The 72,089-nt window shown below is 44.4% G+C and overlaps 1 protein-coding gene, 1 long non-coding RNA gene and 1 pseudogene across 4 annotated transcripts in view; all 3 read right to left on the reverse strand.

Annotated features, from left to right (window-relative positions):
- Positions 1–16,798: 16,798 nt before the first annotated feature.
- Positions 16,799–37,022, reverse strand: LOC146658368 (uncharacterized). Its single transcript, XM_085424114.1, has 3 exons — positions 35,504–37,022; positions 20,223–21,255; positions 16,799–16,886 (listed from the first exon to the last, which is right to left on the reverse strand). Exons 2-3 carry the CDS (start codon positions 21,020–21,022, stop codon positions 16,799–16,801), a joined length of 888 nt encoding a protein of 295 aa, XP_085280240.1. The 5' UTR covers positions 21,023–21,255; positions 35,504–37,022.
- Positions 27,395–32,169, reverse strand: LOC146658369 (uncharacterized; annotated as a pseudogene). The gene is made up of 2 exons (XR_014913698.1): positions 31,971–32,169; positions 27,395–30,543 (listed from the first exon to the last, which is right to left on the reverse strand). The product of XR_014913698.1 is annotated as an uncharacterized LOC146658369 (transcript).
- Positions 37,023–71,311: 34,289 nt separating the features above from the next.
- LOC146658370 (uncharacterized) overlaps positions 71,312–72,089 on the reverse strand; it is a 1,977-nt gene continuing 1,199 nt past the window's right edge. For both annotated transcript variants that reach the window (XR_014913699.1, XR_014913700.1), the window contains exons 3-5: positions 71,983–72,089; positions 71,576–71,664; positions 71,312–71,463 (exon numbers count right to left, since the gene is read on the reverse strand). The exon at positions 71,983–72,089 is cut by the window's right edge and continues 5 nt beyond it. This is a non-coding gene — a long non-coding RNA (uncharacterized LOC146658370). The remainder of the gene's footprint in view (positions 71,464–71,575; positions 71,665–71,982) is intronic.

A 72,089-nucleotide genomic window follows, 5' to 3' on the forward strand; every position in this document is an offset into this window, starting at 1 on the left:
GAGGATAGCACTGACCACAACAGAGATACAACAAGATAACATCAATTAGTATGGATAGTGAAAACGTCTGTTTACGTTTGTTAGGGGGGGCGCCAGAGGGAGTGTTCGCCCAGGGCACCAAACAGGCTAGAACCGCCACTGAGTAGTTAACACAGTCAAACACACCTTTTGTCATGGTCCTGAGTCTGAGGACTCAGTGTTTTGTGTTTCCTTATGCTTTTGTTCATTCCGAGTGTGTATTCTGTTGTGATTTTGCCATTTGCCATGTGATTTTGGGCGACCGTGGCTCAGGGGGTTGGGAATCGCATCTGTAACCGGAAGGTCGCCGGTTCGATCCCTGGGCTCTCTGTCCTGGTCGTTGTGTCCTTGGGCAAGACACTTTACCCTACTTGCCTACTGGTGTTGGCCAGAGGGGCCGATGGCGCGATATGGCAGCCTCGCTTCTGTCAGTCTGCCCCAGGGCAGCTGTGGCTACAACTGTAGCTGCCTCCACCAGTGTGTGAATGTGAGAGTGAATGAATAGTGGTATTGTAAAGCGCTTTGGGTGCCTTGAAAAGCGCTATATAAATCCAATCTATTATCATTTGTTAGGTTTCTGTTCTTTGCCTGCCTGCTCCCACTTCTCTGTGTTCCCTCTGTCTGTCCATGGTGTTATTGTGTCTGCTCATGAGTCTGCCTGTCAAGTTCAGTGTCCTGTCTGGTTCTCTGTGTCTGTTAGTTTCCTGTTTTATTCTGAAAGTTCATGTCTCATGTCAGTGTGTTCAGTTTTACCTCTCCCCTGTCTCGTTAGCCTAATTGCTCCCAGCTGTGTCTCCCGCCTGTGGCCCATTCCCTGATTACTCCCCGTGTATTTAAGCCCTGTGTTTTCCTGTGCTCTCTGTCGCGTCGTCTGTTTAGTTCCATGTCAGTCTGTATTATTCTGTTACCCGGTATTCATTCTGCGTCTCTCTGCCATCTCTCTTTGTGCATTTTGCTCCTCCTCCCGTGAGTGTCTGGTTTAAGTTTTGTTCTTTAGTTTTCCCAGTTTAGGTTTGTTTACTCCCCGCTCTACTCTTCCTGTTTTGTCACCTTCTCACCGCTGTAAATAAACACTCACTCGCACCCCAGCCAGTACCTGCATTTTGGATCCTTTTTTCAATACACCACACGACTGCCCCCAGCCGTGACACCTTTCAGCTTTTCATATACAGTGGAACCCCGACTTACGAAATTAATTTGTTCCAGAGGGTCTTTCGTAAGTCAAGTTTTTCGTAAGTCGAAGCACCTTTTTCCATCGGCTTTTGAGTGAGGCGATGCTGGCTGAAGACGAAGTTCTTGGTGGAGGAGGATGTGGCGGAGGTTGAAGAAAGCATACGTATGCATTAGGGGTGCAACGATACTCGTATCGATATTGAACCGTTTGATACAGTGCTTTCGGTTCGGTACGCATATGTATCGAACAATACAACATTTTTAATTTATTTGATCAACTTTTCTTCTGACGATGCTGTCTGTGTTGAGAGCTCAGTGGATCTGCGTTCGACTACTTCACCTAGGCTGCACTGTTGAGCGCAGATCCACTGAGCACAGCGCAAGCTAGTGAGACAGAAGTTAAGCTCTCCTTGCAACATGGCAAACTGAACCTCCCCCACCCTCATTCAGATCTGGCGTTTGGAACTATCTTGGTCTTCATGTGACGTATGACCCTGAAGGTAAGCGCGTCATGGACTAAAGTAAAACAGGATGTCGGATGTATGGGCTCAAAATGTGGTCATAAATATTTTGTACTTGTAAAAAAGATTTGTGTGTGCGTAAAAAAGATTTGTGTGTGGACTTAGAAAAAAAAACCCTGCAAGTTACAAGTACGGATTTTGACCCTATTTTTCTTCCTTTCATCTGATTGGTCAATGTCATGTCAATCACAAATGTAACAATCCAATCAGAGAACAGATGGGTTTGGCTGTCGGAGGGGCGCTTTTTTGAACTGCAGGTCCTTGAAGGGTGATACAGTTTGAAGCAGGAGGATCGCTATATAAATATCCGATAGCAGCTAGGTCCCCTAACTTTCAGTAGCTGTTGAAAGGATAAAGTTGTGGTATATCAGTGGTTAGAAAAACATTATTACTTTAGGATTAGTTTAACACAAAGTCAGGGCTGACCCGAGACCATGGCTGTGAGTCACAGTGCGCAGATCCAGAATTTGTTACGCTGGCTGCTGGGCTCTGTGGGTTTTTGCAGCTGCTCTACCTGCACTAGATGCACCTGCTCCTTGTCGTTTCTATCTCTGACTTTATGTACTCTACAAGAGTTTTTTTTTTTTTTTGCTGGTTCTTCAAATGTTCAATAAAAACATGTATGCGAATTCATAACGAAGAAAGCTTTGTAATGAAGACTATCATTTCCAAAACACTGCCCGCCCCCACCCCGCGGTCCGCAGCGCTGTTGAAAAGGCTGTGGAAGTCCCTGTATTAAACACGTAGACCTGTGACACACAAATCACCAAAAAACGCTGGGTTGGCATGTAAAAGGGCATTTATTCCCTTCAAAGACCTTCAGTTCAAAAAAAGCGCCCCTCGAAAGCCAAATCCATCTGTTCTCTGATTGGATTGTTACATTTGTGATTGACATGACATTGACCAATCAGATGAAAGGAAGAAAAATAGGGTCAAAATCCGTACTTGTAACTTGCAGGGGTTTTTTTTTCTAAGTCCACACACAAATCTTTTTTACACGTACAAAATATTTATGACCACATTTTGAGCCCATACGGATGTGGCACGCAGAGATGGGCAGTAACGTGTTACTTGACCGTAGGAATGCTGCGTTACTGCGTTACCTAAACCGTGATTTTTTTTTTTTTTTTGCGAGAATGTCTCATGACAGTGACGTACGCGAGTGCGCCGTTAGTGACAACAGCTGTGTGCAGATCAACAATGGATCACATATGGAGTGCAGAGAGAGTATGAGCGTGCAGCGTTTAAAGCGTGGAAGTCCTGACCTTACTTTGAGTTTGATTCCATAAAAAGTGACCAAAACATTAGCGTCCTTGGTGCGTGGGAAGAAAACCTCTTTTTACAGCGAAAAAACCCTAAACTTCCAAGCAAGCACCGAGTAGATACGACGTAATGGGAAACTCACAGAAACTCGCGGATTCTTCCACTGACCGCGGCACACCTGCACCAGGGTAAACCTCCGCCTACCGCAGTCCTGCTTTACAGGTGAAAATAGAGCAACAGGACCGTTGAGTCTTTGATTTTATTTATTTTCTGCTGTGTTTTACTTGCATCTATTTGAAAGACTGAGTGTAAACACAAAAAATATTTTATTTTATGTGCTGGAATGTGCAGAAAATAGGTTTAAATGTTAAACTAATTTATTCAAGTCAGAGAATGTTGCATATAATTAAATTTTTGCTTGATGCATAAAGTTAAAAGATTAAAACTAATAAAACAAGTTTTAAAAAGAGACTTTTCCATTTGATTACATTTTGTATGAAGGATTATGCAGAAAAAGTAGAATTGGGCTGAAAGATCTATCGCTTTATCACCTGTTCAGGTTGTAAATTGTGTTTTCAAAAAGTAACTAAGTAACTAAGTAATTACTTTTGAAAATAAGTAATCAGTAAAGTAACGGATTACTTTTTGGGGGAAGTAATCAGTAATTAGTTACTGATTACTTTTTCAAGTAACTTGACCAACACTGGACATCAGTGCTGGTATTGGTATTTGATCGATACTAGTGCAATAGGATCTATCCAGTATACAGCCCACTGAATTGTGTGATTTAACTAAAATGAAAAAATAGACCTGAAAATGCACTATGACCACTTTTTGTGTGGACTGTGATGTGTGTTTTATTTTAAAGCACATTTAAACAACAGAAGCCGACCAAAGGTGCTGTAGAGACAGGCACACACATTCCAGGTCTCCAGCTTCAAAATACAGTGGAACCCCGGCGTACGAAGACCCCGTTTAACGAAAAATTCAAGTTACAAAGGCACTTAACGGCAATACTTCTGCCCGTGGTACGGCAAAATGCCCGCGTAACGAAATAGATAAAATAGAAAATTTTAATAAATTAAATTCCATAATGTTATGTACATGTACACGTATGTATGCATGCATACTAGGGGTGCAACGATACACAAAATTCACGGTTCGGTTCGATACTTTGGTGTCACGGTTTGATATTTTTTCGATACAAAAAAAATGTTCATGCCTTTTTAATTTGTCATTTATTAAAATTATAAATATATATTTTAACTCAAAAGTACAGTTTTTAAATTGAATGTTGCTGAAATAACTACAGTGACCATCAGAACCATGAAAAAATATTGCCGTAAACAGTTTATTTTGCGACACCACGAAACAAACGATAGCGTAAAATGAAACGACAGACGTTTTTATATTGTCATCCAATATATATCGTTATATCGAACAGCCCTAATAACAAAGACAGATTTCACAGCTGCTCTGTTCCCAACTTCTACTGCGTGACTGACAGCCTGGAGTTTGAAATCCTCTTTGTAACCGTGTCTCTGAACAGGTGCCATTTATGGTCCTTATACACACACAGTACGGTAATATTACGTTGAAGCACAGTACGTATCACTCTGCGAGGCTCCTCGGTAGCTGTAATGCTCCGACAATCCATCAAGTGGTGCAGCATCCCAGACCCCAGTCTGACGGCCAGCACCTCCTCCCAGCCCCCCAGCCCTGACGGCTAACAGAACCGGGGTGAGTGAAGACCTCAAACCTCCCTACGCCCGCTCATATGTAGTGTTGCTGTGTGCTGTTCTAAAGTGCATTTAAAACACAGGAGAGCATGGTACTAGCTTCCTCTCAGAGAGCAGCACAGCTCCTCCCGAAAACCCTTAGTGTCTAAATACATTTAAAATTGAGGAGGGTAGGGCACCAGCGCCAGAGGTGGGTTGGAGTACACCAACCATCCTCTGGATGCTGTAAAACGTGCCCACCCCCAAGGCCCTATATGTATGTGTTATGTGAGAGTGTGAGTAATGTGGATGTCTAGGTTGCAGAATAAAATTGAGGCACAGGCGGCCAGAAGGGGACAGAGGGGGAGTGCCTCCCCTGCACCCTGGTGACATACCTGCACCCCAAGCCCTGCGTGTGTGGGTGGGTGTGGTAGAGCGGGAATAGGGAGGCAGCTGAGGATGGGGAGGGAAGAAAGGGAGGGGCAAGCGGAACCAATGTAATGCTCAGCTCCTGCCAGCATCAACATTGCCAGGGGCCTCCTTGCCTGCTGGTTCTGTGCCGGTCTCCGCTGGAGGGTCCGAGGGGCCGCTTCAGCCATCTGCTGTCTGCGCTGGAGGGTCCGTGGAGCCGTCGAGGGCGGCCTCTGAACGAGTTTGTCCTAGCCACTGCCTTTCACTTGGTTGGCCTCCGGACCGGCTTTGTCGCCGCCACTGCCTTCAGCATGGCCGGCCGCCTGAACTGTTTTCACGCCGCCGTTGCCGTCTGCATGGTTGGCCTCCTGAACTGTGTCCACACAGCTGCTGCTTGAAAACAGCTGCTGATGAAACCTAGAAACATGGCGTGGAGAACAAGGTGTGAACAACAGACGACTTGACCAAGAATGAACAGAAACACACAGACTAAATACACACAAGGGTGATTAGGGGAAGTGGAAACACATGGGGAAACAGCTGACACTAGTCTGACATAACGAGACAAAGGAAGAAAAGCTGACTACACTGACATAGGACACAGACCTTCAAAATAAAACAGGAAACATGAGACGCAGACAAGGCAATATAAACTTGACAACATAAGACGCAGCATGAAACAGGGAGAGGGAAACTTAAATACAGGGGTAGAAAACACAAAGAGAAACTAATAAACAAATGAACTTAGCTACCCTAAAGAACTTAAACATACCATTCAAATAAACTAAAACTCAAAACGCTGGGGCAACAGATCCAGGAATGTGACACCTACTGCTGGATTTAGATTTTTTGGACTGTTTTCCTGGACTCCAGCGTTTTTGACTCATCTGGACCCAAGCTCCGTGTCTTTTGTTTTGTTTCTGTCCCTCCGTAATTTAAAAGAATGGAAGTTGGTCAGAGCTCCTGTAACTGCCAGCCTCTCCCGTGGCGCCATCTTGAACTTTTTCAAATGTGCTGAGGTCCTCTCCCAAAGGCCTCGGAGTTTTAGCGTCATGCCCAGTATCTGAACTTTTCCTGGGACTGGGGTCCTCTGGACGGAGAGCTCTGATGTGCCTGGAATCTGCTCGAGCCACTCTTCAAGTTTTGGGGATACAACTTCCAGTTCTTCCATCACCACTGGGACTACAGTAGACGTTAGCTCCTACATTTGCTCCAGCTGCTCCTTCACCTCCTGGTACTTCTCTATTTTCTCACGCTCTTGTGTTATTGTAGAGTCTTTACCTTACGATATAAAGCACGTTGAGGTAACTGTTGCTGTGATTTGGCAGTACACAAATAAAACTGAATTGATTGAATGTTGTCCATTGCCACACTATCACTTCTTCTACTCCTTGTTAACCACCACTATATCAGGCTGGTTGGCCAACAGCTACCCATCTGTCTGGAACTTTCCACAGGACCACAGGAAGCATTGAAGTCCCACAGGACAGGATTGTTTTTGGTGGTTTCCCATCAGAATTTTGGGACTTTAATTAATTTGCTGCATTGATGTTCCTGTACACTATCCCAGACATCTGGTACATCTCAGTCTAGCGGATAGCAGGAGGATGTAAGAAGCAAGCAGTGCAAGCTAGGACTGTGCATACTGTTTCTGAGGCACTTTTTCACAGTCTGCAACTTGAATCTTGTTGGCTGTGGTAGATTGCTGCATCTGTGGATCTGATCCTGTGCTGCCACGATCAGAGCCTCTGTGCTGTCCTGTTAGCCAGTCATTTCTAGCCACTGGTAGAATCTCTCAATTTCTGCCACTAACATCCAGGATTGTGGTTTTAACACCCACTGTTCCTGGCTCCCCCCCTTTCTGTGGCTTGTAGCGGCTGTGTTTGTCTGAGTGCATTGTGAGGAGTTCTCATGTCTTGACATCAGTGGCATGTATTTCTTCCTGTCATATATTTAGAGCTCAGATCTGCTGAAGGTCATTTCAAAGGGCTCATCCTGTTCCTCCTTGCACAAAGGAGGAGATAAGGGTCTGGCTGATGGGTCGAGGACCTTCTTGGCTTCTTTGCCAGCTTAAATTACAGTCCTGTCATATCTGATTCTTTGTTATGGGAATCCTTATAACCATACAAGACAGGAAATATTTATTATGTAGTAAATGAGGGAAAAATAGGAAGCAAAAATTACATACTCTTACAAATTGTCATACTCAGTATGTTCTAATACTTTTTTGAGAATTTCTGACACATATAAGGACTCTCCTAACAGAACGAACCCACTGGGGGTTTGTTGCAATCACATTTCACTGTATTCACAGCTTTTGGCATGACAGAATACTTAGATGTTTGTCCAACTTGAATTCCACCCAACATAAATTCAGTTGGCTGAAGATCATTTGGGAAGGTCCTATAGGTGACAGTGCATGTAAACAAATGGGTTCAAAGATGGTGTGCACCACATACATGTACCTGCAACAGCGAAAATAGTAACATAGAGGCTATAAGTCACAGAGAAGAAAAAAAGGCAAATTGTGGAGGTAAGCATCAACGACACAGAGCTCTCAGTTCTCACTCCTTCTTTATTCGTCTCCAACATCAACTGCGCATATCGCGCCACAAAACACAGGAACACACTTCCTATACACTGGGTGTGAGTGGAGCCCTCTAGTGGTCCACCACACATGCCCCCCCCGAACACCCAGCAGAACTAGTCCAGGACCCGGGGCTTAAGCAAACGGCTGGAACGGCTGAACTGGGGCGGTGGGGAACTGACAGAGGGCAACCCAGCCCGGGAGCGAGGCTGGCACTGGCGGTCAGAAAAAGCTGCAGACGACTCGGACTCCGTTGATTTTGGGTCGCTCCTGGGGGAAAAAACAGAATCCATCAGCCCGGTGGCAGGTGGGTGGCCGCGGCGAGGGGCCTGGGCCGGGACCACCTGATCCTCTTGCATAACATGTGCAGGCTTAAGTCTGTCAACAGAGACAACTTCCTGCCGACCGCCAAAGTCCAAAACGAAATGTTTGTTGCCTGGTTTAAGAACCCTGTATGGCCCGTCATATGGTGGACGCAGCGGAGTCCTATGGGCATCGTGCCTGACGAAAACGAAACGAGCAGAGTCCAATGAACTCGGAACAAAGGTGTCAGGCAGGCAGTGGTGCACAGGACCAGGAACAGGAAATGAGTCTTTTGGGGGGCGAAAAGGCAACAAAGAGGTATCGAAACATGGGGGAGGGCTCTCAGGTAAGAATTCCCCGGGGACCCGGAGAGGCTGGCCGAGGACCAGTTCAGCCGGGGAAACCCCGAGGTCTTCTTTAACCGCGCTACGCAATCCCAGCAAAACCTACGGAAGACGGTCGACCCAGTCGCCACTTGTTAAGGAAGCCCGGAGCGTGGCCTTAAGTGACCGGTGAAACCGTTCGCACATCCCATTAGCTTGCGGGTGGTATCCTGTGGTGCGGTGGACCTTGACTCCCAGGCCGTCAGCCATAGCAGACCAGAGCTCGGAAACAAACTGGGGGCCCCTGTCCGAGGTAATGTCAGCAGGGGGGCCGAAACGTGAAACCCACGTTGACAAAAATGCCCTGGCCACCGTCGCCGCTGTCGTGGATGCCAGGGGTACCGCCTCCGGCCACCTGGTTGTGCGGTCCACCACAGTCAAAAGGTGCGTGAAACCCTGTGACTGCGGCAAGGGACCAACCAGGTCCACATGAACGTGATCGAAACGCCTACCCGGGACACGGAAAGGTTCGAGGGGTGCCTGTGTGTGCCGGTGGATTTTCGAGCGTTGGCATGGGATACAAACCGCCGCCCATTCTTTCACCGTCTTGCGAAGGCCCGGCCAAACAAACCTGGCGCTGACCAGCTTGACCGAGGCCCGGACGCCGGGATGAGAGATGGCATGCATCGAGTCAAAAACACGACGACGCCACGAAAGGGGAACCACCGGGCGGGGGCGGCCGGTGGAAACGTCGCAAAGAAGGTGTGGATCGCCGTCCCACACCGGGGTGTCCTCCAGCACGAGGCCCGTTTTTGTTGACTGAAGGGCAAGGACGTCCGGGTCAGCATGTTGCTCGGCGGCCATGGCAGCGTAGTCGATGCCGACATACACCGGAGAAACCAACATACGTGAGAGACAGTCAGCGACGTGATTGGACTTACCAGCCACATGCTGAATGTCTGTGGTAAACTCTGAAATGGCCGCCAACTGGCGCTGCTGGCGCTGCTGGCGTGCGCTCCATGGGTCAGAGACCTTGGACATCGCAAACGTCAAAGGTTTGTGGTCAATGTACGCAGTAAAGTTGCAACCCTCGAGGAAAAAACGAAAATGTCATGTCGTGAGGTGCAGGGCCAGCAACTCCCTGTCAAAAACACTGTACTTGCGTTCAGCATCCCGGAGCATACGACTGAAAAAGGCGAGCGGTTGCCAGAGACCTGAAACCCGCTGTTCCAACACCCCACCCACTGCCACGTCAGAGGCGTCGGTGGTCAACGCGATCTCCACCGACGGAAGCGGGTGGGCCAGATAAACAAAAATGAACGGCAGCCCACGCAAAACGGAGTTCATCAGCCGCTGAAAGGTCTGGGCGGCACCTGTCAGGCCAAACGGCATGCGCAAAAACTCGAACAAGCCGAAGGGGGTAATGACAGCGGTTTTAGGAATGTCTTCAGCGCGCATGGGAACCTGGTGATACCTCCGCACCAAGTCAATTTTAGAAACAATCGACGTTCCGGCGAGATTGGCAGAAAAATCCTGAATGTGGGGGATGGGGTAACTGTCATTCTCCGTGGCATTATTTAAATGGCGGAAATCTCCGCATGGCCACCACCGACCGTCCGATTTGGGCACCATGTGAAGCGGAGAGGCCCATGCACTGTTCGAACGCTGTACAATGCCAAGGCGCTCCATGGCTGCAAACTCTTCCCGAGCGATGGACAGTTTCGCGGGGTCGAGGCGGCGTGCGCGCACGAACACCAGGGGCTCGACCGTGGGAATATAATGCTCAACCCCATGCTTCGTTACTGTGCTAGAGAAATTAGGGACAGACAGCGATGGAAATTCTAAAAGCAAACGCTGAAAAGCATCCCCGGAGGTCACTACATTAGCCCGAATCAGGGGCTCGGCGGCCCGAGTAAAACAGGGTAGCGAAGAAAACGAGAGAGCATCGATTAAACGTCTGTTAGCAACATCGACAAGCAGTCCATGAGCACACAGGAAATCAGCACCCAAAATAGTTACAGAGCTAGCGGTAACAACAAAGTTCCACTAGAAATCCCGGCCATGAAAACAAACAGTCACCAACCTTTCCCCAAACTAATGCAATGAGCAGCTAATGGCTGCTCATTGCAGCTAATGGCTGCAATGAGCTGCGGCCCACAGTTCGCTGCTAGTCCGTTGGCAGCGGTAGGGGGAAGGAGGCTCTTCTGGGAGCCGGAGTCCACGAGAAAACGTCTCCCGGAGCGCGAGTCCTCTATGAAGAGCAGCCTTTCTGTATTGCGGCTGCTACGGCGCGCTGGCGGGTTCGTTTCCCTGGGCCGTGAAAGCGCAAGCCGGCAGGCAGCGACGCGCTCTGTCGCCAAAACGCTGATGGTAGAAACAGATGCTCTTTCCGCGGTGCCGGCGTGTAGCAATCCCTGCCGTCAGCAAGGGGGCGGATGCTCCGGGGGAGGCAGGTGGAGGCGTGGAAGGTGCCGCCGGCGTGTCCGTAGCCAGGGCGTGAACGTCGAAAGTGTGGCTAGCCAGGAGAATGCGATCTGCTTCTTCAGCCAGGGAGCGATAATCCTTCGCAGGCAGAAGCGGAGAGTTCGCAAGGACAGCTCTCACGGCGGCCGGTAGTTGGCGGAGGAAGAGGTGCACGAAGAGGAAACCACCGTCATCCGGCCCGAGCAACGATAGCATGTTCTCCATGAGCTCGAGCGCGGTACCACCACCCAAGCCTGACAGGTTGAGGAGCTTTTCGGCTAGTTCAGCGTCGGAGAGGGCATAGCGCCGAAGAAGCAGCTCTTTGAGGGCGGCGTATTTCCCTTGGGCGGGTGGGTCCCGGAGGAGCGCCATCGCGCGACGGGTGGCCAGCGGGTCGAGCGAGGCCACCACATGGTGATACTTCGTGTCGTCAGCCGAGATGCCGCGAAGGGCGAACTGAGCCTCCACGTGTACAAACCATGACGGGGGGTCATGGAGCCAAAAGTCCGGCAGTTTCAGCGCCACAGCGAATGTAGCTGCAACAGGAGGCGGAGGTTCGGCGGCCGCTGATGCATTCATAGCAGAGTCTGCGTTATCTACGGCCCGTTGCATGCTCAAGTCAGGGGTCACCAATGTGGAGGTAAGCATCAACGACACAGAGCTCTCAGTTCTCACTCCTTCTTTATTCGTCTCCAACATCAACTGCGCATATCGCGCCACAAAACACAGGAACACACTTCCTATACACTGGGTGTGAGTGGAGCCCTCTAGTGGTCCACCACAAAATATATATTTGAAGTAAACGATATACGAGGTAACAGAAAATCAAAACTCGAATATTGTCCAACATCAGAAATTGCTTAGCCTGACAATTGTAAACATTTTTTCCAATTAAAAAACAAAATGGGTCGTTTCCTTGATGCGTCACAAAATGTATAAGAATTTTCCAGGTGCGTTCACTTTTGTTTATGTGTGCAGCTCTCTCGTGTCAGGTGTGGACATACAATGTGTGGATATTTTTTATTTTAGTTGTTTCCCATACAACTTTAAGTGTATGAGATAATAACCCCAAATATATGAATCACCTGTAACTGTTTTTTTTTCGGCTTCACTCCACATAAGTGTTGTGCTTTGCGCTGGGCAGAGGGGGGAGGGGCGGTAGTTACACTCACAGTAGCACAGAGAGAGAAAGAGAGCCAGGGACAACAACGTCACATTAGAAAGGTATAGTAATCATCCACAACTATTTTCAGTTGCACATGATAAAGGATTCAGAAAGTTTATTCATGCAGGTCCATATGACAGAGAATGTGCATGTTCTTTTTGTTTTCATATTTTAATTTATATTTAATTGTGTTGTGGTTTGCAGCGTTTTGTGTTGTTTCACTTTAAATTTGTAAAAGGAAAAAGCTGAAAATTTAAATAGTTAAAAGTTGAAATGTGAATAGCTGGTTTTTGTATTATATGATTTATTTATTACATTTTATGTGGAGTGAATAAATAAAAGTATATTTACGGTGGCTCCTAGAGACAAAGCAGCGCCTACAAACTCCAAAACACGTACGAACTCTGAAACACGTACAAAAGACAACAGAAGTGCTCCAGGATGCTAGGGGGCAGTGTTGAGCTTTTGTTACCTAGTGGCTACACAAGCCAGCAAATACCAACGACCGGATTTGGTGTGTGGTAGTAACAAGTAAAGTAACATTTGTTTAAATTATTTGAATATATATGAGTGCTTGTGTATAAATACACAAACAATACACACATGCTTTCAATTGTGTAATTTAAGTGATCTAGGTAGCTGTTTTGAAGTTCAATTAACGCTAGAAATGTGTTTTGGAGTTTGTAAGTGTTTTGTCTCTAGGGGGCCACCACATATATTTATATATAAACATATATAAATAAAACCACTTTTTTTTACATTAGTAATTCCTTTTGTGCATAATTTTATATTATTGTTAATAATAAATTAATTCAAGCAACAAAACAACCTGAAGAGCCGGTTCGGAGCCAAAAGATCTGGCTCTTTTTAGTGAGCTGAACCGAAAGAGCCGGTTCTCTAAAAAGAGCCGGAAATCCCATCACTAATTGTTTCTTCTGGTTTGACATCAGGAAAAACTGAATTCTTCTCACCCTTATAAAAAAGGAGAAAACTCACTGGCAAGGCAAAGGATCTGGTTTCAACTCTGGACCAGTCAATGACAAAAGGTCAGGAGGCTCTCTGCCTCCAGGCCTTAGACCTAGGGTATGATGAGCCTGGTCCAAGGCAGGCCTCTCATCTACCCTGAGGAGGTCCTCTAAAAGTTGTGCTACAAATTTTGTGGGTCTTCTGAGCCCTCCAGCACAGCTATCAGGCAGACACTGTTCCATGTCATCCAGGACTCATCCAGGCTGGAGAAACTGATCAGGAGGGCTAGCTCTGTGGTCGGCATGAAGCTGGACACTCTGGTGACAGTGGCAGAGAAAAGGACATTAAAGAAACTGATGGAATTATGGACAATGCCAGGCATCCTCTGCACACGGCCGTTAACAACCAGAGGAGTCTGTTCAGTGACAGGTTGCTTCTCCCCAAGACAAGAACTAACAGACTTAAAAACTCTTTTGTCCCACACGCCATCAGACTGTTTAACTCCTCTCTGGAGGGGAGAGAGAGGGGAGACAGGAGGACAAAGGAGGGGGGAACAACTAAGCTGTAGTGCCTCTGCACCTCACTGTACAATACCTTGTGCAATACTTTTTGTAAATAGTCAACAGTGCAATAGACCTCAATACTTGAAATGTGCAATTCACTTGTATTTTTATTTTTTATTCCTATTTATTCTATTTATCCCCTTCGTATATATTTTATTTATATTGTCTCTGTATTTATATATATATGTGTGTGTGTGTGTGTGTGTGTGTGTGTATATATATATAATATTCTGTAACTCTGTAACTTCTATCTTATCTTATCTTATCTTATCTTATGTGTACCGTCCCTCCAAGTCTTCTTTTTTAGATAGCTATAGATTTAGTCTGCTAACTTTAGTTTGTAGTTCAGTTACTTTATGATCACGTTCAAGTTCAGCTATTATAGCATCCTTTCTGTTTTCCAAAGGCACTACTGCAGCCCTAACTTCCCTCATAACTGTTTTATGATAGCAACAATCACTGCTACACGCCATACAAGCAGGGCTACAAAGCTGTCTCACACCCAGCTTTTGGGAAGTCTGACCACAACGCCATCTTCCTCATTCCCCAGTATAAACAAAACATACGGAGGGAAGAAGTAACCACGAGGGAGGTAAAACAGTGGTCTGCCCAATCAGAAGCTACGCTACAGGACGCACTCAACGACGTTGACTGGGACATGTTCAGAGCATGCGCAGTCGACATCAACGAGTTTACGGAAGAAGCAGTATGCTTCGTCAATATGCTAGCGGAGGAGATTATCCCCACTGCGAGAGTCACCACATTCCCAAACCAGAAACCGTGGATGGACAGATCGATCCACACTGCAGTAAACGCCAGGACCGCCTCCTACAACGCGGATCATACGGCGTGCGGTGAGAGATGCCAAACACCGGTACCGGGAACGTGTGGAGTCCCGCTTCCACCAGGGCGACACACAGAGTATATGGCACGGACTACGCACCATTACGGACTACAAAGCCAGGGATACTGCGCCGATCAACACGCAGTATCCCTGGCTATGCAGTTCTACGCCCGTTTCAAGGTTAGCCAGGCGGCTAATGCTATCTACCGCCTGACTACCGAGGACAGTGACGTCATCAGCGAGAGACCGGTGACCAGCATCGCGGAGCATGACGTCCGAGCGGCACTGAGGAGAGTGAACACAAGGAAAGCGGCGGGGCCAGACGGCATCACCGGCCGTCTGCTGCGCTGCTGTGCTGACCAGCTAGCAGGTGTGTTCACTTACATCTTCAACGAGTCCCTGGCGAAGTCTGTGGTCCCCACATGCTTCAAAAGATCCACCATCATCCCTGTGCCCAAGAACAGCAAACCCTCATCCCTGAACGATTACCGGCCAGTTGCACTGACCTCGGTAGTAATGAAGGTGTTTGAGAGGCTGCTGAAGAACATCATCTCCTCCTCCATCCCAGACACCACAGATCCGCTGCAGTTCGCCTACAGATCCAACAGATCCACAGAGGATGCCATCGCCCACGTCCTACACACCACCCTCTTGCCACGTGGACAAGAAACAGGGTAACTATGTGCGAATGCTGTTTGTTGATTACAGTTCAGCGTTTAACACAATAGTGCCCTGCAGACTGTTCACAAAGCTGAGGGATCTGGGACTTAACAGCCGTCTGTGTGCATGGGTGTTGGACTTCCTCACTGGCAGAACTCAGGTGGTGAGGGTGGGCAGGTGCTTCTCCAACAGCATCACCATCAACACAGGAGCACCTCAGGGATGTGTCCTCTCGCCACTGCTCTACTCCCTCTACACTTCAGACTGTGTGGCCACCCATGGCTCCAACACCATTGTGAAGTTTGCTGACGACACAGTGGTGTTGGGTGCCATCTCCAACAATGATGAGGCGGCCTACATGGATGAAGTGAAGAATCTGGCATCGTGGTGCCAGGACAACCACCTCCAGCTGAACGTCAGCAAGACCAAGGAGCTGGTGGTGGACTTCAGAAGGGGTCAGCACAGAGACTACAAGCCCATTATCATCAATGGAGCTCCAGTGGAGAGGGTGCAGTCCTTCAAGTATCTTGGTGTTCACATCTCCTCAGACCTGACATGGGCTGCCCACATTCAGGTCCAGACCAAAAAGGCTAGGCAGCGCCTGTATCACCTACGACAACTGAGGAAGTTCAGGGTCTCTCCAAAGATCCTCAGGATTTTCTATACAGGCGCTGTGGAGAGCATCCTCACACAGAACATGACATCGTGGTTTGGGAACAGCTGTGTGAAGGACCAAAAAGCTCTCCAGAGAGTGATCCGTACAGCAGAACGCTGCTGCAGGATTGCTCTCCCCCCGCTTCAGGACACCTACACCAGGAGATGCCGGACTAGAGCAGCGCAGATACTGAAGGACCCGTCCCATCCTGGCAACAAACTGTTCCAACTTCTGCAATCTGGTAGAAGGTTCTGCATCTTCCGGGCAAGGACAGAGAGACTCAAGAGGAGCTTCTATCCCCAAGCCATCCATGCCCTAAACACACACACCCGCCCTCTCACATCATCTATAATTGACTGAGACAGGACTCTTCCAGACACTAAACCAAGGCACAATGTACATTTCAATTCCTTTAATTTTAAATATGTTTATATTGTCTATCCTGTAAAATAGTCAGATGTCTATTCATATTAATGTACAGAATTCACCTGCTTGCTGCTACTACTGCACATTCACCCAGTGTATATACTATATGTCTGTATATATATATATAATGTTCTTCATCTACCCCCCCCCCCCCCCCCCCCCCCCCCAATTTTTGCACATGTCGAGGAGCGTGTCAGGCTACATTTCACTGTGTGTTATACTTGTATAACTATGCATGTGACAAATAAAGAACCTTGAACCTTGAAATACTTTAAATTTACATTATTAATTAAGCTAATTAGTTCTTAGATGTTCCTGCACATATCTTTATGTGAGTTACGTCCATTTTTCAAATTTTTGTTGCCCGTCTCCACTATGCAGTGTTTGTACTGAAGAACATATCAGAATTAAATGAGGCAAAGATTGCAGGCTTATTTCATTAACATTTAACACATCATTCCAGCTTTGTTGAGGCGTGATTTAGGTGATGGTACAAGGTGTCCAGTTAAAGTCTTTTTGTTTGTTTTATTTTTGATTTGTTGAAAATGAAGACGAGGTTTGGTCTCATTGAACTAATGAGCTCTGGATCCCAGCGTCTCACACACAAACAGACAGATTATTGAGTGATAGGCCATCGGTCTAATGGGGCAGCTATTGTTCAGGAGCTAGAACAGGTCGACCACTAATGACATGGGTGTTCATTAGATCCTGTCTCTCTAATGTTCTTGTGTATCCACGGTTAGGACACAGAATCAACACCTGCCATGCTTTTTAAAGCTGTATGAATAGTTTGATGGAGCACTTCTCCCTCTGTATCAGCATGCTCTCTGAGCAACAGAAGAAGGACAGACACATTTGATAGGATGCAAAGTAGCAGCAGTCAGTTTTGCATCCTTTAAGCCCAACGAGGTATACTTTTTTCAGAAAACTAAACACATCCGCTGCCTGGGAGTATGTCATTTACCTCCGAGGTGTTATACTCTTACTGCTGTCCTTTGTGGGTGCCAGAGCCACAGTTATAGGTGCAGCTTAATCATCCCAAGGTTTTCCCAAGGATCACCCCTATCCTTAGCTAAGCTACAGTCTCAATCTGCTTCTTTACACGAGTTTATGAAGCAGCTCCTTTAGTTTTCTTTCCTGCTGCATTTGTGCCTGAGATGCAACATCTAATAGAGCTCTGTTGTTGTTGCTGTCACGTCTTTGTTTTCACCTGAAAACTTTGTTGTTTAACAAAAGCTACATAAAGTGCTGAAGCTGTGTGAGCAGTCCCTGAGACTAGAAGCTAGCGCTACATAAAGTCTAGTGTACTTCTGTCCATATCCTTCCATATTTTGCCAGGAGAGGAGATCAAAAGCAGCCTGCCATGTGCATTCAAACAGACGAGCTCATTCTAATTCATAGCTCACCTACTGTAAGTTAAAACTACAAAGAAGATGTCTCGTGTGGCCTCTCACTTCATTTAATTTATTTAAATGTAGGGTTTCTCCTCTCAGCCGGGCCTCACCTCCCTTCCCCCAGCTGCACGCATGAGTGCTGTCCACTGAAATCTGGCGATGCTGCAGAGAACTGAGAGTGAGAGAGTGATTCACTCATGCTTTCTCTCTTACTGAAACACACACACACATAAAGTACACATGAATAACAACACACACTCTCACACACATCCTGAGACCACACTAAAGGGCACGTCTTGTAAAAACAATGCATCAGTTTGAGTATTATTTATGTGAATATCCCATGTTTGACTTGTCATCTCTGATACTGCTGTAGCCTACGTAAGCCGCATTCCAAGTGAATATTGTGTGGATGACATTACCATGGGCAAAGACAGAGTATTATGGGCCCAACTGCACAGAGGAGCAGCACATCTACAAACAGAGTTCACGTATACATGAACAGGAAACTCATGTGAATCACAGCAGACCCGTGAATGAGCTGAACTGGAAACAAATGGGCACAACTCCATTTATAAATACGTGATGAGGTTTGTTTAAATTACTATTTCTCTGTGATATGACTTCAACAGCTATGCTAAAGCTGCGTGCAACATTTTGTGCAATGTGCCAATCAAATCCCTGAACTGCTTATAAAAATCACTGAAGATTTACATATGAAAAAAACCCAAAACACCCAGCACGCCCCTGTGGGCGGTTTATCCTTCAAGCTCGGGTCCTCTACCAGAGGCCTGGGAGCTTTAGGGTCCTGCGCAGTATCTTAGCTGTTCCCAGGACTGCGCTCTTCTGGACAGAGATCTCCGATGTTATTCCCAGGATCTGCTGGAGCCACTCGCCTAGCTTGGGAGTCACCGCACCTAGTGCTCCGATTACCACGGGGACCACCGTTACCTTCACCCTCCACATCCTCTCGAGCTCTTCTCTGAGCCCTTGGTATTTCTCCAGCTTCTCGTGTTCCTTCTTCCTGATATTGCTGTCATTCGGAACCGCTACATCGATCACTACGGCCGTCTTCTTCTGTTTGTCTACCACCACTATGTCCGGTTGGTTAGCCACCACCATTTTGTCCGTCTGTATCTGGAAGTCCCACAGGATCTTAGCTCGGTCATTCTCCACCACCCTTGGGGGCATCTCCCATTTTGACCTCGGGACTTCCAGGTTATACTCGGCACAGATGTTCCTGTACACTATGCCGGCCACTTGGTTATGGCGTTCCATGTATGCCTTGCCTGCTAGCATCTTGCACCCTGCTGTTATGTGCTGGATTGTCTCTGGGGCATCTTTACACAGCCTGCACCTGGGGTCTTGCCTGGTGTGATAGACCCCAGCCTCTATGGATCTTGTACTCAGAGCTTGTTCTTGTGCTGCCATGATTAGTGCCTCTGTGCTGTCTTTCAGTCCAGCTTTGTCCAGCCACTGGTAGGATTTCTGGATATCAGGCACCCTCCTCTATCTGCCGGTGGTACATACCGTGCAGGGGCCTGTCCTTCCATGATGGTTCCTTGTCTCCCTCCTCTTTTTTGGGTTTCTGCTGCCTGAGGTATTCACTGAGCACTCGGTCAGTTGGGGCCATCTTCCCAATGTATTCTTGGATGTTCGTTGTCTCATCCTGGACTGTGGTGCTGACACTCACCAGTCCCCGGCCCCCTTCCTTCCGCTTAGCGTACAGCCTCAGGGTGCTGGACTTGGGGTGAAACCCTCCATGCATGGTAAGGAGCTTTCTTGTCTTTATGTCAGTGGCTTCTATCTCCTCCTTTGGCCAGCCTATTACCCCAGCAGGGTACCTGATCACGGGCAGGGCGTACGTGTTGATGGCCCGGATCTTGTTCTTACCATTCAGCTGACTCCTCAGGACTTGCTTGACCCTCTGCAGGTACTTGGTGGTTGCAGCTTTTCTAGCGGCCTCTTCATGGTTCCCATTGGCCTGCGGGATCCCCAGGTACTTGTAACTGTCCTCTATGTCTGCAATGTTGCCTTCTGGTAGTTCAATCCCCTCAGTTCTGACTACCTTCCCTCTCTTTGTTACCATCCGACTACACTTCTCCAGTCCGAACGACATTCCAATGTCATTGCTGTATAGCCTGGTAGTGTGGATCAGTGAATCGATGTCTTGTTCACTCTTGGCATACAGCTTGATGTCATCCATGTACAGGAGGTGGCTGACAACTGCTCCGTTCCGTAGTCGGTATCCGTAGCCAGTCTTGTTAATGATCTCACTGAGGGGGTTCAGGCCTATGCAGAACAGCAGTGGGGACAGAGCTTCTCCTTGGTAGATCCCGCACTTGATGGTGACTTGTGCTATGGGCTTGGAGTTGGCCTCTAGTGTTGTACTCCACATCCCCATTGAGTTCCTGCTGAAGGCTCTTAGGGTCCCATTGATCTTGTACAATTCTAGGCATTCCAGTATCCAGCTGTGGGGCATTGAGTCATAGGCCTTCTTGTAATCAATCCAGGCCGTGCACAGGTTGGTCAGTCTGGTCTTGCAGTCTCGGCTGACTGTTCTGTCTACCAGTAGCTGGTGTTTTGCGCCTCTGGTATTCTTGCCAATTCCTTTCTGTGTCCCGCTCATGTATTGACCCATGTGCCTGTTCATCTTAGCCGATATGATGCCTGACAGGAGCTTCTATGTAGTACTGAGGCAGGTTATTGGTCGGTAGTTGGAGGGGACCGGTCCCTTCTTGGGGTCCTTGGGGATCAGGACCGTCCGACCTTCGGTTAGCCATTCCAGGTGTCTCGTTAACTAGCAGCTGGTTCATTTGTGCTGCCAGACGCTCGTGGAGTGCAGTCAGCTTCTTCAGCCAGTAGGCGTGAACCATGTCGGGCCCTGGTGCTGTCCAACTCTTCATACTGGAGACCCTTTCTTGGATATCTGCCACTGTGATGGTTACTTGACCCTGTTCAGGGAGGTCGCTGTGGTCTGCCCTCAGATCCACTAGCCACTGAGCATTGCCGTTATGGGTTGCGTCCTTCTCCCATATGCTCTTCCAGTATTGCTCTGTCTCCAGCCTTGGTGGTGCTGTTCTCTTATTATTATTGTTCCCTTGCCACTGAGAGTACACCTTTGCTGGTTCTGTGGAGAACAGCTGGTTTATTCTCCTGCCTTCTATCTCTCTGGTGTACCTCCTCAAGCGGCTGGCCAAGGCTGTGAGTCTTTGCTTGGCAGTTTCCAAGGCCTCAGGTATGGACAGCTTGCTGTATTTCTTATGCACCTTCTTTGTCGCACCTTTCTGCAACTCCGTTAGTTGGCTAACCTCCCTCCGTGCTACTTTGATCTTGCCCTCTAGCCTCCTTCTCCATGGAGGGTACTGCCCCTTGTGGCTGTTCAACTTGTAGCCAAGCATCTCACTGATCACTGCTGCCATATTGTAGATCAGCTTGTTAGTGTCGGTAATCGTGGTTGTGGGTATTGTCCGTAGTGCTGCATTAACATCATCTAGCAGACCTTCTGAGGGTACTTCACGTAATCTTGGTAACCGGCTACGGGGGATCCAGGTTTCAAGCTTGGCCATGATCCTATTTTTCAGGTCAGTTCCTCTCGCACTCAACGATCCTTCTCCTATCGGACTTGGGGCTATGTACCCAATCTCGGCTTAGGTTACTGTGTCGGACACCGCCTCCAAAGGATCTTATCCAGCACTGGACAGGAAAACAAGCCACTGGTAGGGACGAGAGGGACGGTTGTCTGGCATAGCGAATCCATCGATGATTAATCAATCTGAAGGTCAGCTGGTCACGGGAAACCCTAATAACATACAAAGTTCAAAAAAGAAAAAAAATGAAACAGGAGTGAAGATGACGACGGCCAGCCGTGCACACAGGCGCCATCACGCAGCAAAGACGTCTCCTTATGTCTCCTTACGTCCCGCAGTGTTGGTGAAAATATTTAGAGTTAAAATTAATTTTATTCAAATGACTCTGTACAGTGTAAGCTGTCAAATCTTGCAGGAAATTCACTCTTTCAGAGTTATTATAGCACCATAATCCAGTGTTGATGAAAATTCTCCAAACTCAGTGTAACAAAAGTACTCTGATAAGCTCCGCCCTTGTTTAGGGCCACTGGGGGGAAACAAAGGTGGGCGTCTTTTTTTTCTTTCCCAGAATTCTGAGATTAAGGTCAGAATTCTGACTAATGGACAGATGCAAAGCTGGATATGGTTCTGTGCAGTTCACTGTGGATTTGTGGTGTCACAGATATAAGATACAAAATCAAATTGGTTGAGCAACAAGGTGTGGAATGAGGTTGAGAAGACGTCAGTACAGCTGCAGAGGGCATGCACTGTGGTACACGGATGACTATGACAAATTAAAACCATATGGCATGCTGCATAGACGGTTTTAACTTCTATGTTTTATAGATGGAGGCTCATACCTCAAACAATGACCCTAAATTGATTGCAAGTTATTTTCTGGGCTGGTTTCAGTCATTATGCAAATGTACTGTTTATAAGGTTGGAAACCTGCAGTCAGCTGAGACTGAAGAAGCCACCTGGATGAGTGACGAAACGTTTCTCCCACTGAACAGATTCAACTTTTGGGATTTCATTTTAATACTTTGATGGAATTGTACTCATGTTATCAGTGGAAGTAAGTGCACCAGAGGGGCATGGTTAGTGAGTTATTGCCACTGGTTAGTGAGTCTGTTCCCTAGCGCTGTGGAATCATTGCACACTGAGTATAAAGTGTTGGGCTATGTATTTAACAGTAAGTGTAGCACCATTCTGTGTCCATGTGCTGTTTTGTTGTTGCTGCTTATTTTTTATATTTATTAGAGGTCACTTTATATATCTCTGTTTTAATGACTTCATAAGCCTAAAGTTATTGTTACATGGTGTCAAGGTCATGGGTCGGTGACACAGTGTATTATTATTATTATCATTATTATTATTATATTGTTCCTGGTCAGTCAGGTCTTATGTCTCTCCTGTCTCCATGCTCCGTGTTCTACGGAAGAGGATTAGGGCCACAGGAAAAAAAAAAAAAGAATTCTGACTTTAATCTCAGAATTCTGACTTTATTCTCAGAATTCTGACTTTTTTCTCAGAATTCTGACTTTTTTCTCAGAATTCTGACTTTAATCTCAGAATTCTGACTTTTTTCTCAGAATTCTGACTTTTTTCTCAGAATTCTGAGATTAAAGTCAGAATTCTGACTTTTTTCTCAGAATTCTGACTTTAATCTCAGAATTCTGACTTTTTTCTCAGAATTCTGACTTTTTTCTCAGAATTCTGACTTTAATCTCAGAATTCTGACTTTTTTCTCAGAATTCTGACTTTATTCTCAGAATTCTGAGATTAAAGTCAGAATTCTGACTTTAATCTCAGAATTTTGAGGTGGGCACCTGCAGGCTTCCAGCTTCGGTGACAGCGATGTGTCCAGTTTGGCAGGTGGAGAACTAATTCACTAAATATGGTGGATATAAGTGACTTTTTGCGTGGCCGAGGGGTCCCCGAAGATGCTATTTTATTAATGGAAGAGCAGAAGGTGAGTAACAAAAAAGAGAAATAGTTTGGTGTCTCCTATTTTTACAGGAAAACAGTTACGGTACAGTTACGGTTAGCTGTTAGCATGCTTGTTAGCTTATAATGTTATATAGGAATGAACGTGTTTCACGATGTTACAGTATACTAGGTGAATTGACGTTTTAACTGTTGTTGATCGCAGGATCATCCCAGATGGGTTCGTTGCATTTTATTTTATTGTTCTACTATTTCAGAGTTTTTCAAGGCAGTTAAGCGGAGCTGTGTTACAGATGCTAGCCGCCTGCCAATATCACTGATATATTTGATGTGTACAAGTAAGTTACACTTAGTACAGCGGAGGAGAGAAGCTGTAATGAATGTTTATGCGGATATTTCACTCAGAAAAATGGGTGGCGTTCATACACAGCCACCGACACAGCCCCGGTTGTTGTTCTGACGGTGGCCGACTGACGATCCCCTCACAACATGTTAGCTAACACAAACTAATGTAGTGCATGTAACTGTGTATACGTTAGTGGTACAGTGTCGGAAGAAATGAGCAAACTGTTTATAATGTCAGAATGACATCATCTTTCTCCTATATATAAAAGTGCTGGCTGAGGAGCGCTGCCGGGTTGAACTTTGACCTCGGAGTGACGTGACGTTTGTTCGCACAACCAATAGAAGTGCAGAAAGTCGCAAATCAGGCATATTGTTCGCATAAACACAAAAATAAATAACGAAATAATCCCGATATTGTGCCAAAGACTGATTTACAATGTTACTTTGTGTTCTATGTGTAATACCTTTGCTTAAATGACTAAATGGACTGTGTATTTATGACTCTGCGTTATAGTCTTACATACATAAGTAACATTCATATGTACAGATAAAAATGTACAGAGCTATGTACACAAGCGTGTACACAAAAGTCTACTGTTGATCGAGCTGCTCAGTGGTCGTACAGTCTCATGCAGAGAGCGTGGAGGTGTTGTCCATGGTGGATGTTAGCTTAGACAACATCCTCTCCTCCCCAGTCTGCTCAGTGGACTTTAGCAGACCGCTAAAGCTGGCCCTCCCGACCAGTTTGTTAAGTTTCCCCCGTCCCTCTCTGCCATTCCACCACTCCAGCAGACCACAACATAAAAGACAGCAGACGCCACCACAGTGTCGTAGAACATCCTTAGAAGACGTACTACCTACATCATAACCAATCAAGTCCCGCTTTTTTTTAAATACAGAAGAGGATTTATTATTTACTGAAAGGCTATGCCTTAGTTTGCTTCTTTCATTATTGTGTTTCGCCCTGCATAAAATAGATAGCTTTTCTGATAACTACAGTCAATACTCTCCTACTGGCATTAGCGGTGACCTAAGAGGCTTAACTTTAATATTGCTTTGCAGTGTAAATGTTGCAGAAAATGACTGTCTTTTCTTTCTTCCTGTGTGCAGATTGACTGTGACGTCATAGCGCTGATGGATGACGCAACTTTGGCAAACTACATTCCCTCGTACGGAGACCGAATTGCCGTCTTCAATTTCTGCAAAAGCAAGCAACCACTGTCAAAAAGAAAACTAGGACTTCTGCAAAAAGTTCACCTCTCAAAGTGAGAGAAACAGTGGCTGACATGTCAGATTTGGATGACTTAATAAGACTGTATTTCAGACTTTCTTTCAGTAACAAAGAAATACTTTCAATTTTAGCACATAGTCATCAGACAATTATAAGTGTTCGAACTCTAAAGAGAATTTGTAAAAGACTTGGGCTTTTTAGAAGGAAGAATCAATCAAACTTGGAGGAAGTGCTAGCCTTTGTCCAACAAGAGATCATGACAAATGGACAGATGCAAGGTTATCGTTGGCTACATCTACGTGCAATTCAACATGGATTTGTGGTGTCACAAGATACTGTAAGATGCATAATCAAATTGCTTGACCCTCAAGGTGTGGAACTGAGACGAGCTCGACGGTTGAGAAGACGACAGTACAGCTGCAGAGGGCCAAATGCTCTCTGGCACATGGATGGCTATGACAAGTTGAAACCATATGGTATTGCTATCAGTGGCTGCATAGATGGTTTTAGCCGCTATGTTTTATGGATGGAGGCTTATACTACAAACAGTGACCCTAAATTGATTGCAAGTTATTTTCTGAAAACAGTTTCATGCATCAGCGGATGTCCAGAAAGGTTACGTGCTGACCGAGGTACCGAAAATGGTTGTGTCGAACAAATGCAGATGTTTTTACGGAGAAACCACACAGACAGTTTTGCAGGTGAGAAAAGTTTCCTTTACGGAAGAAGTACGGCCAACCAACGTATAGAAGGATGGTGGGCTACCCTACGCAAACAGAGTGCACAATTTTGGATGAACTTATTTCAAACTTTTCAGGATGATGGCCACTTCACAGGGGATTTTTTGGACAAAAGTCTTATCCAATTCTGCTTTCTCAATCTTATTCAGGTAAAAGCATGTGCTCATGCTATGTAATGTCTTAGCTGCATAAATAGAAAATATAAATATGGTTAGAACATTTTTTTTCTTTAAATTAAATATGAATTTTATTTCCATTTTAATATGTCTTGATGCATGCTCAATCAGCCAGGTAAGGAATGTTTTTTGACAGAACATTTCTCACACTGAAAACGCTACATCCAGATGAACAGAATCAACTTTTTGGGATTCCATTTTAATACTTTGATGGAATTGTATTCATGTTATCAGTGGAAGTAACTGCACCTTTCTCAGCACAGGTGCATGGAGCATTTTTTTTTTTTATTGCCACATGGTTTAAATTACTATGGAGTCTGTTACCTAGTGGTCCTTTGGGCACGGTTTCAGAAAGCAATCCTATCATTTGGTTAATTCTCTATTGAAAATTTATTGTAGAATCATTGCACACTGAGTATAAAGTGTTGGGCTATCTATTCAACAGCAGAATCATGCAGCACCATTCTGTGTCCATGTGCTGTTTAGTGAAAGTGCTCTTTTGTTGTTGCTGCTTGGTTTTACATTAATTAGAGGTCAGTTTCTATGTCTGTTGATTAATGAGTTAATAAGCCTCAACTTTGGCTAAATCTACTGGTACATGGTCTGTTTCATATACCGGTACTTATATTGTGTTGTTTTTCATGTAGGATGAACTTGATGAAGTTGTGAACACATGGAACTCGCACAAAATCCGGCCAAGTGGTAGTGCAGCATCGGGTCGACCAGTAGTAATGTACTCATTTCCAGAGCTGCACAGTGCTGAGGATAGACTGAAGCCTATTTCTATGGAGGATATCACTTTGTGTATGGAAGAGTGTAGCCCAAAAGGTCAACACCCCTGTGATGAAACAGTCTTTGAACTGTGTTGTCTGCTTATGGTAGAAAATGAATGGGATGCCCCAGGAGATCCACTTGGTGCTGCGGATCTGTACATTAGGTTAAGAGAAGAAATACTGCAAAGTATTTAAGGAACTTCAGTGTGTAAATGTACAAATAAATACAAAATATTTCTCTTTATCTTGATAACGTGATTTGATAGTAGGTGCCATGTCTTACAGGTACCTTTTATGCAGGTATTTCTGCACTGCATTAAATGAAAAATGTTTTTCTACATTCACACTACCATTAAACAGAAATGTTTATATATTACTTGAAAAAGCTGAATATTGTGATATTATCAATCAGTTATGAAACACATGTCAATCCTTTTAAAAGGCCATACATTAAACTGCATTTACAAATGTTATATTTTTGATTGAATCATAAGTGGTGTAAACCTGCCTACCAGTAAATTGCAATATAAATTTCTGTGTTTTGTTGCCAGACATGTGCATAGTATATAAAATATAAACTGACCAGCTCCCTGCTCATTGTTTTCTGTATCAACCTTTACTCTTAATATTCATGGCTGGAAACCCAGGCACCAGCATATGATATGCTAAGTGCCCGGGTTATCTGTGGTATGTTTCAGCAAACCATAGTAGCATTAACAATTCTAGGTCTTGACAACAGCACGTTTCTATAAACGTATCATTGTTAATATTTAAAGTCGTTATGCCTTTTGGGGAGCTTTTAGTGCAATTATATTAAAGCAAAGCTATTATAATCATTTACCCATATGAAGATCCATCACTTAATTATTAATGTATTTCACTTCTGTTAGTTGTAAGATATTTTAGCTGGTTTTTCATGTAAAATGACCACGAATCATTGCTATACTGATTCAGTGTTAGCTGTTGTATACAAGGCTCCTTCATGATATGAAACCTAAAATTATAAGAAACATACCAAAAATATTTTGACTTTTATTTGTAGTATCCCAGCAACAATGCAACAAAACAGTTCCTGCAAGTGGAACCAAGTTATTGTCCCATTAAGTGCAACATGTTTTACATTTATATTTGTGTATCTTTATGAAATGTTTGAAATTAAAAATAAATGGTATTCTTCCATGTTACTGAGCTCATGTGTGGCAGTCTCTTGAATTCTGGCATGTTCAAATAGATATGGAGTTTGATGAACATATTCAAAACAACAATACAAATGTACTGTGTACAGTAACATTTTATTGGAAAAAGTTTACAAGAAACCTGTTCTTGCCAACGCCAATAACATGGCTAAAACTCATAACCGTATAAGCTGCCCTGTAACAAGAATGACTCAACTTTTAAAACAAACTTATAGATCTCATATAGTCTTGTTATGCATCAGTATACATCAGTGACTTACTGTAAAGACCATGAACACTGGCTATTGTGGTATCACATATTCCTTCAGTGTCATCTATGGTATAGAAATAAAAACAAGTGTGAATGACTGAGAACATACATGCATACAAATAAAAATGCATAATTTCTGGCAGTAACAAGACATTTTTTCAGGTGTTAAGATTAATACTATATCTGAGAACATGACAATTTGGCATTACAAAAGGATGCCTGAATAATCACAGTACTTGACCACTGCACTGAAGTGTACAGTGTTTATTTATGATCTCAGTAATCAATAACCATCTTCAAAACAGACTGAATCCTTTAAGCAGCTTGAATCAATTTGATGGATGAATAACAGGTATGCTTAGAAACAATATGACATTAAGAAAATACTGGAATTTAAAAAAATATTTTCACCAACTTTATATGGAACCTTTGTAATCAACAACAAATGCCAAACTTTGATACCTTAACCTACCTTAACTAAAAATTGCATATACTGTAAAGCAAAATGTTTTCAGACATGACAAATGCTAAAGTATAAAATTGTACTTATTCCTTTTACAATACAGTGTTGCATAACAGCATTACTTTTACGTTATAACTATGTTCAGTTTTAGCCCTGACCTAATAAGAAAATACCATCTGAATGAATTAGTCTTTCTACTAATTACTTACAAAAGTATTTGACTGTGCTGAGCTCTCACACCACACATGGTGCATTAAAGAACGTTTAAGAGCAGTTTAATTATAGTTTATAGATCTTAAGTAATCTTTCTTCATGCTTTTGCTGAAGGTTTCTGTCTTACAGCTGGAAAGCTTGGATTTGGTGAAGACAGCTCTGGATATGGTAGTAAACAGTGTACCTGTTCGTTTTGTTTTGTGACTGTATTATGTAAAACTCAAAATGATAAAAGAAAATGAAATATTAGCCAAAACTAGACTTCTAACAGAGATGAGAAACTTCTCTCTAATTAAAAAAAGTATACTGTATAAGTTCAAAATACATAAAAATACATATTCCTAACATCTCTTTACAGTTATGCTCTAGTGTGCATGAGCAGTTCAAATGTAGCGCATTGCTGTGAGAGTCTAAACAATGTCCATCACCCAGACATTACTTTCAAGAACTGCATTAAATTCAGAACGAAAATCTGGGAAGTTTTCATAGCTGTTAGCTAGCTGCAGAACATTCCCACACGTGCGTCCGACTGGTCTTCTTGTAAACTCTGTCATATCTTAAAATTCCACATAAATACTGTTTGTTACTATAAGGTCAAATCCGGTGCAGAAACGCATAAATTTCTGAAGTTTAATGTTATCCAGCTCTCTGATGAATCTTTTGAGATGATTTTTCACTTCTTTTTGTTGTGGAGTCAAATCCACAGCAAATTTCAGCAGCTGGCACACTTTTTTTGAAGTTGGTTGCAGTTCAGAGAATAACTTGGTCAGTCCCTCCGGACTGAGGGAGATATGGGGGTCGATGATCTCCCGCCAGCAGTCAATAACAAACATTGGTTTTTGGACAAGCTCTTTTTGTGCTATTTCATCAAGGATTGTAGGAAGAGTCTCAGCAGTGATTCTTTTTCTACAGCCATAACTGTCAAGAATTTCCACAAGATCATCCAAGTCAACTGCAGAGAAATCTTTTACTGCTTCCATCAAAACATCACATTCTTGGCTGCTGACAAACTGTAGAAAGTGTGCTTTAAGATCACTGTAAACACCACTGAAAAGCACTTGTTCCATAAAAGGGATTGCAAGTTTATTTGGAAAATACTGACATTCTTGGTAACCTTTCAGGAGTATTCGCCCAACTGCCTTCCATTTTTCAGCAGGAAAATCATGGCGAATGAATGGCACTTTAATGGTTGCACCTAGGGTGCATCGCTCATAAAATTCATGCCAGAAGCATGTGAGTACATCTCTTAGTATTCCTGATCCAGTGCCTGGTTCTTCTGTGTTGTCTGGAAGTATGCACTTCACATTCAGTGTTTTGGTCAAAATCTCCTCATCAGAGAAAGCAGTAATCATGTCATGTAAAGTGTCAGTATGACGTATGGTGATTGTTATTATGTTCTCTGAATTAGGTGGACTGAGGGGTACAAGAAAACCCTCATAGACTAATGTGTCTTCTGTATCTTCTTCAGCATCAAAAAATTGGACCAAAAGTAATTTCTGGATCATCTAAAATTTCTGAACCAGCGATGACTTCATCAAAATTACCCCTGACTTCCCCCACTTGCAATGGATTAATATCACTGCCACTGCTTTCTGAGACAAACACCACTTCAGATGTCTCGCTGGCATCTTCTTCAGGATCTTTTGGTTTTGTTGCAATGTAGAAGCGTAACATTGTCAGTCTCGCTGCCTCATACATATTGCCAATAGACTGGCAGGTATCATCAGTAAGGTGGTTCTGTTTAAAGTCCCAAACCTCAAACTCAAAATCTGTTTCACATCCCTTAGGAGATATGCCATTAGGAAAAAAAAGTTTCTTTCCTTCCTGAAGAATATCTTTTAATCCAGCATCAGTGGCCATTTGAATTTTTCTAGTGCCACCTCCCTGCTTCGCTCTCACCTGTTTGGCTATTTTTCCATCACAATGTATCCATCCTATCTCAACATTGCGTGTTGCTTTTTGCTTCTTTGTCTGTCTTATTCCTGCATCTGTATGTGAAGTGTTCTCCTTTGGACTTTCTTTTCTGGTTTTCATTTTCTCACGAAGTTTTTGCAGAAGTCCTAGTTTTCTTTTTGACAGTGGTTGCTTGCTTTTGCAGAAATTGAAGACGGCAATTCGGTCTCCGTACGAGGGAATGTAGTTTGCCAAAGTTGCGTCATCCATCAGCGCTATGACGTCACAGTCAATCTGCACACGAAGAAAGAAAAGACAGTCATTTTCTGCAACATTTACACTGCAAAGCAATATTAAAGTTAAGCCTCTTAGGCCTCGTTAATGCCAGTAGGAGAGTATTGACTGTAGTTATCAGAAAAGCTATCTATTTTATGCAGGGCGAAACACAATAATGAAAGAAGCAAACTAAGGCATAGCCTTTCAGTAAATAATAAATCCTCTTCTGTATTTAAAAAAAAGCGGGACTTGATTGGTTATGATGTAGGTAGTACGTCTTCTAAGGATGTTCTACGACACTGTGGTGGCGTCTGCTGTCTTTTATGTTGTGGTCTGCTGGAGTGGTGGAATGGCAGAGAGGGACGGGGGAAACTTAACAAACTGGTCGGGAGGGCCAGCTTTAGCGGTCTGCTAAAGTCCACTGAGCAGACTGGGGAGGAGAGGATGTTGTCTAAGCTAACATCCACCATGGACAACACCTCCACGCTCTCTGCATGAGACTGTACGACCACTGAGCAGCTCGATCAGCAGTAGACTTTTGTGTACACGCTTGTGTACATAGCTCTGTACATTTTTATCTGTACATATGAATGTTACTTATGTATGTAAGACTATAACGCAGAGTCATAAATACACAGTCCATTTAGTCATTTAAGCAAAGGTATTACACATAGAACACAAAGTAACATTGTAAATCAGTCTTTGGCACAATATCGGGATTATTTCGTTATTTATTTTTGTGTTTATGCGAACAATATGCCTGATTTGCGACTTTCTGCACTTCTATTGGTTGTGCGAACAAACGTCACGTCACTCCGAGGTCAAAGTTCAACCCGGCAGCGCTCCTCAGCCAGCACTTTTATATATAGGAGAAAGATGATGTCATTCTGACATTATAAACAGTTTGCTCATTTCTTCCGACACTGTACCACTAACGTATACACAGTTACATGCACTACATTAGTTTGTGTTAGCTAACATGTTGTGAGGGGATCGTCAGTCGGCCACCGTCAGAACAACAACCGGGGCTGTGTCGGTGGCTGTGTATGAACGCCACCCATTTTTCTGAGTGAAATATCCGCATAAACATTCATTACAGCTTCTCTCCTCCGCTGTACTAAGTGTAACTTACTTGTACACATCAAATATATCAGTGATATTGGCAGGCGGCTAGCATCTGTAACACAGCTCCGCTTAACTGCCTTGAAAAACTCTGAAATAGTAGAACAATAAAATAAAATGCAACGAACCCATCTGGGATGATCCTGCGATCAACAACAGTTAAAACGTCAATTCACCTAGTATACTGTAACATCGTGAAACACGTTCATTCCTATATAACATTATAAGCTAACAAGCATGCTAACAGCTAACCGTAACTGTACCGTAACTGTTTTCCTGTAAAAATAGGAGACACCAAACTATTTCTCTTTTTTGTTACTCACCTTCTGCTCTTCCATTAATAAAATAGCATCTTCGGGGACCCCTCGGCCACGCAAAAAGTCACTTATATCCACCATATTTAGTGAATTAGTTCTCCACCTGCCAAACTGGACACATCGCTGTCACCGAAGCTGGAAGCCTGCAGGTGCCCACCTCAAAATTCTGAGATTAAAGTCAGAATTCTGACTTTAATCTCAGAATTCTGAGAATAAAGTCAGAATTCTGAGAAAAAAGTCAGAATTCTGAGATTAAAGTCAGAATTCTGAGAAAAAAGTCAGAATTCTGAGAAAAAAGTCAGAATTCTGAGATTAAAGTCAGAATTCTGAGAATAAAGTCAGAATTCTGAGATTAAAGTCAGAATTCTGAGAAAAAAGTCAGAATTCTGAGAAAAAAGTCAGAATTCTGACTTTAATCTCAGAATTCTGAGAAAAAAGTCAGAATTCTGAGAAAAAAGTCAGAATTCTGAGAATAAAGTCAGAATTCTGAGATTAAAGTCAGAATTCTGAGAAAAAAGTCAGAATTCTGACTTTAATCTCAGAATTCTGAGAAAAAAGTCAGAATTCTGAGAATAAAGTCAGAATTCTGAGAAAAAAGTCAGAATTCTGACTTTAATCTCAGAATTCTGAGAAAAAAGTCAGAATTCTGAGAATAAAGTCAGAATTCTGAGAAAAAAGTCAGAATTCTGACTTTAATCTCAGAATTCTGAGATTAAAGTCAGAATTCTGAGAATAAAGTCAGAATTCTTTTTTTTTTTTTTTCCAGTGGCCCTAATCCTCTTCCGTAGTGTTCCTTTTCCTCAGTGTCAAGTCTCTGTGTTATACTTCCTGTTTTACTTTGATGGTCCCTGTCTAATGTCATGAGCTGTGTCCCAAAACGTTGGCTGCATCCTTTGGAGAACCCGGCCTTCGTGGTCTACGTGGGCCGGGTCCTTCAAAGACCGAGAAGGCCGGAAGTGCGAGGCTGTGAAATGGGACGGTCTAGCCTTCAGATTTGTGTCACCGCTGTCTCGGTGGAGTTTAATAAACTCGGCCGTCTGCTCCTTGCTATCTAAAATATAACAGGACACTGGCGTAAATTCTCGACCGTCTCACACTTCTGTTTAATCAGTTTTCTGTTTGACGTTTATTCAGCTGTGTGAAAATCCCGGAGGAACCCACCCGATGGATTAATAAAGTTTTATTTAATCTAATAACTTTGATCTCAGCCAAACCGATTTACTTCGGAACAAATAAAACACAGAAAAAAGCCAAACAATAACATTTTTAAGTTATCCGAGTGACTTATATATCATGTTTAACCTGAGTAGCAAAAGAGCGGGGTCTGAAAATGATGAAGCCGGGAGTCCGCTGCTCTCGCCGGCTGTGTGACCATTGAACCCCCCGGCTTGCTATCGAGCTGGTGGGTAACAGACGTCTCCGAAAACGTCGGCACACTTTTGCAAATATGTGATGTCTTGATAAACCAAGCAGATATTTGTAATTTACACAGCTACATTCTCGCCTGAATATATGTTAAAAGTTTATTTTGTGGCCCAGAAAGAATAATAAGACTAATTTTAAAACTCAGTAGCGGCCGCCATTGTTGGCAGCTAAAATTTGGCTGGGCTGCGCTATGAATTCTGGGATATGGTGGGCCACGAAGGACACACCCGACCCATCCTTCAAATTCGGGGAAATGAAGGACGCATTTGTCGGCCGCATTTGAAGGAGTCGACGAATTGGGACAGCCTTCGTCGCCTGGCTGTGACGTAATCGGCCTTTAAATGCGGCCTCCGGAGGATGAAGCCGACGTTTTGGGACACAGCTAGTGTGTCTAGTTTTGCTTCACCCTGGTCTCGTCATGTTTCATTGCTCCCAGCCGTGTCTTGTTCCCTCGTTTCCCTCAGTGTATTGTAGCCCTGTGTTTCTCTTTCCGTGCTCCCTGAGATCTCTGTCCATGGTTTGCAGGTTACGTTACTATTTCCCTGTTTCTAGTTTTGGTTTGTTTTTGTAGGTTTATTTTTGTGGAGTTTATGCAACTGCAATAAAGCATCCTCTTTAAGTTTATTTCTGCAATTGAGTGTCTTGGGTCCTACATCCTGCCTGCCACACAGCCGTACCATGACTCATGGTCCATGTCATACATTTATACTCTTTTCCATGCAGGAGGAACTTGATCAGCCCAGTGCTGAGGATGGACTGAAACCTATTTCCATGGAGGAGATGACTGTGCGTATGGGAGAGTGTACGCCAAAAGGTCAGTATGCCTGTGATGGAACAGTCTTTGAAGTCTAGTCTGCTTGTGGTAGAAAATGAATGGGATGCCCCAGGAGATCCACTTTGTGCAGTACATCTGTATATTAGGTTAAGAGAAGAAATACTGCAAATATACAAATAAATACAAAATATTTCTCTTTATGTTGATCACATTATTTGAAAGTTGGTGCCATGTCTTACAGGTACTCTATCCGGTTGTTCAGTCTGACGTCACTAGCCGTGTCTGGGCCTAAACTCTGCTGCAGGTCCATATATCAAACGATCACTATGGCATTACTGAGAGTTGAAAAACTGTCTAAAGTCTTTCATCTTTAATAAAATGATCAGCGTTCTGCTCTACCAGGTGTAACAATTGAGTTTAACATCCAGGCATCCATGAAAACGGAATTTATGACATTTAACGGAGTTAGAAGTTAGCAGGGAGTTAGCTCGCTAGCTTCTATCTAAATACAATATAGCATGTCCTGACTGCGGGGCTTTGGAAACAAATTCAAACGTACAGCTCTGCTATCACTTCCAGCATAAATGAAGACAGAAAACTAAACAGCAGTGACGTTTGTAGGGTTACTGAAGTTGGGCTAGCTGGTATATAATGATGTGCTACGTGATTAGGGTTGCCAACTCCCTGAAAAATAAATAAGGGACACCTCGTGGCCAGGGCCGGGCAACCCAGTTCACCCTTCACAGTGTGGTGAATTTTGTAGCTCTTTTTTTGTGTGTGAAATTATTTTTTAACCATTTGACTTGAATTTGATTTAAGCAGATGCATATTCTTTGTGATATGACCATGTGGGAAACAAATGATCATTTAGCCATTTATTTTTAGCTCAAAATGACAACATTAACACAGTAAAACAGGTCTCTTTCTTAAACAGAAGCCTGTCATGCTTAACTTTTGAGAATATAAGTAAATCTTTCTTTAAAAGAACTCTGTCCTGCTTAACTTAAAATTATATAAATTAATAGAAAACAATAGAACGAAAAATATTCATGTAACAGTGCACATATAGTGCATTTAGTACAACTGGCTTCAGCTGAGGTATTATTTCAAACCCGCTTGTTCCCATGATTACGCATCATAACTCATCATCATTATTCATCTATGTATTACTTTTATGTATTAGTGATCTATTTGTTGTAATCATCTATCCTTGCAGTTGTTTATTACACAAAATAAGTTATATTATCACACTTCTGGCCACATAGCGCTGATATTCACTGCACATGCCCATATTAACCTTAACCAGAGGGTTTAAAAAAACAAACCAGTGTTTACATACCATATCTGCTTCTGCCGTGGCCTGGTGGACAAGAAATTGGTTAAGGGTTCCCCGAGCTTTCAGGCCCCTCATGTTCTTCATGTGCCCACCACTAGAAGCATGCCTATGGAAAAAGTGCTCCGGCACACAGTGCAGTGCGCTTTAAAGGTGTTATCGTGCATTTTCCCAGCCCAGTGTTTTCTTTTTCCCATTCCTCCCTGTGCTTTCGCAGCCTTTTTTTTCTTTCTCTGGGCGAACAAACATTGCTGCTCTAATGCTGGGCTTACACTGTGCGGTTTTTGGCCCATTTTGAGACGATTTTTGAGTTGTGCGGCCATTTTGGTGATCGGCCCAAATTTGGCCTTCATCGTGCGTCGTGTAGTATACGTGGGGTAACGAGAAGCGATTAACACCTCACGACCAGCTCCCGATCATCAATCGCTCGTGAGCCGCTCACACTGCTCACGCGCAAACACGTAAACGTCGGTGAAAAAGACGGAGCAGCACGGCTGTGCAGCGTGTGATCTGGACACAAGCGATGGAGGCACAACTTGTAGAACTTTGAAAAGCTCATCCGAGCCTTTTCGATGTGGCCTCACAAAATTTTCACGACACAACAACCGTGAAAATAGTTGGATTTACATGCTGCTCAATCACAGCTGCCTGATCATGTTTTTCATTAGCAATTTAACAAAGTTGATGGTGGTGGTGTGTCTGTGTGAGTGAAAGACAGAGAGAGAGGGGGAGCGACAGATTTTCTGTTATAACCTTCATTTTATGGAGGCACAGTGTGAGCTCTCAGGTCGCATCAGAGCATCGGCCGTATAGTGTGAGACCTGCATCGTGACCTACCAACGTCTAACCCCTGCGAGTCAATCGTGCAGTTTGAGCAGGAGCTGAATAACGTGACTGAAAAAATCGCACAGTGTCTGCCCAGCTTTAGGTGTACTGTCGTCCGAGACTTGCACCGCAGTGTCGGCGTTTGTTTCCCTGTCGGCCATGCTTCTTGTTGTGGTCATCTGTTGTCTTCCGGTATTTTCTCCGTAAGCGACCTTTCCTTGACCAATGAGATGAGCGGTAATCTGAATTGTCATACTCGAATTGTCATAAGTGTGCTGTCAGCTCATTGGTCACAAAGCAGGAGAGGGGCTGGGAATTATGTTTTCAAACAAAGCGTTAATTCCATAAACATTTATAGACTACTTTTGATTCTCACTGTATTACGGGACAAAGTGCGTCCCTTATTAGCTCAATATGGGACGTGAACTTTTGTTTCGAAATACGGGACGATTCCGTATTTTAAGGGACGGTTGGCAACCCTATACGTGACCGCTAGCGACACAGCTATGTTAGCATAATATAAACAAGCTAACTTTTTTTCCACTCGATAAAAGTTAACGTGAGTGTTCTCGGTGGTCAGGAACAAATGTAATCGCATGGCAGGATGCTGTAAAAGGACCAAACTTCAGCCAGGAGAACAACTGAGATAATCCATCCACAATACAAGGTTAGTCATTCATATACTGCTGCATGGGCTGGGCTGTAGCTACATCCTAAGGTTTTAAAAACTGAGCTTAAATAAATGATTAGCGGTAATAAAAGCCGAGGGAGGTCAACAGTGATCACTGACTGTTTTAGGAGCTTTTTGAGATCAAATAGAAGAAAATACAAAACATTAAACATGTTAACAACACAAAAGCCATATTAAACGCAGACTACTTTAGACCCGGAAGTAGGATTCGTCGTGTCATCACTGAACAACCGGATATACAGGCTTTTAGTTCAATTATATTAAATTATGTTATTATGGTATTATTAGGTATTATGTTCCTCATCACCTTTTCATTATTGTATTTCACTTCTGTAATGCTGTAAGATATTTTAACTGGTTTTCATTCAAATGACCATGAGTCACTGTCACACTGATGCAGTGTGAGCTCCTTTATCATATGATTCCTAAAATTATAAGAAGCATAACAAAAATATTTTGACTTGTATTTGTAGTATCGCAGCACTAATGCAACAGAACAGAGACGCAAGTAGAACCAAGTTATCGTCCCATCACGTGTGACGTGTTTGACATCATTAAAAGCTTGAAATGAAAAATAAATGGCCTTCTTCCATGTCACTGAGCTCATGTGTGGCAGTCTATTTAACTCTGACAATGCATGCTTTACCTTGTGGTCCAACAATATGTGTTCTCAGTGAAATTAGCTGATCGTAGGCTTTAATTTGGTTGATGTAAGCCAAGCCAAACGTAAATATTTCTCGCCAAAATAAGTAGTGAAGGTCAGAGGTTAGGTCATGGATTTCCGGCCTGTTCAGATGGACAAGGAGCTTAATCAACATGCTCAAAACCACAATAGAAATGTACTGTGTAACATTGTACTGCACTGGGCGACCGTGGCTCAGGGGGTTGGGAATCGCCTCTGTAACCGGAAGGTCGCCGGTTCGATCCCTGGGCTCTCTGTTCTGGTCGTTGTGTCCCTGGGCAAGACACTTTACCCTACTTGTCTACTGGTGTTGGCCAGAGGGGCCGATGGCGCGATATGGCAGCCTCGCTTCTGTCAGTCTGCCCCAGGGCAGCTGTGGCTACAACCGTAGCTGCCTCCACCAGTGTGTGAATGTGAGAGTGAATGAATAGTGGTATTGTAAAGCGCTTTGGGTGCCTTGAAAAGCGCTATATAAATCCAATCCATTATTATTATTGTATTGGTAAATTTACATTGTCTAAAGCCAATAACATGTTCACACTGAACGCGATGGACGCGAACAAAACGCCCCAAACACCCCTAATTTGACGCGTGCACATTCGCGCCTCAATGCGTGTCCAAGAAAACGCGCGTGAACCGGAAATGTGGGAGGGAGTTGTGCCAGACGGTATCGTTGCTAGATGGCAGCTGTCGAGCTAGCGCTTGAAGAGAGAGTCTCCCTTCTCTATGTACTGTGGAGAGCAGAGCAGCAGCGTTAAGGATGTCCTCGCCGTACCTGGGTCCATCAGGTCCTCCAGACGCGTGAGCAGTTTGGTGAGTTTCACCATTTGCTCCAGGAGCTGCGCCTGGATGACGGCCGATTCCAGCGATATCACCGTCTCTCACTCGGCCAGTTTGAGGACCTGCTTTCCCGCGTCGGTCCCAGCATCGCCCGCCTAGACACCAGCTACAGGCGCTCAATCCCACCTGCAGAGCGCCTGTCCATCTGCCTGAGGTTAGTAAAAGTGTTTAATACGGTAGTCCTTTATTGATACCTGTGCTAATATATGCTAAACCATCCATTTATACACTGCTAACATGGATGTGCTATGCTAACAGTGAATGCTCTCGGTGTTTACTGATAGCAAGCTGTGGTACGGAGACGACTGTTTATAATATTTCTAGTGATACTCAGAAGCTCTCATCAAGTCCCGATTTAATTCGATTTATGCTGTTATCAGTGTTTGCATGATAGCATGGCTGTGGTGTCACATCAATGTATGCTCTCGCTGTTTGCTGATATCAGACTGTGGTATGAGGACCACTGAGTTAACCTTTGTAGTGATACTCACTCCTTTTTATTTAGACCTGGTTTAATTCTGGGATAGTTGAATATTTGTATATAAACACCGCAGACTGTTTTAGATTATATCTAATATATATCATGTAATTATCCTTATAATTACAAAATGTTTTATGTAAGATTTATGTTTTGTAATTAGTAATTTTGTAATTTGAATAATGTATTTTGTAACTGCAGTACACATAATACTGATTTTGAACAATTTTGTCCAGGTTCCTTGCCACCGGGGACTCCTTCAGGACCATCGCGTTCAGTTTTCGAGTCGGTGTTTCCATGGTGAGCCAGATCATCCCCCAGGTAGCGACGTCCATCTGGGACTGTCTAGTGGACGACTTCATGGCTGTGCCTTCACCTGGAGACTGGCGGTCCATCACAGAGGGATTCCAGGAGCGCTGGAACTTTCCTCTGTGCTGTGCAGCTCTGGATGGGAAGCACGTCCAGACAAAGGCACCCCATATATCATATAGGAGACACACACATTGATATACACTAAATACTTATTTCATTTCTTTTTTTGTGGTGCCCAAATTGATGCACCTGCTTGATTTTGTTTAAACAATTATTGCACACTTTCTGTAAATCCAGTAAACTTCTTTTCACTTCTCAAATATCACTGTGTGTGTCTCCTGTATGATATTTAACTGACATTTTTTATTGTAACAACGATTTATACAGGAAAATAATGTCTATTAACAAGGTTGCCCAAACCTTTGCATCCCACTGTATCAGTATATTTTGTCATTAGTATAATATGAAATAAATTCTACATGTGTCAAGTCGTGTGCCAACATTTGCTGTGTAGTAGAACTGAGACATTAGTCATTATAAAAATTTATTGAAATAATATTAAAATTCTCAAACAGAAATACATTAAACATAAATATATAAAATATAAGAATTTACAGAGAGACAGGAATAAAAAGGACCAGCTGCTCTCCAGAGCAGGAACAAGGCTGAGGAGGAAATGCTCCATTGGAGACTGGTGTGGACTCTTCAGGGACTCCAGGATGGCCAGCTCCAGCGCCGATGGACCGTCCTGGGACCCGTCCCTCATCTGCCTCGGAGCCGTCCTCCCCTGTGGGCCTGTAAAACAGCACAAAACACAAAGAAATGAGAAGGCTGCTACTAGATTTTAATTTCAACATTGAGAAAACAAACAAACCAAAAACAGGATATAATCAGATTGGTTGTAGATATTTAGTAAAGGTGATCACAAGGGAATCCCACCGACTAAAAAGGTATCAGTGCTTGCTGTACATATCTGTGGGTGCAGCAGCAGGAGCTCAGGGACTGGGGATGCTCTGCTGCAGAATCAGTTGGTTCTATCAATACAGTATTAAATGTTAACAGGTTGGATATAATAATCGTAGAGTAGACAGTGGTCCCTCATTTATTGCAGGGGTTCTCAGAATAACTAGCCCCTGGCCACGCACTTTATACACTGTTTTCCACACACTCATGAACATTGGTCACAGTTCTCACAATTGATTCTCAAAGTGCAAACCTTTGTAGATTGCAAAACGTAAAAGTATTATTATGCTGCGTTTTGTCTTCATCTGCCCGCCACTTTCGTGCACCTTTTTCCCTCACGGTGCAGGTGTCTATTTCCGAATGAGGCTCATAGTTATGGGTGTTTTTGTGCTGTTTTTTCTATTGGACGTGATGGTTATCAAAACCAAACGTGATAAATTTGGCAAGCGCAGGAGACACAGCACGGAGCAGATTTGTCAATCAGGCTGCAGAATGCAATGCTGTACGGTGCAAAAAAAAAGAAAACGAAAAAAAAAAAAAAGAGGCAGTGACAGATGAACAGCGGGACCACTGTGTGCTGTTTATTAATAAACAATAAAATATATTCCTAAATGATAACATGCATAAAAGCAGAACGGTATTTGTACGTCAGTGGGAAAATAGCGGTGGCTTGCTAGCTTTTGTGCGGCTTCCCCGGGTCAGTGAAAACTTTCAAAAGAGAAATGAATGAACTTACCAGGTTGCCCGATCTCTTCACATATCTTCCTCCAAGCTCGGTCCTTTTTATTCCTGTCTCGGTACTGAAAGCAGCTGGTGTTGTACAGCTCCGAGTTGTTTGCTACCGCATTGATTAGCCTTCCCTCCATTGAAGTATGAAAGGCTTTGGCTGGATCTGCCCCTTTGACCTAGGTCACAGCCACGTCACCAGGCTCCTGATTGGTTGTTGCGGCGCGATTTGACGCTGGAGTTCAGATTTTTCCAACTCGAGCGGTAGACGCGAAACGCGCGTATGCACAAAATGCAACACAAAAACTCACGCGCGTGGTTTTATTCGCGAGTCAAACGCGCCAGTGTAGCGTTTTGGCGTTTTGGCGACGCAAATCTGCTTCCGAATTTTCGCGGGACCTGCAATCGTGTGTCATCGCGCTTTTCCATTGACTTTACATGTAAACCTGACGCTCTATTCGCGTCCATCGCGTTCGGTGTGAACACACCGTAAAACTCACAGCCATGTAAGCTGCTCTGTAACAAGAATGACTCAACTTATAGATGTCACACAGTCTTGTGTTACACATCAGCGACTTGCTGAAAACATCATGAACACTGGCTACTGGTTAAGAAAATGCATGCATACCAATACATAATTTCTGTCAGTAACAGGACATTTTTTCAGGTGTTAAGATTAATCCTACATCCACCACTGAACTGCACTGTACAGTGTCTGTTTATGATGTCAGTATTCAGTAACTGTCTTCCAAACAGACTGAATCCTTTATGCAGCTTGAGTCACTTTGTTGGATACATAACACATATGCTTAGAAACAATACAACACTAAGAAAATACTGGAATTTTAATGTTTTCCCTAACCTTAAATAGTAGCTTTGAAATCAACAGCAAATACCAAAGTTTGATAACGTAACCTACCTTTAGTAACAATTGCATATACTGTAAAGCAACATGTTTCCAGACATGACCAATGCAAATGTGTAACATTGTACAGATTTATTTTACAACACAGTTTTGAACACGCACAACTTTTACATTATAACAATGTTCATCTGGATGAGTTAGTCTTACTGGATACTTACAAAGGTATTTGACTGCTAAACTCTCACACCACACATGGTGCATTAAAGAAAGCTTAAAAGAGCAGCCGAATTATTTATTAGATCTTTAGTATTGATTCTTCTTGCTGTTGCTGAAGCTTCCTGTCATACAGCTGGAGAGCTTGGAGCTGGTGTAGACGGCTCTGGATAACTATCAGTGTTTTCGTTTTGTTATGTGACTGTATCATGTAAATTATGTAAATGATAAAAGAAACTGAAATATTTTGACCAAAGCTCGACTTCTGACACAGATGAGTAACTTTTCTCTAATTTAAAAAAAAGTATTTTGTATGAGTTCAAAATACATAAAAACAAATATTCCTAATATCTGCTCCAGTGTGCACGAACAGTTCAAATGCAGCGCATTGCTGTGAGAGTCTCGACAACGTCCAATGTCTCGTTCACTCTTGGCATACAACTTGATGTCATCCATGTACAGGAGGTGTCTGACAACTGCTCCGTTCCGTAGTCGGTATCCGTAGCCAGTCTTGTTAATGATCTCACTGAGGGGGTTCAGGCCTATGCAGAACAGCAGTGGGGACAGAGCATCTCCTTGGTAGATCCCGCACTTGATGGTGACTTGTGCTATGGGCTTGAGGTTGGCCTCTAGTGTTGTCCGCCACATCCCCATTGAGTTCCTGATGAAGGCTCTTAGGATCCTGTTGATCTTATATAGTTCTAGGCCAGTGGTTCTTAACCTTGTTGGAGGTACTAAACCCCACCAGTTTCATATGCGCATTCACTGAACCCCTCTTTAGTGAAAAATAAAATATTTTTTTCAAATTCAAGACATATGTTTTTTATTGGTGCACAAAATGAGCCGTGCATGTCACAGTGGAGGCTCTGCCGAACCCCTGAGACCGACTCACCGAGCCCCTAGGGTTCGATCGAACCCAGGTTAAGAATCACTGTTCTAGGCATTCCAGTATCCAGCTGTGGGGCATTGAGTCATAGGCCTTCTTGTAATCAATCCAGGCAGTGCACAGGTTGGTCAGTCTGGTCCTGCAGTCTCGGCTGACTGCTTGGTCTGCCAGTAGCTGGTGTTTTGCGCCTCAGGTATTCTTGCCTATCCCTTTCTGTGCCCCGCTCATGTATTGACCCATGTGCCTGTTCATCTTAGCCGATATGATGCCTGACAGGAGCTTCCACGTGGTGCTGAGGCAGGTTATTGGTCGGTAGTTGGAGGGGACCGGTCCCTTCTTGGGGTCCTTGAGGATCAGGATTGTCCGGCCTTCGGTTAGCCATAGAGATTGAAAATGTGACGTCACTCAGGGGTAAAACCGCAAAGGATTCTGGGAACTCGTGGCAAGAGGTACTAGCTCACGCAGGCTTTCAATTGAAATCAGTCACACAGCGATAAAAAGAAACACAAAAATGGCAAGAAGCTGTTGTATTATTAACTGCAATAGCCGGTCGCATGACAGCCATGGGAAGCCGACGGGTAAAGAGATCGGTTGTTATCGGATTACGTCGTTGAAGAGAAATTGTTCGAGCCATGTTTCCGAAGTAACAAAGAGGAGACGGATGGCCTGGATTGCAGCCATTCAAAGACCAAATATAACGTCCCAGAACCCTCCAGCTCACAGGTTAGTCTGCTCCAAGCATTTACACAGAGGTCAGTCTGCTGTTGTAGTTAATGCGTCATTTTTCTTAACATAACTGGTGATATAGGTTACAAGCAAGTCTGGCGCTGAACAGAAATTGTCGTGCTATGCTCCTTTATTTATTGTGCATAAATAGTGAATTGTCCTGACACAATATTGCGTTTCGCTTCTGTTATTATGGTACATTGACAAAAACATATACTTTTATTCACAGGATAAAACAGGTTTTTTGTATCACTAATTGCCCAGTACGATTACAGCATACTACAGTATTGTCACTGCTACATTTCTGTGATGCTACCAGAAATTATTTCCACTACTAATTAATTACCGTTGAGCTCAAAGGTCCTATTAATAAACGGTTAGCGAATCTGTATTTATGGAGACAATTTGTGAGACTGGTAAACTTATGATACGTACGATGGTCTTTACTTTCTACACGGTGCATTTCAAGGTCCTGTACCCATCCGTCGGTAAACTGTACCTGGGCTTGTTGCAGTGACCTGAAGTTACTAAACTTCATGAGTGTATGCACTCACTCCAAGAACCATATGATTATAAATCTGAGCGTGGTGAAAGTTGGGCAGCACGCTAACGTCTTTTGTCCACTCTGTGTGCTCGTAAGGGTCTTACCCTTTCACTACTTTGATTTTTTTCCTCGTATCTTTTCTTTGTCTTTTCATCAAGTCAGTCTTTGTACGGACCGGCATTGTTCTCCTTCGTTTTGTACATACCTTTTTGGGGGGCAAAGAAAAAGCAAGAATTTATTGGAACCGGAGAATGAACGTTTTGCGGTGCTGCAAATGCTTGCATTTGATGCAGGTACTTGGATTGTTTTGCCACGAGTTCCCGGCATGCAATGCGCGAAAGTCACGTGGTCTGTCAATCTCTATTCCGGGTGTCTCTCATCGACTAGCAGCTGGTTCATTTGTGCTGCCAGACGCTCGTGGAGTGCAGTCAGCTTCTTCAGCCAGTAGGCGTGAACCATGTCTGGGCCTGGTGCTGTCCAACTCTTCATACTGGAGACCCTTTCTTGGATGTCTGCCACTGTGATGGTTACTGGACCCTGTTCAGGGAGGTTGCTGTGGTCTGCTCCTAGATCCACTAGCCACTGAGCATTGCCGTTATATAGCGGATGGGACCGGTCCCTTCTTGGGGTCCTTGGGGATCAGGACCGTCCGACCTTCTGTTAGCCATTCCCGGTGTCTCTCCTTAACTAGCAGCTGGTTCATTTGTGCTGCCAGACGCTCGTGGAGTGCAATCAGCTTCTTCAGCCAGTAGGCGTGAACCGACATATATGTATATATGTGTGTGTGTGTGTGTGTGTGTGTGTGTATATATATATATATATACACACACACACACACATATATATACATATATGTGTGTGTGTGTGTGTGTGTGTGTGTGTGTGTGTATATATATATATATATATACAGTATATATATCGGCTTGCAAAACTAGACTCGGTGACAGGTTTTTGTTTTGTTTTTTTACTACCTGTTGGAGATTATTGAATGGCGAAAGTAGTTATAATTCAAACAAACTACTGTCATGAAAGTGGTCCAATAAGGCTGCAGGATCTTTTTATATAAAACGTAATTCTCCCACTACCCAAACTGCATGCAGATCCTAGACAGTCTAAAGCAGTGAAATATGTGAAAGTCAAAGAATATATGATTACATTTGGGAATCGGTGACCCACATGGAGGCATAAGAAATGTAGTTTGGAGCCATAAGTGAACTTTATTTATTTATTCATGTACAGAATGAGATGAAGGTGTCAGAAGTGCTGGGGTATCTTTACAGTCCTATCCTGGATTTTTAGGGTAACACATTTCACTAGCTCGGCCGTAAATGACCAAACACACTGCTGTAATGGCAACAGTACTGTCAGGGTTCCTGGGTCGTTGACCCAGCGTTTTCAGTTCATGTTCACTGTTCTTCCTCATGTTCCATTTCCGGTTTCATTATGTTCAGCTGTGTACTCACCGGTCTCTCATCATCATCCTCATCAGTCCCTGTATATGAACCCTCAGTTTCTGTTCAGCGTCGTGTCATTGTTGATGTTAGGTTGTCGCCGTATATTCAGTTCAGTGAGCCAGCCAGCCATTTCCTGCTCCTGTTCCGTATGTTCGTTCCATCTGCAATAAACACCAGCTTTAACTGGGAGTCCTGCGTTTGGGTCACTTCCTCTTTTCCACATCCACACTGTAACCCCTGACAGAAGGACACGACCCGTGCCACAGAAGGACACGACCCGTGCCACGGAGACACAAGTGTGACCCAGCGGACTCGGGCCTTTTCAAGCGGCAGGAGGCAGCGCTATCTTGCTGGACGGAAGATCTCAGAGGAAAACAGCGGCTCTTTGCGGAGAGGGAACATGTCTTCGCGGGGACTTGCCTGGCTCTGCGTGGGCCTCGGAGACCGTGTTCTTCCGCCTGCTGCCTCACCTGCATTGGAGCATTCACCGCAGAGAGTGGCTGTCTCTCACCGTGCTTCGGCCACTCCCTCTCTCGCCACTCCACTCCTTGCTCACCCGCCTGCCACCTCACTCACCGGTCCTTCCACCTCGCCATGGCGCAGCGGCTCTGCCTCCCATCTCGGCTCAACGGAGGCTCCCTCGCTCAGTGGCTCAGCTGTTTATGCAAAGGAGAAGTGAGGCTCATGCTGCTGCCGCTCTTCTTGCTTGGAGTGGCAGAGACTGTTCACCGTCCACCCAAAAAAAGACTGTTTACTGTGATTACATTCTGGACTGTCCAATTAATACTCACCATCCCAGGCCATCATTAAAAACATTCACACCGATAAACCTGATAATTTCTCTCCCAGAGTTCAATCTTTTCCTTTTAGCAAGGCGCCTCAGATTCAGCCATCCCATTCACCTGTTCATCCTGCTCAGGTGAAGGCAGTTAAGGCTCAGCCTGTCCCTCTACCAGCTCCACGAGCAGCTAGGGTTTAGCACATCCCTGCACTGGTACCAGTTCCTCTGGACGATGCGGCTGATGCTCAGCCAGCACGCACTCCTGTGCCAGCTCCCAGGGCGAGGGCAGCTAAGACCCAGTCCACTCCTGCACCTGTTCCTGTTCCTTGGGTGGGGGTGACTGGTGTCCAGCTAGCTCCAGCTCCACCTCATCCATCTCCTGATCCAGCTTTTCAGGCCCTAGCTCAATCCCTGGTTAAATTAGCAGACCTATTTCCAGCTGAAGCACCCGGTTTATTAGCTCAGGGTGCAGCTCTGCCACCATCATCAGCCCGTAGTCCAGCCTTCAGCTGGACTACAGACTGCTGTTTACAGCTGTCCACTGCAGTCACCACAGATGCTCACACCGTGTTTGACGTGTCAGATTAGTTGGCTTAGAAAATTGGATGACTTTATAATAGTGGAAAAGCAGTCTTTGCCTTTTATCATTGCCATTGTGACATATTGCAGTAACTGCATGAGAATACATTTGGTCAGAAATCTGACAGGTGAGGCCTTAGACCAGGAACCGCCCCGGGTAGGCGGGGCTGGGTTTTTCCCTTTTATAAGCACAGGTGCAGGTGATTCATTGATCTCTTGAGTGAACCTGGAGCTGTGTAAGTGCCTGGTCCAAGCTATTTGGCATTTTTAACTTTCTATGACAGCTTGGTGTGGATCCCAGCCGTCTGTTGGAGCGGTAGGTCACCGAAAATGTTCTGCTTGCGTTTTTGTAATTTGGTGAAGGTTTAAAGTGATCTGTACCCCCTGTAGGAAGAAACCATTGTTTTGTTGAGAAACGTGTAGTGGATTGGCTGATATTTGTTAGGCGGGTGTCCCCAACTCGTAAACAGGTCACTGAACAATACATACGAAGCAAGGTGGAGGGATATTCCTGCTGCGGTCGACCGTTCAGTGTAAGTGATGTCCTGTTTGCATTTATAGAGTTTCATTTCAGGTTTCATTTCTGTTCAGTTTTGTTTGGCTGAAGTTTGGTCACATGCAGGATCCTAAGGCCAGATGAGTCATGTAACCTCTCCAGAGTCCTTGTTGGAGGCATCCCATCATTTTCCTCTGAATCACCGCAGCTCACACCTTTCGAAGCAAAGCGGTCCTGCCAGCCACTTTACAGAGGATCCTTGTATCAATGACCTAACTATACATAACACACATAACATCCATGTCAAGCTTGGGGTCAACTGAGATGACTGCACTCCCTCACTGCACTAAAGAAACCATTCATATTTAAACTGGGCTGCAACATGTTTCAGTATGCTAAATGATTTTCACTTCAGGAATCAAAAGCAGCTGGTTTTGATTTAAGCCCATCAAACAAAGCCGAGAGGGCCAGCTAAAATATCTTCTTAATCCTAATGGTGAATGCTAAAACTAAAGTCATTCTGGGTAGTAATGGTGCAGTCCAGTTATCCTTTGTGAGCCCTGTGACTAAAGTTGAAGTTGTTTAAAGGCTGTGCGAGTGCAAACTGGTTTGTGTTATTTCCACTGCTACTGTACTGTGCTGGCCTATTATTTCTCTATCCTACAGACACAAGCACTCAGGGTAGTGTGTGCAGGGTCGCTGTGTGGGTACATTAAAGGAGACTCGATTCAGAGTCTAACCGAGAAACACTTCTGGCTCTCAACAGAAACAATAAAGGAGCTCCTTGGTATCTCATGTGGCATACGGAGCCATTTGTTTTTGTCACAAGGCTTCTCAGCACCCTGCTAATGTGCTTCCAGGATGCTGTTACTGACTTTTCCCTCAAGGCGGAAATCCATCCTAATTATTCACATTGTGAAGTGAGCTCCGTGGTGAAGATCTTCTCCCACGGTGTATCCACTGTCACATACATCTTAATAACTCACCTCCCTGAAAGCTGGAGTCAGTCTGCTGCGCACCGCCAACAGCTCTTTGTACAGAAAGTACATTATGTGTACTGTGTGTGTGTGTGTGTGTGTGTGGATAATGAATTTGAGTGTTTCCTGACAAGAGTGACGGGTTAGTGTGTACCTCCTCGTGTCTGTCCACGTAACACGAAAGCTTGTGCAAGTCATCACTCATTTTAGGGTTTTGCAAACCTTCAAAAAATATTACAGTTTCTATTCTTACATCATTATATTTCAGTCCCACAGGACTTATTAATGTGAATAATCTACATGCTGTACAAGTGCACTTATATTCACCTCCATGATTTCATTTTTCACGTGTGTTTGTCTCTCATTTTATCCGCTCATGTATGAAGTATGACAGGAGCTGAGTATGGCAGTAACACGTTCCTGTAATCTGATTACTTTTTTTCAAGTAACAAGTAGCACAAGGAATTAATCCTGCAAAAAAGTAATAAGATTACTGTTACTTTCCCGTAGTCACACTTCGTTACTAAAGCGTGATTTTGTTTGTGAAAACATCTTGGTGGTGTGGCAGCCGTCAATTGAGCCAGCCCTGCACGCAGGCTTTCACATGAAAACAGTCACACAGCGATAAAAAGCAACACAAAAAATGGCAAGAAGCTGTTGTATTATTAACTGCAATAGCCGGTCGCATGACAGCCACGGGAAGCCAACGGGTAAAGAGATCGGTTTTATCGGATTACATCGTTGAAGAGAAATTGTTTGAGCCATGTTTCTGAAGTAACAAAGAGGCGACGGATGGCCTGGATTCAACTACCAAATATAACATTGCAGAACACTCCAGTTCACATGTTAGTCTGATCCAAGCATTCCCACAAAGCTACGTCTTCTGTTGTAGTTATTACGTAATTTATCATAATTGTTGATGTAGGTTACAAATAAGTCTTAATTTGAATTGAATTCGTTGCTATGCTGCTTTGTTCACTGTGGCTTTGCGGGCTAATGTTTGTGTTTTGTAGGAAAACCAGCCTACAAAATGCAGGAATGTGATCCAGACTGGGCCCCTCTATCAGCCTGGGTCAGACCGAGTTTAAAGCTGCTACCACAGCCCGATTTGATCGGTTAAGAGAGAGAGCGAGATCGAAACGTCCCGCATATATGTGCCCAAGTGTTGTATTGAAGCAATCAATTGATGAATAACTTTTCCAGTATGTTGTTTTGTAATGTTTTTTTTTTGTTGCATTGTTGATTAGTTTTTCACCGAAGCAGCTAATAAAGCACGATGGATTTTTTTTTTTACAATTTTGCCTCTTTCCTGTAAGATTCTATAATAGAGCGAAACAATAATGCCAGTTATAAATAAAAACAATAATTGAATGAATTACGAAACACTCATTTTATTTCTATTAGATCTGAAAATGTTGTGTAACACTACAACCTGAAACAACAAATAGATGCGTTGGCCTGTAACAGCAGCTGTGAGATGGAATAGTCCAAATCACCAAAGTAAACTGGAGCTGGGCTTGTTGCAGGATCTGAAGTTACTAAACATGTTGTGAGTGTGTGCACTCACACTTAGGACCATATAATAATAAATATGTGCGTGATGAAAGTTGTGCAGCATGCTAACGTCCTTACTCCACTCTGTATGCTCGTGTGGGTCTGACCCTTTCAATCCTTAGATTTTTTTCCTCGTACCTTTTTTTTTGCCTCTTCATCAAGTCTGTCTTTGTACGGAGCTGCCGTGTTCACAGTCGTTTTGTACAGAACTGCAACTCGTAAACATAAAATGCAAATAGGGATTAAAACCGCAGAATTAATGATTACTGGTGCTGGAAATACTAGCGCTTGATGCAGTGTTTTGATGTTGTTGCCACTTGTACCCACAATTCAATGCGCGAAAGTCACGTGGTCTGTCAATCTCTATAAAACAGGTGTGCAGACGTGACACCGGTGATCTTTTGATCTCCACTTGTGTTGTGTGTGTGTGTGTGTGTGTGTGTGTGTGTGTGTGTGTGTGTGTGTGAGAGTGCCTTCAGAGTGCTGTATGTATGTGCGTCCGTCAGGAGCGTGCTTCGGGATCCTCCATGCGCGCTGCCTCTCCTCTGGTATTCCCCGGTATTCCCCCGGTATGCCCTTGTATCCCTTAGCTTGGTCCCCCCTAGCTGTCCCTTTGCTTCCCCTTGGTTGGTCCCCCTTCCCTGGCTTCTCGCCTCGAAAGAAACAGGCTTATGCGCCGGTCGGACCACGCTGTGCGGCTGCCGGCTAGCGAGTAGTTCGGCTACAGTGAGCAAACACGGCTTCAGCGTTCAAGCATACGCTGTCAGGCACTGTGGAGCTCGGCTGCTATGTACTGTATATAAACACAGAGGGGATACGGCTTCAGCGCTCCAAGCGTTCGCAGTTGTCGGTTAGCCTGTCTGCCGTATCACCCACAGCTCGCAGGTTAACGCGGCCAGCAGGGCTCCGCTCGTTGCTTGGCTACATTGGGGAAATGTGTCAAGCATACACTTTCACCTGTCCGCAGTGTGACGCGGAAGCTAATACACAGTGAATGGGGAATTCAGGTTGGGGCTAGTGCCGGATACCTGTTAGCACTTCCTGGTTACCGTGTGGCCCCGCCCCCTTGCTTGGTAGCAGAAGTATGGCAGCCCACATGTCCCAAACATGTCTGTGTATGGCATTTTTGGCTTTTTACAATAGGCACGAGCTGTGTGGCTTTGCCTGGGCAAAAAGGGAAAATAAATAACTACATAAAAGCAGCCTGAGCATGCTTTGCTGGCTGAAGAAGCTCACGCATGCATGCACTGCTTTGCTGCCAGCACGAACTAGGCGGACCGTGCTTGTTTTTTTTTTTTAAGAGCATTAAATGGCCCGCCCCTCCCCCTTGTCCTGCCTCCAAAAATGAGAGAGCAAGCTATGGGGAACATGGCTGCCACTGCTGTGACACCAGTTAGGGAGGCCATGGGCTGGGTCCCCTCCCACACCTGTTGCTGATTCCCTCCCATGGTGCCGCCTCTGTGAGGTCTGGGCTAGTGGAGGTTGACTATCAGGTGGCGGATGTTGAAGAAGCTTCCATCCTCTCCTCCGGTGTTGCCCACCTGTCCCTGGGCTGCCCCCTGCTGGTCCCCGGGCACAGTGTCGGGCAAGATGGGTCCCTTCAGCTCTTGATTGGAGCATGCCGGGTGTGGGAATTAGCCCTTCCTGAGGTCCCATCTACTAGAGTGGACCTCAAACTTGATGCTATCACGCAGCCTCAGCGCCTCCTGTCTCAGGTGGCACTGCTGCCTGGTTGGTCTGGTTGCAGGCAGTTGAGTGCCCTGCCTCCCAGCATTTATGGTTCCTTGCCCACGGTTGGTTGCTGCCATGCATGGCGGGGGTAGTTGCCATGGCCCCGCCTCTGTCAGGCCTGGGCCGGTGAAGGTTGATTATTGTGAGGTGGATGTCGAAGAACTTCCATCCTTTTGGGCTACCACTGGAGTGGGGCCCGGACGGGTGAACCCATGTCTGGGTCGCCCGATTCCGGGCCCCTCCCACAGCCTTCCCTCCCATGGCCCCGCCTCCTTGAGGCCTGGGCTGGTGGAGGTTTGATTGTCAGGAGGTTGATGTTTATGACGCTTGGCTCCGGTCACACGACCAGGGTTGCCTGATGGGACTGCCTGTCTACCACCTTGCTATGAAGAAGCTGAGGGGCCTATTCAGGCGTGCTGAGGCGGCTGTGTTCAGTTGAGGCAGGGAGGACTCAGAGCATAGGCTCAGCTGTCCTCCAGCCGCTCTCCTCCCTCCTGACATCCTTTGAGTTGGGCTTAGTGGCCAGCACTGCTGCGGGCTGTGTTCCTCTGGACTATTGCCCGCACTTTGCTGGTTTCATATGCTAGTCAGAGCTCGCTGCGTCTGACGGCTCCGGCAGTGGTTGAAAGTTCTCTGGCCTGTGGCGCTGGCTCCCTGTCTGGCACATTGCCCAAATGTTGCAGGTCTACGTGGCCGGCAGGGCCCGCTCAGTGAGCTGACACCCCCGGCGAGTCACGTCCCTGGGTGCACTGCAGCTCCAGGCTGTCTTCCCCTGGCGTGTTGCCCGCATTCGCCTGCTTATGCGCCAATTGGACATTGCTGTGTCTGATTGTTCAGCTGGCGAGTGAGTGTTCTCCAGCCTGCACGACCGCTCAGCCCTGGGGCAGACCTTCAGGTTAAGTCCCCGCTTGGCCATCAGCGGTCTAGACCGCCAGCCTCCCCCGTCTGCGGACGGCTGGGCGGCTCCGTGGTTGGATGGACCCTTCAGGTCGCATCCCTGCCTTGGCCCTGCATCTTTGCAGCTGTACTGCTGCTGTGGGCTGTGTTCCCCTGGTGTATAGCCCGCAGTTCGCTGGCTCACACGCCAGTCGGACCTCGCTGTGTCTGATACGTCAGCCGGTGAGTGAGTGTTCTCCAGCACGCAGCGCTGGCTCTCTGTCTAGTGTGTTGCCCCTGTGTCGCGGGTCACATGGCCAGCAGGTGCCCGCTCAGTGAGCTGACACTTCCCGACTGTCCGCTAGTGTCTCATCAGGCCCACTCTTGCTGGCCCCCTGTCTACAGATGGCGCAGAGTGGCTGCTATGCCCTGGTGAAGAACCTTGGGTTGCTCCTCACTTGGGCCCTCAGTGGCCTGAGCCACCGACCCCTCCCCTATAGTGAATGGTGCAGGTCAGCTGCTCTGCTCCTGGGACAGGCCCTGGGCCTCGTCCTTACCTCTGCCATCCACTGAGTGGTCGAGCTGCTGCGAAAGGCTCTCTCTCCCTGGCACTGTGTCACTGCCTATTGCCAGGCGGGGATCTGTTGTGACTTGACTTCTTCAGTCGGCGGCTCTGTCTTCCCGTCTGGAGCATCATCTGCATATCGTGGATCTCTGTCACAGTAATAGCCAGCTGCCGTGCTCGAGTGGCTTGGTAGGCTGTGTTCCCCTGGCATTTTGCCCGTGTTCGGCAGCTTACACGCCAGTCTCACCTCGCTGCGGCAAGTGGCATTTCTCCAGCCCAGTGTAGCCTGTTCTGTCTGGCCTGTTTCCCGCAGTGCGCGGTTCACATGGCCAGCAGGGCTCCTTTCATTGCTCGAGTGGGGCGGCTTCTCGGGTCTGACTGCAGCTTAAGCCGCCGCTGCTGCTGCAGCTGCTACTGCTGGTGCTACTGCTGCAGCTGTGGGCTGTGTTCCCCTGGCGTATTGCCACATTCGCTGGCCTGCCCACAAGTCGGTCCTCGCTGGGTCTGATGCCTCAGCCAGCGAGTGAGGTTTTCCCCAGCCTGGCTCCCTTTCTGGCATTGCCCACTTCTTGCAGGGTTGTGCACCCAGTAGGGTCCCCTCTCAGCGGCTCAGTGAGCTATGCTTCCTCTCCTCTCTCTGCTCCTGGGATTCCAGGTTCAGGCCCTGGGCACCCAAGGTGCCCAGCTGGAGATCCTTGAGGAGCGTATGCACGGGTTCGTCCTAGCCGACCGCCCGTGCTTCTGGCATTCCATCGCTCTAACCGCAGGTTGCGCTTGTCAGACCTTGCTATGTATGACATTTCGGCCAGTGACTGAGAGGTCCACAGCCTGCAATGCTGGCTCCCTGTTGGTGCTTTGCCTGTGTGTCACGGACTTACACGGCCGCAACGGGGATGCCCAGTAGCTGGGACTTTGTGTCTGACCTCAAGTGTCTCGTTGCAAGTTCACTCTTGAGGCTCCTCTGTCTGTGGACAAGCACGTGGTGACGGTGCTGGGGGTGGACCTTCGGGTCATCGCCTTGCTCAGCCCTCCACTTATGCAGGCTAGGCTGCCAGTCCCTCCCCCCCTCGCGGTTCCCGGGCTGACCTTGAGCGGCCAATCACTTGCGGTCCTGTGTCCTGCATGACCGGTTCAGGCCAGTCTGGCGTCTGCAGACTGCTGCCTCCATCCCCTGGCTCGGCCTTTGCATTGACTCTCGGCGGTTCAGTTGCAGTCTCCTCGCGGGGTGTCTTACAGAGTTACCCCGTACATATGGAATATGTAACAGTGTGGAGAAATAGTCTCGATATGCTAGAGAACATAAGGTTACAGTGTAACCTTATGTTCTCTTAGTGAGAGACTATCTCTCCACCGTCAGGCCGCTCGGAGACGTGTTCCGATCAAACTATCACCGGTGTCACGTCTGCACAGCTGTTTTATACGTGAGCTATGGAGCATAGCCGGGCGTGCCAGAGTGTCTTAAAGAAATATCCACACGCCACGACCAAGGGGGGATCGTACCCCGTACATATGGAATATGTAACACTGTGGAGAGATAGTCTCTCACTAAGAGAACCAAGGTTACACCATAACCGTACGATAGTTTTCTCCTCATTTTAATGAATTGAGCCATTGCCACAACATATCACCATAAAGATTAATTTGAAAAAATTAAAATTAGCTGTATGTAAGCGGCAATACATGACAAACCGCGGGACCCACCATGCAAGCTAGTTTAGGGTTATTTGAATTAAAAAATAAAAAAACATGTCTATGCAGATGCAGATAACAACACAACCGCTATAACAATGTAACTTTTGTACGACCAGATTTTGATATACTTACATTTGAAAGTGTTTTCCTTTCCTGGTTCGACCACCATCATTATCAGAAAAAAATCTCCTGTGTGGCCCGCAATGAATCCTGGGATATGGTAGGACACAGAGGATACATCGGACCCATCCTTAAAATTTGGGGAAAAGTAGGACGCATTTGTCACCACATTTTGAGTGCTCTTTGAATTCGGACAGCCTTCGTCGTGTCGCTGTGACGTCATTGCCTCAAAATACGTACTTCGGAGCATCCTTCCCCTGAATTCGGACACACCCTATTTATATATTTTCTGCTGTGTTTTACTTGCATCTATTTGAAAGAGTGTAAACACAAAGCATGATTTTATTTTATATGCTGGAACATGCAGAACATAGGTTTAATTGGTAAACACATTTCTTCAGGTCAAAGACAGTCGCATATAATTTAATTTTTGCTTGATGCAATGTGCATAAAGTTAAAGATTCAAATTAATAAAATTTTTAAAAAGACTTAATTATTTAATTCAGTTTTATATGATGGATTATGCAGAGAAAGTAGAATTGGGCTGAAAGGTCTGTTGCTTTATTACATATTCAGGTTGTGCATCATGTTTTTGATAAGTAACTAAGTAATAAAGTAACTAATTAGTTTTGAAAATAAATAATCAGTAAAGTAATGGGATTACTTTCTTGGAGAAGTAATTAGTAACTAATTACTATTTTCAAGTAATTTGACCACACATTTATGAACAGAGATGGGCAGTAACGCGTAACGCGTTACTGTAATCTGATTACTTTTTAAAAGTAACGAGTAAAGTAAGGGATTACTATCGCAAAAACGGTAATTAGATTACCGTTACTTTCCCGTAGGAACGCTGCGTTACTGCGTTACTAAAACCGTGATTTTTTTGCGAGAATGTCTCACGACAGTGACGTAAGCGAGTGCGACGTTGGTGACAGCAGCTGTGTGCAGATCAACAATGGATCACATATCGAGTGCAGAGAGAGTATGAGCGTGCAGCGTTTAAAGCGTGGAAGTTCTGACCTTACTTTGAGTTTGATTCCATAAAAAGTGACAAAAACATTAGTGTCCGCTGTGCGTGGGAAGAAAACTTCTTTTTACAGCGAAAAAACCCCTAAACTTCCAACAAGCACCGAGTAGCTACGACGTAATGGGAAACTCACAGAGAAACTCGCGGATTCTTCCACTGACCGCGGCACACCTGCACCAGGGTAAACCTCCGCCTGCCCCACTCCTGCTTTACAGGTGAAAATAGATCCAACAGGACCGCTGAGTCTTTGACTTTATTTATTTTCTGCTGTGTTTTACTTGCATCTATTTGAAAGAGTGAGTGTAAGCACAAAAACTATTTTATTTTATGTGCTGGAATGTGCAGAAAATAGTTTTAAATGTTAAACTAATTTATTCAAGTCAGAGAATGTTGCAGATAATTAAATGTTTGCTTGATGCATAAAGTTAAAAGATTAAAACTAATAAAACAAGTTTTAAAAAGAGAATTTTCCATTTGATTATATTTTGTATGATGGATTATGCAGAAAAAGTAGAATTGGGCTGAAAGATCTATCACTTTATTACCTATTCAGGTTGTAAATCGTGTTTTTAAAAAGTAACTAAGTTGCTAGGTTTTGTATCGTTGATTGTCATTTATTCTTAGAAATATCTACTTATATATGCTTAGAGTTTTATAATTAGTTGTAGATTGGTAGAGGTTTGATCCTTGATAATCTGCAAACTTTGTGTGCATTAGAGAGCACTCTGGGAGCATGGGAGAGGTCGTACCTTCTCTTATTGTTTTATGGCAGGATAAACGTATCTATATCTGTTTTAGGCTAAGTGCCTTTTGTTTAGATGAACTGTTGGACTTCCAGACCAGCAGGGTTAGGGAAGTCTTTATGGGGTCACACTCTGACCCCACACACACACACACACACACACTTACACAACGCACAGGCAAGGTACTCTTTGTTTGTATGTAGACGTCGTATGTTAATGAACCTATGTATATTCATGTAACCTCAATAAAAGAGCAGTGTTACGGGGGAGCGGACGAGAGCAACTGGGGTCAAGCGAAGGAATGGCGTTTGTCTGGTCAGTTAAATGAAGAGTGAAAGCAGGAGAAAGAATGGTTGAGGGAGAGTTGTGTACCTGAAACCTTTGTATCTCTTTGACTGCACACACAGGCACGTGCAGGATTAGATTAGGGTTATGCATTCAGTGGTGATAATTACATTGAGGATTCAGGATAGGGATGATGTTATGACGGTGAACGTGTCCTATGGTTAATGAGTGGATGGATAAAGGTCTGTGTGCATGTTTTTATTTTAGTTTCAGTTTAATTTTCTATGTCTGTAGTTTCAGTTTTACTCTTAGTCATTCTTCTTAATATTATAGTTCAGGCTGTATCTGTAACTGGCACATTTATTGTGCTCATGTATTACAATACAAATAAAGCTGTGGCTTCCCATGATGCCGTTTGGTGAAACATATCCACTGAAACCTGATGAAGCTTCTCTTAACAAATTTAATGTTAACGGACTCAAGACTAAAACTAAAGACGGTGCTTCTATTTTTCATTCTGGTGCAGTCCAAAGTAGAAACTATCATTTTATTGAGTGTGTTGTGTGCAGTAGCATGAAGCAGTGCCTGCATTTATTTCCCTGCTGCTGACCCATCTCTCACACAGAGTCAGCAGCACTCCAGCAGCCTCATTTATTCTGTACATACAAATATCCATGCTAACAATGTGATTTATCAATATTAGCGTGTGTGTGTAAATTTAGCTGCACTCCTGAACACGTGGTCTCGGTTCCCTTCAAATACTCAGTCTAATGTGCGTTATATCTGAACTCCTGCTTTCTGGGTCTCAGACAGCATCGGCGGCTCATCCAGTGCTTTATTGATAGGCACTTGGATAAGACAATCGATGGCTTCATCACTGATTGAAAAAGGGCAGCTCGGGATTCTGTTGAAGAGCTCGCCTCATTATTCGAGAATGCTTTCCTTATCAGTCATCACTGTGTTCCCGTCTGCACCGAAGAGGAGGGATGACATTGAGGGTTTGGGACTGCAGACGTCTTTCACAGCATCATACAGTTTCTTCCTGTCAGTGTGACCCTGGATCTTGACACTTTCTGTCTTGCATCTGGTGCAGTTTCTCCTGAATAGCACTATGAATGGCATTGTGTGCATCTTTCTTTGCAGTGGGGTTGCACAAGTTGACTTGATGGAGACACTTTGTCATCCTGCTTGATTTCAACACATTTTTCATCCTAGTGTTCTTCCATTTGGTCTGTACATGGCCAAAGGAGCCATTCCCAAAGTCAAGAGTGCTGCAGCCCACTTAACAGAGAACTGTTTGAGTCTACCACAACCCTTCCTCATGTGTTTCAGATCTTCTGGGTACCCTCACCTGATTCTGACCCATCTGTAACTATCGCCTGGAATGTGGCTGCTGTTGCATGACAGCTACTTGATTCAGCTACAGTGAGTGAGAGCTGCGTGTCAGGTGGGGACCAAAGCTCATGTCTTTCAGAGTGATGTCCAGATAGGGTGATGAGGAAGACTGAAGATGCCATTGTTCCAGGCACAAAAGGTGCAACAAGAAAAAATAAAAGCTAAGACAAATATTGGTCTCAGAATTGCTCAAACTCTTATTTTTAAAATCCAAAGTTTGACAATATTTTAAATAATTTGCTAATCATATTTATATCTATGCTATTCTATAATGTAAATAAATTCACCATGTGCTGAACAATGAAGAATTTTTCAAATCAATGAGCCCTCCAACACATTCCAACAACAGCATTCCTAATTCCATGCACACAGAGTGGAATCAGTACGAACTCCATCAGCACCATAAATGAGCCCGAGTCTGTATTTAATTTTAGAATACAGTTGATGTCTGTGTACTCTATTTATACACCACTCTGCATTTAACCATTAGTTATTATTAATCCCCGTCTTCTTCCCTCACCCCGACTGGTCGTGGCAGATGGAGCTGAGGGGGAACTGAGCTGAAGCTGTGTCCTACGCAGGAGCTGAACCAGCTCAGGACACTGTGTCTCTGTGTGTGTGTGTCCTGTTTGGGTATAGTGTAATGTTGTGTTACAAGGTCCGGTGATTGTTGGGGTCTCTGTTATTATATTTGCCTTACAATATAAAGCACCATGAGCCAACCTTGGTGTTATATAAATAAAACGGAATTGTACTGATCAAACTTTAATCCTTATTTAAAGTTTAATCATTGTATATTCTGACATCACATCATACTATTAGGTTTAAAACTGCTTCCTACCATCTGTATGTGGATCACATTCAACTGTTTCTTTTCTTCTAACCTTGATGAGTTGAATAAAGAATCCATTTAAACTGACAGTCTTTGGTTGGTTGTTCATCGGTCTTTGATGCAAACATCAACTCTGACCCACTCTCGCTTTTTTTTTTTTTTTTTAAGTAAAATCACTAAACTCGCAGCTGTTTTCTCAGAAAGTGAGCTGGAGATGCTTATTCAAGTCTTCATCTCCTCCTGCTTAGATTATTGTAATGCTCCACTTTCTCCTCTGTCTAAAGCAGGGGTATCAAACTCACGGCCCAGGGGTCACTTGTGGCCCATATTTTAAGTGACTTTTTTGCTAGAGGATTTGTTTGATGTTGAGTCCAATTTTAAAACAAGTTCTTTAAAAAGCCAAAAATGATTTAATATGAAGGCGATATGAGTGTATGTGTACTAATGTCTGCACTTTGATTTGCATTGACAGCAGAAGTGCTGTCACATGTGTGCACAGACAGGACCAGTGTGTTTGTCTAGTCATTCAATGAAAGGCTACAGTTCAAATCTGTGTTCATGTTTGCAGTTTTGTCCTCTTATAAAATATTTGAAATTTAAAAAACAAACAAAACATTTTAGGAAATATTTGTGGGTTTTTGTTTGCTTTGTACTACTTGAACAGTAAAGTGGCAAAATATGAGTAACTGTATTCCATTACAATTACCATTTCAAAGGGTGGTATTCAGAATATAGATAGTTTGTTGAAATAAAGGGATTACACGGCGGTATTTTCCTGTTTCATATGTTCGGCTATGTCCTCTCTATTTTTGGTAATTCCACGCTGGTGGAAACCCAAACAAAACACGCATTAAGAGGCTCTGATGCCTGTGTCTCAATGTCATGGCCCATGTCTCCTCTACTAGACCCCACGTAATGACGTGAAGAAATATTTAAAAAAAAAATGTATTAAAAAAATGATTTAATATGAAGGCAATATGAGCAGAGTGTTACAGGCATCGCCCTAAAGCATGTAGCCTGATGGGCAGTGTAGTCCGTGCTGCAGGGAGAATGGACTGCCATACCCGTTATGTGTCTGTGAGCGAGGAGGGAGAAAAAGCAAAAGTACGAGTTGTCATCGAGCAGAAACGGGAGCTGGAAGCATGTAAATATAATAATAACCACAGCAGCCAAGAAGAGAGCCTGACGAGCCCAGTTGTAAGTAAGCTACTAAGACTCGACTGTACACCGTGTTCGTGTTTTCCTCTGAAACAATAAGTCCTGTTGCAGCAGCCTTTCAACGCCTCTCTTTGTCTCTGCTAGCAAAGTTGACCCAGACAACAAAGTAAAGCTAGTTTTCAGCTACGAGCCCGACACGAACCCGACGTATTAGCCAGAGGTCCCTTTACTGCGGTTCAGAGCCGCGGACCTGTTTTATATACGCGTGGAATAGTTTCTATACGAGATCGCTGCAAAAAGTGCAGCCTTACCTAATGTAGCGAGTAAAAGCCACCGAGTAACCGCTAAGGGCCTCTATACTACAAACTTTCAGGCCCAAAGCTCATACAGGAACGAGCCCAGAATAAACGGGACAAGAGGGTCAATATCAGTCAGATACGTTAAAATTTATTTTAAAAGAAAACACAAAGGGTTTGCAAAAGGCCTAAAACATCAAAATGGGAAAGGTCACTAACGACCACAATATAGTCTTATTGGTGCAACCTGCCAGCAATGCAACTATCACCTGAGGGCTTGCTCTCCCTCGGCGGTCCCAGATGCTCGTTGTTTTAAAAGAAACAAATCCGAGCCCAACAGAACACTTATCGCATGCACTAAGTGTTTTAGTTCAGGCAATAATCGGTGGCACTAAAATCACTCTTAATAAAACTTATTCACCGCAAATCCACACGGAGCACCTCTAAAAGACCTAATTCCCCTAAGGTAAGAGCCCAGCTCAGGGATTGCACATTGCCCGACTAATATTGCACCAGCCCATTGGAAATCAACACAAACCCAGTATAAAAAACAGTTTTAAAAGCCCTACTCTAAAACCAACCTGGGAGAAAAACACAACGAAAAAGAGGAGGAAAAAACAGTGACAAATTCACATGTGCAGCCTGTCCTGCAGGAGGCAATACAATATAAATTAGATTGTAGTGCATAAACATACTTTTTTTTTTTTTTTAATGTCAAATATATTAAGTTAACATAACATACATTACAACGAATTTTAAAAAGCACTAAAAGAAAAACAGCCTGTACCTCGAACCTCTGCTTTGGAGGTTTAAAACAACCGTTTGTGTAGAAGACAAAACTTCTCAGGCTCTTCACCTACTCACACAACCATTGCTCACAGCCGCTCGTCAGTACAAATGAGAGAAGAAGAGCACCTGCTGCTACTTCCTCTTTTAAACCCTCCCTTGGGTCCCCTGGGTCCTAAAGCCTTCATCTTTACACTAATGTCCACCTACTGTTACTCATTTATATTAAGATTTAAACATCTAGTTGGTGTTGGTATGGAGAGTAACCTTCAGTAATAGTAATAAATCACACAGCAATAGTACATTCATGTAGTTGTAAAAAGCCTGATGGTATATTAAGTAATCCAAAGCATTCAGAATATGTCACTCTCATTGAGTAACGTAACGGAATACGCTGCAAAATACATTTTGGGGCATGTAATCTGTAATCTGTAGTGGGATACATGTTAAAAGTAACCTCCCCAACACTGCTGTGTATCCAGTGTTGGGGAGTAACGGAATACATGTACCGCCGTTACGTATTTAAAATACAAAATATGAGTAACTGTATTCCGTTACAGTTACCGTTTAAAAAGGTGGTATTCAGAATACAGTTACTTTGTTGAAATAAATGGATTACACTGCGGTACTTTCCTGTTTCATATTGTCGCGGGTCAGGACTGTTTGGGTTTTGTTTGACAGCTACGTTCTGTTGTTCCAGGCGGCAGCGTTACGGTTGCCATGGTTACAGGGCGACGCTCTCTCTCTCTCTCTGCGACTGCGTGTTTCCTGGGTGAGAGAGCGCCTTTTCGTTGTTGTTGTTGTTGTGCTAAGCTAACAGGCAGAATGCTACAAGCATACCTCTAAAGAATGTAGCATCATGGGCAGTGTAGTCCGTGCTGCAGGGAGAATGGACTGCCATACCCGTTAGGGGTCTGTGAGCGCGAGGAGGGAGAAAAAGGCGAGTGGAAAGGTACGAGTTTTTAAACGGGAGCTGGAAGCATGTAAATATAATAATAACCACTGCAGCCAAGAAGAGAGCCTGACGAGCCCAGCTGTAAGTAAGCTATTAAGACTCGACTGTACACCGTGTTCGTGTTTTCCTCCGAAACAATAAGTTCCGTTGGAGCAGCCTTTCAACGCCTCTCTCTGTCTCTCGCAAGAAAAGTTGACCCAGACAACAAAGTAAAGCTATTTTTCAGCTACGAGCCGACAGGGACCCCACCGTATTAGTCAGAGGTCCCTTTACTACAGTTCGGAGTCGCGGACCTTCAGTAATAGTAATAAATCACAGCAATAGTACATTCACGTTGTTGTAAAAAGCATGATAATATATTAAGTAATCCAAAGTATTCAGAATACGTTACTGTCATTGAGTAACGTAACGGAATACGTTACAGAATACATTTTGGGGCATGTAATCTGTAATCTGTAGTGGGATACATGTTAAAAGTAACCTTCCAAACTCTGTGTGTATCACACACAATTGGGCATTACAAACCATCCCAGTCTCTTCCAATACCAGTCAAGGTTTGACACACTCCAAACCTTTGACTGGTAATAATAAAGATAATGGATTGGATTTATATAGCGCTTTTCAAGGTACCCAAAGCGCTTTACAATGCCACTATTCATTCATTCGCGAATTCACACACTGGTGGAGGCAAGCTACGGCTGTAGCCACAGCTGCCCTGGGGCAGACTGACAGAAGCGAGGCTGCCATATCGCGCCATCGGCCCCTCTGGTGCTGTAAAATGAAACACAACGACAGCATTAGTTAATATAGAGAGGGTTTGATATAAGGAACATGCCCTTTAAAGCAGTTCAGATTCAGCGAATTCTGAGTGCTCCAAACATACCAGCCAGTTTAATGGAGAGCTGTCCAAATATCTCTGGGAATGACACAGGGATAAGAAAAATATAATCAACTTGACAGGAAAACCAAGGACTAAACTAAATGACAAAAAAGTAAAACCTTACAAAGAAATCAGAAAGACGTCATGAACTGAAAATGCTGCTGAATGATCCAGAACCATGACAGACCTCGGCACTTGCTGGAGCTGGGATTGAGGCACAGATCCAGGCCCTAGCACATCTATGACCTCTGGATAGCCTCTACTACAACTACATCATTAACCATGAAGAAGTCAACACCTTTCACTAGAAGTGCTTTACACACAGCTTCTGCGAAAATGCCAGTGGCTAGCTTTAACTGGATATGAAAGTGGTGAAGGGGTGCATGCATTCTGCTCTTTCCCACACCTCTCAGCACAGCACTCGCATCACAAGTAGACATGATAGCTACTGGGAAGACACTGGAAAGAGTGAGGGACTGCAAACCACTTGCTTCAAGTAGTATAGTAACTGGTCAATGATGCTCAGCCTTCCCTGATACTGACACAAACCCTGCAGACATCTATCTTTTTGCACACAGAGGCCAACCAGGACTGTCATCAAGTCTATACCAGAGTCTCACTGTCTGTCCCTCGGTGTCCAGGCTTGTGACAGAAACAGTACCATCTTTCTACTTTGGTTCTTGAAGAATTATTGTCAAGAAGTTACTGGGTTGCCTGTTTATCATCTGCCTTTCCATTGGCATCTAAGGGAAAGGCAGGTTTAATAAAGCTACTATCGTGTGTTAGGAAAAACCCATCAGCTGCAAAGTGGTCACATTGTGGTCACTCGGGTAAATCTTATTGCCTTTACACTTCTTAAACTCCTCCACTAGCATTAACTCGTATACTGTTGCTAAATTAGTTTCCTTACAAGTTGTACACTACTGATCAAAGAGAATACCATTTTCTCTTGCAAAATCAAGGTAGGACTGACTTTGTGTCTTCCTCACATCCCAAAGATGCTGCCTATAAGTCTGAGGGACATGTTAATGGGCTAACAAGTTAGAGCTCTTTATGTTTTTATAATCAGGACTGTCTCTATCTGAGAGGGATGAACAGACACTTAGAAAACAAAAAACAGTTGAGCTCAAACTCTGTTTTTAAGCTGGAACTCCCTCTCATGCTTCGCCTTCTCCTGCTGAAAGTTTGGCACTATGTCAAAGATAGAGACATGAAAATAGTAGCCCCCCCATTTTATTTTATACTCAAAGACACTTTTAGTAGGCCACTATAATGTCAGGTTTACTGTTGTATAAGTTCCGCCAGCAGAGGGCGCTCAGTCTCGTACGCATCGGTAGCTGACCAGTGTTGCCAACTTAGCGACTTTGTCGCTATATTTAGCGACTTTTCTTCTAAAAAGAGACTAGCGACAAATCTGGCGACTTTTTCTGGTGTTATTGGAGACTAATTTATGACGACTTTTTGACGTGAAAGCGCGTATCGCTTTTGATGCTGGCCTATAAAGCTCTGAATGGTTTAGGACCAAAATACATCAGTGACCTCCTGACCCAGTATGAACCATCCAGATCCCTCAGGTCATCTGGATCCGGTCTTTTATCAGTTCCCAGAGTCAGAACCAGACACGGAGAAGCTGCATTCAGCTTTTATGCTCCTTATATCTGGAACAAACTCCCAGAAAGCCTCAGATCAGCTGAAACACTCAGTTTATTTAAATCCAGGTTGAAGACTCACCTGTTCTCAGCTGCATTTGAATAAAGCACCAAATCCACACTTTTAAGCTTAAATTTCAAAACTTACATTTAACTACTGATTTTATCTACTGTTCTGATTTTATCTGTTTTGATTTTATATACTGTTGTTTGTTTGTTAATTAGTTTATTTGCTTGTTTTATTCAATTTTAAATCATGCTTTTTATTTGTTCTTGTTTCTAATGTCTCTGTAAAGCACTTTGAATCACCTTGTTGTTGAATTGTGCTATACAAATAAACTTGCCTTGCCTTTACTCTCAACAAGCAGTGGTGCTGCCGTGGGCACCTCAGCCGTGCCAAAGCGCTCACGGGCGGAGGATAGTCCTCCCCCAGCTGCTATCAGGGCAGGAGACGTTCACACCTGTGCGTCCAAACTGCAAATGAATCGCGCATGAGCGAAGCTGCTGCTCCCGCACTGACTGTAACGCAGTCGGCCCATAAGGAAAAGATACATATAAATCTTATAAAGTTTGTATCTGTGTTGTGTGAAACTTGTCACGGCGAGTGAAAAGAGCCGTGTAGAAAAGGAAAAGGAGGATCCAAACGCAGGCAGTCGTGAAGGTGTAAAGGTGATTTATGGAACACAAAAGAGAGGCAACCGGCAAAACGGAGAACTAAACTATACTGGGACAACTAAACTACTGAGCACGAACACGAACCTGAACATAAAGGAAGGAAGACGATGGTACATGATGATGACGGCAGGGAACACACGGATGAAACATGGTGGATACGCAGACGGACCAACAACTACAATGACAGAGGACACGACTTAAATACACACAGAGAAACACAGGGGAATTACACACAGGTGGTGGACACAGCTGGGAACAATCAACAAGACGAGACAGAGGTAAAACTGAACACACTCACATGAGACGCAGACCTTCACAATAAAACAGGAACAAGAAACCATCACACTAAGACGCAGACTCGACAGAGAGACAGACAGAAAATGACACATGAAACTAAACCCACACAAAACATGAGAGCACAAATCTTAAACCCAAATAAACAGAAACATGGAACTCTAACAATAATAATAATCATCGCACCCAAAACCACAACAATCATTCAAAAAATAAACTAACAATCAAAACTCAAAATACTGGTTCGAAACTGACCCAGAACCGTGACAGTACCCCCCCCCCCCCCCCCCCCTCCAAGGGCTGGTTCCCGACAGCTCGAAACAAAAACAGCGCAACAAAACAGAGCACCAGACCAGGGCGGGCGGAGGGGTCAAGGAAGGAGGGTATGAAACAAAAAACAAGGAGCACAAGAGTCCAAATACACAAGAAAACAGTCCAAGAACACAGGAAAATAGATCAAAAACAAAACCAAACTAAAGCTCAACAAGAGTCCAAGAAAAGTTCAGGGGGTTGACCCGGGGGTCGACCGTGCACACGGCAATGGCGGCGACGGGCAAGCAGTTCTGGAGGCCGACTGTGCACACGGCAACGGCGGCGACGGGCAAACAGTTCTGGAGGCCGACCACTTGGAAGGCAGTGGCGGCCACTGAGCAGGTCTGGAGGTCGGCCGCGATACCAGCGGCGGCGACGAACTCTTTCCGGAGGCCGTCCCCGAAGGCCATGATGCCAACTTAGAGGCCCGGAAAACGGCCGGCAGAGGCGAGGCAGAACGGGTCGAGCTGGCTCTGACAGCGGTGTGGCAACCGCAGGACCAGACGAGGCGGGACCAGACGAAGGCAGAGCAGGACCAGATGAAGGCGGAGCTGAGGCTGGACCAGGCGTGGATGAAGACACGGAGGCTGGACCAGGCGTGGATGAAGACACGGAACCTGATGGCAGCGGGACGGCTGCAGGCGGTGATGTGAATGCTGCAGGCGATGACGTAGAAGTCGCGGGGGATGAGTCAGCAGGTGACGGCTGAACAGACTTCCCCGGACCGTCAGCAGATGTGAGGATGTACTGGCTGGGTCCTCCAGGACCCTCAGCTAATGAGGCGTGGTGCTGGGTGGGCTCCTCTGACCCTCCAGCAGACGTGGCTTGAGGCTGGACGGGCTCCTCGGGCCCTCCAGCAGACGTGGCTTGAGGCTGGACGGGCTCCTCGGGCCCTCCAGCTGAGATAGACGCCTGAATGGGTCCCTATGGTCCTCCAGCAAAGGACAGGGGCAGAGGGGCGGACTCACTGGAGCTCTCAGCAGGGGATGACAGCTGAGACTGCTTAGTAAAGTCCTCTAGTGAAGCTGCTGGTGCTGGCATCTTGACCTCTAGGGGTCCAGAGTTGGCTGGTGACTGGCACCCAGCCTCTGGGGAGGCCCTAGAGGGAGCAGCTGTCTCTGAGATGGCCAGCTTAAGTGAACCAGCTAAAGTTTGTATGAAGTGTGTTCCCTGCTTGTAATGAGGCTGTGAGGATGATGACTGAGTGAATGAGTGGGTAGGCTGCTGAGTTATAAGTAGCAGAGACGGTTGTAGTGGAGACGTAATAGATGGTGAAGTGGCTGGCTGAACTGAGGGCGGCGCGGCTGCTGGCTGAACTGAGGGCTGAACTGAGGGCTGAACTGAGGGCGGCGCGGCTGCTGGCTGAACTGAGGGCGGCGCGGCTGCTGGCTGAACTGAGGGCGGCGCGGCTGCTGGCTGAACTGAGGGTGGCGCGGCTGCTGGCTGAACTGAGGGCGGCGTTACAGGCCTGGCATTTGACTGGGATGGAATTGAGGATGGGACAATGGAACGGACACGGTCATAAACATGGAACGCGGGTTCAGAACAGGCAGTCTTAGAAGCTATGGGCATGGATGAAAAAATCATTGTTGTCCTCAGTAGAAACACAAAAAATTTCCCCAGAAACAACAGTCACAGAAGCAACAGAGTCAACAAAAGTGTCCCTTTCACTCACCACAGCCGACTGCTCTGACATTCTGAACTCCGGCTGTGGGGTGCTGCGCCGGCGGCGCGAACGTCGCTTCCTCCGTGGAGACGGCTCCGACGGGCCGGGTAACTCCTCATCTGGCGGTACGGACGGCACGTCCTCCGTTGAAGCGAGTGGGCAAGCAGTAGCGGCGGGGGGGGATGGAGGTGTAGTTCGTGGAGAATAAAGTTTTGCACGAGCGGGTGCAGTGAGTCCAATAGCCAGGGATAATCAGAAATAAGCTGTTGCAGCCTGACTTCTAGAACGTAGAGAAACGCTTCTCCCTCATGCTCGAGCCACAGGTTGATTAGTTTTGACACTGAGTCCGTTATGAGCTTTCGAAGCTCTGTGGGTGGGGTGAATGCCGCTGGATCCGTATCTGGCTGGTCCGTACTGTCACGGCGAGTGAAAAGAGCCGTGTAGAAAAGGAAAAGGAGGATCCAAACGCAGGCAGTCGTGAAGGTGTAAAGGTGATTTATTGAACACAAAAGAGAGGCAACCGGCAAAACGGAGAACTAAGCTATACTGGGACAACTAAACTACTGAGCACGAACACGAACCTGAACATAAAGGAAGGAAGACGATGGTACATGATGATGACGGCAGGGAACACACGGATGAAACATGGTGGATACGCAGACGGACCAGCAACTACAATGACAGAGGACACGACTTAAATACACACAGAGAAACACAGGGGAATTACACACAGGTGGTGGACACAGCTGGGAACAATCAACAAGACGAGACAGAGGTAAAACTGAACACACTCACATGAGACGCAGACCTTCACAATAAAACAGGAACAAGAAACCATCACACTAAGACGCAGACTCGACATAGAGAGACAGACAGAAAATGACACATGAAACTAAACCCACACAAAACATGAGAGCACAAATCTTAAACCCAAATAAACAGAAACATGGAACTCTAACAATAATAATAATCATCGCACCCAAAACCACAACAATCATTCAAAAAATAAACTAACAATCAAAACTCAAAATACTGGTTCGAAACTGACCCAGAACCGTGACAAAACTTGTATGAAAAGCATACAAGAGTGAAAACAGGTATAAGATTCCTTGAAAAATTATATAAATGAAACTTGTATGTTTTGGATACTTACTACACCGTAAAAAAAAAAATCCTAAAAAAACAGGCAGCTGGGGTGCCAAAACAATACCATAAAATAACAGAAAATAACTGAACATGAAAATACGGTTATTTTCAGTAATGACAATACAGTTTGTTGCCCTAATTTTACATGGGATTTTGCCTTTTTCGAGTGCTTTTAGACATTAAATTAGGAACATTTTAATGTGATTAAACAATGAAATTACCTATAAACAAGGTCAATGAATGCGGCAATATGAATAATAATACTTCAATGTACAGAATTATACAGTTGGTTTAAATAATAACGGATTGCATTCATATAGCGTTCTTTGAGACCCTCAAAGCGCTTTACAATTCAACTTTATAATTCCCCTCTGACCATCACCAGTAGGTGGCAGGTGAGGAGTCTTGACCACGGACACAACGACCGAGAGCGTCCGATCCGGGGCTCGAACCAGCAATCTTCTGATTACAAGGCGAACTGCCAACTCTTGAGCCACAATCGCCCTAAATAACAATAATAATAATAATTATTTGATGTAAAAAAAGTTTATAAGAATCATTTTATATATTTTTCCATAGCATTTCATTTGAATTGAACAGTTCAATCTTTCAAATAACGGACAGATATTTGTGAAATCATGATACATTTGTGAATGTATTTTAATCTAAATATGCATATGTACAGACAGATACATTTAAAAAACAAGAAAATTATGTTTTATTACATTTACAGTGATTTTACGTTAATTTACATTTGAAATGTAAAATCAGTCTATTGATGTGAATTTAATGATATTCTAGAAGAACAGTACAAAACTGTAAAATACTTTTATATTACAATTGTTTTTTACAGTGTAAAACAATATATGAAAGTAATGAGAAAGTGGCCACTTTCATGAGTAAATCATATAAGCCTTATATGATTCATTAAATGAAGTAGGCCACATCTTATGCAAGTCTTCTATAAGTTTTTTCTATTTCTTTTCCATATGGGAGTTCTTCTTTTACTCTTATACTGTTTTGTGGATCACAAGATTTAAAACTACTTATTACGGTGGCCCCTAGAGACAAAGCACGTACAAACTCCAAAACACATGCAAATTCCAAAACACATGCAAACTCCAAAACACGTACAAACTCCAAAACACATGCAAATTCCAAAACACTTGCAAACTAAAAAACACATGCAAACTCCAAAACACGTCCCAGATAGCAAGGAAACATTGAAACAATGTTGAGTCAATATCAGGCTGTGTCATTGAATCAACGTTGAAGTGTGACGTTGACCTAACGTCACTCTTGCACCCTTTTTTAACGTTGAAACAACGTCAGGTTTTGATGTTGAATCAATGTTGAAACCTGACGTTGATTCAACATTATATTTTCTAATACTGCTGACATTGAAACAATGTCAGATTCTGATATTGAAACACTGTTGAGCTATGGTGTTGATTTTCCACCTCTGTCGCACAGTGGCTTTTTATTAAAACAACAGTTAAATCATGACTGGAAATCTACCTTTCTTTATATGTATTTTAACCAATACTAAACTACTGCATGTTTCCATCAATACTTCAACCACCTAAACACATAATTGTACTTATTCCTTAAATTGGACACCCTTTATAAAAAAAACCCAAATGTCTCACAATGTATCATGTCAATATTATTATCCTAAAATAAGAAAGCATTGCATGTGACGTAACAGAGAAAAAAAATAAACAAAAAAAGGTCAATAGGCATGTTTCGTTTGCTAAATACTTTATTAAAAGACAGTTTCCTATTTACGTTTATATGATTCACAGAAGTTTGTAATTTTTTGCATGATGTGCATCCTGCACCACCCAAACGATCTGGGGCGTATCGGAGCCATTTCTGCACTGCTTGTGCAAAGACAAACTCGGACATAGAGTTTGCCCCTAACTGCTGCGTCAGGCTCCAATCAAGGCAAAGCGTCTCACTATAGACACATTTTAAGAGATGGAATTAGCGTGTCTCATGTCTTAAATGTGTATGCAAGTGCTTGTGTGTTTAATCAACAGGCCGTTGTTATGTATTTAAATCACATCTGACAGCTATTACACTTTATAGTTACAAAGTGTACATACCCTTTATATACTTACCATTGCCTTATTTGCCTCTTGTGACTGGCTCTGCATTGTTTAGCTCCTCAATGTTGTGCAAGGGCAAATCCAGAGGCAGTACCCCAGCATCTACCGATTCATTGCAGCCAGTATTGCGGATGGCTCTGACCTCCTCACGGAGTTCGTTAACAGCTCTCGTCAGGTCTGACAGAAAAAGATAATTTTTTTTAAGTATTTAAGAATACAGACAACTTGTCAAAAGTTTCCTTGTGTCACACACAGATATGTACAAAGACACTAGACAGTATTTTATTACCTGGTATTTTCACTCGAGGGGCCTGGGGAAACCATTTCTTTGTGGGCTGCTCATCCTCTGAGTCACTATATGTGTACAGGGGATTTGGTCTAAAGAAAAAAAAAGTTGAAAACGGTCATAAGTAATTACAAATGTGCTTTTGGAATATTTTTTCCTAAAGTTACAGTTTGATTTATAACAACACACACAGGAAACGGAGATGTGCAAGAAGGTACAGTATACAAGGAATTTTTGAAGTGCACAAGTGTACACGGCTTTGCATTTATAAAAAAGTTTACAAGCTTCCACTTTTTGGACTATATTATGTGGTGATATTGCAGTATGCAAGCACCACAGATATGTATAAAAGACAAGATCATAAATTCTTAGCAATCAAAGATGTGTTTGTGAAATAAAAAAAGTTTTACTTGTGCTTTCTTTTATGACTGGTCTGAGTTTCAGCTTCGGACTGAAGGTCAGACATATCACAGTGTTCACTTAGATATTTCTGAAGACTGCGTTCTGCTTCGTGAAA

The sequence above is a fragment of the Rhamphochromis longiceps genome, linkage group LG11, assembly GCF_057381845.1.
Source record: "Rhamphochromis longiceps isolate RC_006_pf linkage group LG11, R_longiceps_female_GT1.1, whole genome shotgun sequence".
In the NCBI taxonomy this organism is placed as follows: domain Eukaryota; kingdom Metazoa; phylum Chordata; class Actinopteri; order Cichliformes; family Cichlidae; genus Rhamphochromis; species Rhamphochromis longiceps.

Bases quoted from the DNA above. Each gene is read 5' to 3' on its own strand.
- LOC146658368 (XM_085424114.1), bottom strand. From the start codon at position 21,022: ATGGCCAAGCTTGAAACCTGGATCCCCCGTAGCCGGTTACCAAGATTA. The intron at 16,887-20,222 runs GTCGGACGGTCC...TCTGTTGCTCAG, and splicing joins CCTGGAATGGCTAACCGAAG to AGAGCATGCTGATACAGAGG.